The 72,089-nt window shown below is 35.0% G+C and overlaps 1 protein-coding gene across 3 annotated transcripts; it reads left to right on the top strand.

Annotated features, from left to right (window-relative positions):
* Positions 1–36,122: 36,122 nt before the first annotated feature.
* LOC131068389 (disease resistance protein RUN1) lies at positions 36,123–53,761 on the top strand. 3 transcript variants are annotated; one of them, XR_009112004.2, is made up of 8 exons: positions 36,123–36,317; positions 36,594–36,728; positions 36,831–37,141; positions 37,257–37,414; positions 38,718–39,724; positions 40,019–40,291; positions 52,947–53,246; positions 53,343–53,759. XR_009112004.2 is itself a non-coding variant. In XM_058003570.2 (7 exons), exons 1-7 carry the CDS (start codon positions 36,123–36,125, stop codon positions 52,956–52,958), a joined length of 2,091 nt encoding a protein of 696 aa, XP_057859553.2. In that variant the 3' UTR covers positions 52,959–53,761. The 3 variants fall into 3 exon arrangements, 2 of the variants coding, with proteins under 2 accessions (XP_057859553.2, XP_057859551.2); XM_058003570.2 differs by having other exon boundaries at positions 52,947–53,761; XM_058003568.2 differs by lacking the exons at positions 52,947–53,246; positions 53,343–53,759 and adding an exon at positions 40,381–41,416.
* The last annotated feature ends 18,328 nt before the right edge of the window (positions 53,762–72,089 follow it).

Raw genomic sequence — 72,089 nt, 5'->3', positions numbered from 1 at the left:
AAGAAAGCTCAACCCAGAGATAAATGGGAGGATCATTTTCCTATTCAATTGGGCATTTTATCTTGCAGTTCAATGTCACATGTGTTGAGCATAGGAGCTGACTTGAAGAATTTCAATTTTCCACTGTATCATGAAAGAAAGGGCTTTGACAATAAAGGATTCTCATGGAGTCTTGGTTTGATGCCACACCTTTCAATCCCACACCTGGAGGACTTTTGGGAAGATTGCAATGATGAGCTTGAAGTGTTCAAAAGAGCAAACATGAGAATGGTTCTGAAATAGGTAGTTTCACTACAGGTGAAACTTGATATAAGTGGAATCGAAGAGGATTATCTGGAGCTCTTTGAACCTGGATATCTAGACCAAGCTGAACCCGAAATGTCCTGCATTAATTGGGATGTGGAAGAAGAGGATGATAAATAGCTTAAAACAAAGAGAGTCTTGGAAAGAACCACAGATTGGTGTAAAGCGGAAAATCGCGAGCGAACCCTAAGTGTTCCCACCCACCACTCCGAGGAGAGGGGAAGGAGGTCACTAGGGTTGACGGTTTTCATTTAGGAGAGACTTTACATTCAAAAGAGGGGTTGAAACCCACAAGATCCAATCCCACACAATGCAAGATTGGATTCTAAATGAGTTTCAAGGGTTAAGACAACAAGGCTACCCTCTTTTGTAAAGAATGTAGATAGAAGGATTGAGCTAGGAATGCATGAAAAGTGAGAAAGATTCACTTATAAACAGAGATAGGAATATAGGATGAAGCTGCGGACCTGGAATTAGCAGTAAAATGTCGAGACGACGCTGTCCTGCAAATTTGAGCGAAAGTTGACGGGACGATGGCGCCTGGCGTGCACACGGTCCTTCGAAAAATCCGCGAAACAAAGGGGGATTTGTTCGTCTCTGCACAAGGATTCCAGATCTTCAATTACAGCCGCGTACCTGCAACCTACACACAGAAAAGCGAAGACGATTGGGGGGGTTAGGGATTAGGGGTTTGCCCTTAGGTCAAACCCCGGTTTTGGAATTAACCAAGAAATGAGAAATGCTGTAAATGTAAATGATTGTAATGTAAAACAAGTACTAGTACCTTGTTGTAAGAATGTTTGTATTCTTACATGCGAAGGTGTAGATGTTGTTGTATGTTGTATGTTGTATGTGGTATGTAGTATGTGATCTCCTCTTCAATGGTTGAATCCTTGTCTTGAATGCAACACCTAGCCTTGAATGGAGACTTAGAATGATCAATTGCTTGAAGGAATGCTTGAATGCTTGAATATTTGAATGTCGCTTTCACCTTTTTTCCATCTTCTTTTCAAAATGGGAGAGGAAATGTAGTTTATATACTTGTCAATTAGGGTTAAAAGACTGACTTTTCCGACCTTAGGCCAACCAGGAAAGATTATTTTCCAATTTGCAAACTTAAAGACCCAAAACCCAAAAGAGGTCGGGCCCAAAAATAGGGCCAGGGCGCTGGGCGCCATGGTCCCACCTCCAGGGACAACAGGGTGCAAGGAGGATCAGGCCAGGGTGCTGAAAGATGCAGTTTTTGATGTCATGAACAAGTTTCGAGGTCTCCATTCAGGTTCAGTGTTGCGTCGCCATCGTGAAGACCCAAATGCGGTCGAAATTGCAAGTGTCGCAATTTTAGGACGCTACAATTGGATTAATAAGAGAAGAGCAATGAAAATAGGCATCAAGATTGATCCTGCAAGAGATAGTGAGGTTACTCTACATCCCCCAAAACGTTTTTCTAACCCCACTTCTATGCATGTTCATGTAAGTAAAGATAAGAAGCCATCTCACACCAAGCACAAGCCTAATCCAACTCTGGGCTTTTTTGCTCCTCGATATACAAGGTCATGGAGTGTTGTGCAAAAGAAAATGGACCAGGTCAAAGACACAGAGGCAAAAGACAAAATCCTTGATACACAGATTTTCGAAGTCGAGGACCTTGACATCGACATTGTCAACACCATGGATTCTCATGCGGTCACTGTAGCCATGACGCCGCCACCTAAAGTGACCGGAGGAACAACTAGTTCAAGTGCAACTCCTAAATGGCTAACCACTTCAGTAAGAAAGAAACGGAGTTTCATTCTAGTGTCCATCCCAATTCAGGACATGGTGGTTAAATACATGGAGAAGGGTCCCAAATAGAAGAAGTTGAAAACAACTACCAAATTGGATGTTGATGAAAAGACTGGGGGGTGGGTTGCCGAAATTGCTTCCTATAATCCCAAAGATGAGAATAAGGAAGTAAATGCAGAGGATTTTGATGTCACCAAAGTGGATCTTGGGAACATGAGCATGGATTCGGATAATCACCTCTTCCAAGTATCGGCTACGAAGATGCTCACTAGGTCAGAAAAAGATGGGCAAGAGAAAAGAGAGTTGAAACGACATATCAAGATTCTAGCTCAGTTCATTGATAGCATAGGTTGTTTTGGAGCACTTCCCATATCGCACGCTTCAGAAAATTTTGACCATACTTCACCAAAGAACAAGAAACTAATGAACCAAGTTCAGCGAGCCAAGAGCATCGCAGGGGCCGTAGAGAAATGGATTGAAGGAGTAGTAAGAGATGGTGAGAAATATATTACAAGCTCCATGAAGCTATGCGATGAAATGCAAAACCTCATTGCGGAGATTCAAAATCAGATTGTGCCATGGGAAAAAGAAGAGCATAAATGGGAGAATGTATTACCCATGCTCACCAAGATAGAAGAATATGGAGCCACAAAGTTTTTAGCAGAAAATTCAATTAAATTGGTAACTAATGAATTCCAGCTCTTCGTATTGAAGAAAACTATAGCGTGGCGGGTAATCACATTCAAGTCTGTGATTTCTGATGCCAGGGCCTTTGTTTACGAGCTTCAGGACCTTCAGTGTAGCTTGGTCAATGACAATAAAGTGGTTAACCCAAACCATGATTGGCAACTGGGACTTTGTGGGTTGAACACACAGGACGCAGTAAAGGCTTTTAGGTTGCACATGGAGAATGTTAAGGCCAAAGGCAATTTTACTCCCGAAGATATAACACAAGTCGCCCGAATTGAATCCATGACATTTATTGGTAATGATCAGTTACCTAAGCATGCCGAGAAAATGGTGAAGCACAGGTGGGACAAAGAAGCCGCAAAAGCAAAGATCAATGCCATGAAAAATCCGAGTCAGTCTATAATTCAAGAGCTTGCAACCGCCCACGATGCCCAGAAAAGTGGAGGAGAAGATGATGATGGAGAAGAGGCATAGCATGATAATAATGCTTTGTTTTTATTTTATATGCTTTTCATAATCTGGCAATGACTTCGGGACATCTGTCCCTTAAATACTCTGTTGGTTTTTATAACTGTTTCAGAGGAGGTCGGGTTTTGAGGGAGACCTCCTCTGTTCTCGAAAGACTACTATAAATTAGATTAAGATAGATAGAGAAGGGGTTAGAATAAGATACTTAGATTTTTAGAAGTTTTGTTTGGTTTTGGAAGGAAGTGATCAGTTTTTCAAAATCTGAAATTGGAAAGAACATATACGTGTATTGTTATGTCTTTGTTGCATGGAATACATATATAAAGATCATATGCGTTTTGAGGAGGGAAATCTTTGAGTTTTGAATATGTAGAATAGTATTTCTTTACAAATATTAATCTAATTAAAATGACTGTGATTACCTTTCGGATGGTAGATGTTGTCATTAATCCATGGCTCCTTTCTATGTGGTTTTAAAAGGATATATGTTTGAAAAGAGACTTTATTTCTCTTACTTATTTTTACGAAGTGCTGAATCGGTGATTTTGAACTTTGTTTCGATTACCTCTGATTTTCATGGTGAAGCTTCTTGAAGAATAGTTTTTTCTGAAAAATTTGTAAACTATTAGCCTCTCATCTAAGAATGAAGTAGGCAGCCTTATGTGCTTTCAGGTTAAAAGCATACCAGTTCTATTTAATTAGATTATTCCCTGAATAATTAATGGAGGGAGTTGTACCTATCAAAAATTCTGAGGGAAGTGATGTGTGTCACACTTACCCAACTGTTTAGTTGAACTTTTGTCTTTCAAAGAGGGTAACAGAGCTTTAAATCAATTCAATTAGAAGGACATAATCTGTTCACTAACAGATTTTTTTGGCGACTCTGCTGGGGATATTGTCAACATTCAATAGACTAGTATGTTATATATTTGTAAAACCTGAGTGAGTCAAGGTTGTACCCGTTGATAGACTAGACAACACATACTTCAACCTGTACCTTAACCTGACTTACATTTCCAGAGACCTTAGAAGAAATAGCACTGGATTCTCGTCCATATACCAGATCACAAAGGAGGGAGGGAGTTGTTGATAACTTTTTTGAAGAACTGCAAGGGCTCTCATCATCTATAAATTTCACTCCCAAGAGGAACGCCAAGAGTAGACCTTCTTCCCCTACTAAAGCTACTCCCAAAGTACCTCTCTCTTCTAGCCATTGGCACGCATTAACGCTTTCTAGAATCCAAGCACCTCCTCTTGTAACTATTTACCCTGTTTTCATCATGGCCCAACCATGGGGTGCTGCAATCGGCCCTCTTGCTCTTGGTGCTCAGAATCCTGTCCCGAAAGGAGCTAGAGATGTTCTACCTAAATTTAATGGAGACGAGAAAGTTTCAGTTGAAGAACACTTGAACTCTTAATGTGGCGACTGGGACACTCGCTGTGCAGCATGAAGATGTGGCTGTTAGGCTTTTCGCTCAAAATCTTACCGAGGGAATGACAGATTGGTTCAGTCATCTGCAGGCGGGGACTATAACTAATTGGCAAACAATGAAAACTGCTTTTGAGAAACGGTTCAAGAGCATTGATGATGAGCACTCACTTTTGGCTCAACTCACACAAATGAAAAAAGAGATTCATGAGCCAATGAGGGATTACATGGCTAGGTATAATAAGATTATTCATAAGATTCCCCAGGCTAAAAGACCAACTGCTGATAACCAACAATGTTTCTTTACCAACTCTATGCCTCCTGATGTTGGTTTCCATCTCAGAAGAAATAGGCCAGCTGATCTTGATACTGCACAGAACCAAGCTATAAAGCTTGAATATGATTTAATAACAGGAGGGAAGTGGAGAAAAGATGTGCAAATTCCTCAAGGTAAATCTCAAGATTCCACCTCTTCGACCGATCCAGTTGTTCAAAGAATAGTCAATGATATGATTGCTTTGAAGAGGCAGATTTCGAAACCTGGAGTTTCCTACCCACAACCCTATCAAGATATAAGTAGAAAACAACCAAATCAGTATAATTATGGGTGAACTTTGCAACTGCCCGCTGCCCCGCAAAGATTGCAAATAGAGGCTCCTCCTAATAAAGGTGCTATGTGCTCTTTCCATCTTACTACAGATCATGATGGGAGTTCTTGTCCTGATATGATAAGGCATGTTCAAATGAAAAGCACAAAGGATGAATTAGGTGAGTTCACTGAATCATATAAGATTCAAAAAGTACCTGGCGACTCTAGATCATTTTACCTTGAATATGAATCAGATTTAGAAAGAGGTGGTAATATTTTGGTAACTCTTGAAGACCTTGCATGTGCAATCCTTACAAGGAATCAACGAACCTCCCAACCTGCTTCTTTTGCGAACTCTCCTGGAGCTAATTTCAAGGGTAAGGATCCCGCAAGCAATGATATTTCCTTTCATGCAAAGACTCCTGAAGTTAAGATTTTACAAAGAAATATTGAAAGTAAAAATAATTCTCCTCCTTCCCCCTCCTTTGACATAATTGAATTTTGTAAAGCTTCAACTGTTCAACTTTCCACTGCTGAATATTTGAAATTGAACCCGAAGAAATTAGATAAACTGGTCAAATATGTAAAAGCAGATTCTACCTCAGAGTCCTCAGTGCATAAGCATGTGGTTGATAGTGATTTGTTTACTGCTGAAAAACCTACATCTGTTTCTTACCCTTCCACTGATTCGATTAATCCTTGTGCTTTTCACAATGCTGAAGATAAACTTGACACTAAAGTTCTGAAGCCCTAACCTTTTTATATCTCCCTCCTCCTGAATGGTCATAAGCTTAGCAATTGTATTATAGATTTAGGGGCGTCAGATAACATAATGCCATCATCTGTTGCTAGATCTTTAGGTTTAACACTTACTAAGACATTTGGGAGATGTTACTTGATGGATGGGAAGCAGGTCCCTCTCATTGGATAGGTAAAGGATGCTGAAGCAGTGCTAGCAACATATCCTGATAAAAGGGTAAAACTGACCATTTTGGTTGCTGACATTCTTGCAAGTTATGGGATGCTCTTAAGTAGGACTTTCTGTAAAGAGCTTGGAGGTGAAATTAAGATGGACTAGTCAGAAGCTATCATCCCACTAGGAAAACAGAAGATCAAACTTGAACCTGAGTCGAGAAATAAATATACAGTCTTTCCCTCAGATAATCCCAAAGCCCAGATTCTGTTCCAAGAATGTGAATTTGGAAATTATCTCATTCTTGCACCTGATAAATTTTTTTTGGAAGAAGTAGTCGATGAACAAGGCGAACTGTGGCAAATGAAATTTGATGGAAGTTGCACCAACTTTGGCTCAGGAGCAACGGTAGTTTTGCTTTCCCCTAATGGTAACGTTTTTCCTTTTTCTATGGAATGCTCTACCTTTGCTTGTATTTTAGTTGACATTGACATCTCTTTGCCTCTCTCGAGAGATGTGGTTCTTATGGTTGGGGATGTGCCATGGACACAACCGTTGGATTATGAGGGCCTCCCATTTCGCTGCCGGAAATGCTTCTCAACAGGTCATCTTGCTTCAGACTATTCTATTCCTCATCATAAGGGTGCTGCTACTTGGTGTAATAATGTTATTGCAGATCATTTGATGGTTGTCTCCTCCCAGGAGGAGTTTGTGCCCCCCACTACTACAAATGCTCCTATTGATCTCCAGTTTCTAGTGTTTTGGCCCTTTCGGCTAAGACCTACACCCCTGCTTCTCCCGTTCTGCATCCTTGTTCTACTCCTGCTGAAGTTGCTTCTGATGTTGTTCTGTCACAAAATCCTTTTGTTGTTTTGCCACAACAACCTATGCCCATGGTGGATAGTTTTGCTGTAGGGTCCTCCTCTCTCGATCCTTCTATTGTGGATCCTTGTAGCATCATTGCCTGGATTGTCATTTGTTGCAAGCGAAAGGGGAAGTCTCCCCCTCTCCCCCAAACCCCTCTTTGTCAAGGTCTAGATGCTTCTCCCCCTCGAGTTGGGTTTGGGGTCTTTGGTTTGACAGGTTGCTCTTTTCACTTGTTTGGTAGTGCCATTTTTGCTTGTCTTTGTTTTTTATCCTTGTAATGGCGATTAATATGTTGTTAATGTGCTATTACTAGGTATTGTTTGGCTTTACACCCTTTGGGTTTTGTATATGGGGTCAGCTCCTTGTTTTGCTGCTTTTAATGTCAAAAACAATTATTAGATTATACCACATCAACCATGGGTGCTAAAGCTATACCATCTTCAATAAAGCATTGATCAACCAGTGAAAACAATGAGTGCTGCTAAAAAATTTGTATGGTGCCCATACACTCGACAAACGCCTGCTAGATAATGATATTGCACCAAAATGAATATCAAAAATTTGTTTTCAAGCTCTTAGAAGGCGATTCTGATTTTCTTATGTATCAGCATCCAAAGAATACACATGTTGGAGTGCAGGCACACACAACAAAGGCTCCACACTACCAGAAAGAAGGGAGGCAAGAAGTTCGTGAAGGCACCACAATACATCGCAGGAGGCACCAAATTTGCGTGTGAAGAGAGGCACAATGATTGCGGCAATGAAGATTTGAATCATGCTATTTTTAGATGATTTCTAAAAACATCCACAGACAGGCCAAAGATCTCTATTAATCATTATGTCTCAGCCAAGAGGTAGTATTCACCATAGGTGAAATCACCACAATGAACCGCAAAATCTTCTACCAAAATGACAATATCTATCTTGCCATCATTGCTAGAGTTGACATTGTCCCCGTGCGAGCAAATGGATTGCTGTGAAAATTCTTAAAAGGAACAATGGCATCCCGAGTTGTCATGATTTTGCTCTTGATAGAAGAACAACCTCATTTAGGGACTCGAAAGCTCCTTTTTTGAACTCTTGGTTTAGATTCTGCCCATTACGACTAATATTTAAAGTGAGATTGTGGCACCTTCTCACAGACACCTAGAGCTCTTTGGATGCTATTCTCATCGATGAAACTCCTGTCCAAACAAGCAGAGATCAAGGACAAAAGAAGTGGAATGAAAAAAATATAGGCCTTCACATCTCCATATGGATGCAACGATCTCTTCAAAAACTATGAGCAGGCCACATAAACGATTTGTGCTATGATACCATGAAAACAAATTTGAGAGATATACATCTGCAAATCACAAACAAAATGATACGTACTTCACTATTTTCAGTCAATACATCTTACATATATATAGGAGAGTCTACTCCTATATTCAAGGAGAGATTATCTCCACAAATCCTTATTTAGTTGTGATTGTTACTCACATAATAATACACAACTCAAATTATACGAGTTTTTTAAACAACTCCAAACAATGATATATATATATATATATATATATATATATTTCTTGATCGGTATGGTGTCGAAACCGTTAACGCTTTTGATTGGAGCTATGAACCAGTGAGGCCACATTTTTGAGGGACTTCATCCTCAAGAGTTTTTTGCCATTACGTGCTTTGGCATTTCCACCTTATTGCTCTGTTACATGCGCATGGTAGCTCACCCTTGTATCCGCTTTGCCTTGCACAAGCATCACCTTATCTCTTCGTGGGAGCCAACATGGAAAACACCACCACCACTTCAGCTCTCATTGTTGAGGGTGCCTATGAGATGAAAGACACGAGTTTTGAACTCACGATTGTCCTATCTAATAGGCTTGTGACTTTCCATCACACTGCAAGGTCATTCCCCATAATTTATATTATTATTTTTTATTAAGTTAAAAACAGGTTTTGAAGGGACCCGAAACCCTATACAAAGCAGGTTTAATAGGGAAGACCTGAAACCTATAACTAATAATATTCAGGAATATCCACAAAACCATAATCTATATTATTGTTAATATAACAATAATATTACTAAATACTAACATTTATATGATAATAATTACTCACATAATTATAATTTATCGACATACATAGAGCACTCACTTATATTTCTTAACACTATAGTCCATACACTAGGATGTGTGTGATGTTCCTCAAAAGATTCATGGGGCTTGCACCAATGGAAGGGTTTGACTAGTTGTGAGATTTCATCAGGAACGGAAATGGAAAATAAGAGTCTAAAAGTATGTAATGGTTGATAGGTTAGTAATAGTGATGTTTATATGATAATGGTACATAGGCTAGTGAAATTTATGTAAATGCTAGTATTTAGCAATAGAAAATATTGCTCCATTTTGTTGTAAAGGGAGCTTGCAGGTCTAGATGTTAGAGAAATAGTAGACACACCCTCTTTTTCATTACATGTTCAAGGGTGGCAAGGCAAACAATGTAAAACTTTTTTGAATCAATATAAAATTATTTTTATTAAAACTATTTACATATTTATTTATTTTTAAAATTAATTTAATAAACAAATTGAAGTTTTAGTTTATGTTTTGAAAAAGGGCTTTTGAGTTGTGACTTATATAAAGGGTTGTTGACACACACACACACATACATGTATGTATGTATGTATGTGTATATATGTGTGTGTAAAATTTAATATGATTTATAAACTATCATATAATTATTTATCAATTTTACCAAGAATTTGCAACTTTCTTTTAATTGTCGTTGTTGACTTGCAACTTTGCTCTTCACCTACTGATTTTGCTCCTGATGCCATTCCTCTGTAGCAACCTGTTGTTGTTCCGCTGCAACCCCTTGTTGCTCCACTATAGCAGGTTGGTGTCCTGCAACAACATAATATTGGCTTTATTGATGGTTTCCAACCAGGATCCTCACCTCTTGATTACTCTTTTGATGGTCCCAATGATAGTATCGCCTGGATGATTGTTTGTCGCAGGCGGAAGGGGAAGTCCTCTTCGCCCCTCCAAACCCCTCCTTGTCAAGGCTCGAGTGTCCATTCCCCCCCCCTTGAGCTGGGTTTGGGTTGTTGAAGGTCTGATAGTTGTTTGTTTGGGTCTTGCTCCGATATGTTGTTGTGTTGTACTGCATGCGGGCTTTGTTTTTTTATAGTCTATGACTATGTTTAAGAGTCGATGCCCTGGTCAATGTTGCTTTTTAATAAAGAACATGTAGGATTTTTTTTTTTAAAACCTCTCTTGCTCAATCCATGCACTCAAATTGTGTTTCTCCCCTCTTGCAAGGGCTACTGTCGAGTCCAATGGCACCCCTTTCCTTGCGGTTCTCATTGCGACTATGCCTAGGATTTCTAGGTCGTGTGTGGAGTCAATTCTTGGCATGAAGGAGGTGACTTTTATTGGCATAGAGGCTCTTGGATGTGTTGACCCTGTGCTTACATGGATATTGTCAGGTCTAGGTCTAGGTTAGGATAGGTTAATGTTGCGGATTTTGGTGCTAGGGCTTGCTAAGGGCCTCTCTTGGGATCTTCCTCTGCTAAGAACCATAGTTATGCCCATGTTGCTCAGTTTGGGTTTTGGCCCTACTTGCCCCCAACATATGTTTCAAGCTCTTTCTTATGCCAAATCCTCTCCCATCATTGTCTATGGTGAGGAAGTTGCTAAAAAAGAAGCTTTCTTCTGGAGTTGTGGATTTGTGTGTCCATTCCTCTCCTCTAGTTTATTATTCTTAACTTGCACAATTGGATTTTGACCTCTTAGAAGCTTTTGCTATCAGGTAAGATCAAATTCTTTCCTTGTGCAAAATGTTTTTTCATTGATGAGTTTGTTTCGTATAAGGACCAAAATATTGTGCTAGGACGACATTGGGCCTAGGGAGAGCATTCTCTTTCCGTCAAACCCTGGACTCCCTCTTTTAATCCCCTCATCAAACGACTCCTTGTGCCTCTAGTTTGGGTCAAAATGCCTAATCTTCCACTTCATTTTTGGGAGGATTATTGTTATAAGGACATCAACAACTCTATTGGTTGTTTTTTGAAGGCTGATGATTCCACTTCCTACTTGGGACACACCACCTTTGCTCGCATTCTTGTAGATATTGACATCTCCAAATGTCTTTGTGGGGAAGTGGTTTTGATGGTCAAGGACAGGCCTTGGACGCAACCACTAGATTATGAGGGCTTCCCCTTTCATTGTCATCATTGCTTCACTACTGGTTATATGGCTTCAAACTACTTTGTGTCATGTCGGAAAGTTGCTGCTACATGGTGGAAGGATGCTAAGGAAGAATACTTAGCTTTTGAGGGTTTAGGTTACTACTGAGCACCATGAACCAGGTGTGACCCTGTTGAGCCTAGTTGTTCCTTCGGTGATTCTTGATGTTCCTTCAAAGACTCCTATTGCTATTCTATCTCTTGTTGCACAAGCTACTTCCTCACAACTACATCTTGTTTGGTGGTCATTGATTTGCCTTGCATTCTTGTTGGCATCCTCTAGTTGTTGTCGATCCTCCTATTGGGGGATCACGTCACATTTCCCCTAGTATTGGGGGAATAGATGATAATATTTCTTAGTTGGTTGTTTGTTCAAGGAGGAAAGGTCGTCATTCTCCCCTTACTCTTTCAAGATTAGTGAAAGTGAATTATGTAGTATAGGGCTTGGACCCTTGTCTCCTGTTAGTTCCTAGCTCTAGTCAAAAGCTTCCTCTCTCTACTTCTCAATCTCAGCTCTCATGAGATTTTCTCTTTTTGCATTAATAGCTGATTTGTGATGAGTCTAGGCCTTCCTCGTGCTTATCTAATCAAAACTAACTAACTAACTAACTAACTAACTATGTCTGGTAAACTTTTTAATGTGATCAGTGGCACTGGCACGACACACCCTTTGGCTCCACGTGAACGCTTTTGACTCGAAGCAATGAACCGGTGAGGCCACAAACAAGGGACCTCATCCCTACACTTCACTTGATCAAACCTACAAGATCAATGGCCTAGCGAAAGTGCAAGACATGCAAACTTAATGGCCTAACAAAGATTTGAACCTTGGTGGTTGCTTTACTAACAAAATGTTTTAACCATGATACTACACGTCCAAAGACGTCTAAAACTATATATTATCTAAAATTTTATTATCAATTTTAATTTTACTAAATTTAAACTAATTTTAAAATATTTGAAGTTTAAATTATTTAATTGAAATAATTAAATAAAAACCAACTATTTAACTTAAATATACAAAATTGAAGTTAATTTTTTTTAAATTATATTTAAATAAACTTTCCTTTTCAACCAAAAACTTTCTTTAATTTAGAACTAATGGATTTTTATTAAATTTATACAACTACATTAATATAATAGAATGACTTACCTAGAATATGTTAATCCTCTTGATTGTTGATCTCAAATTCTTCCTTCATCCCTAACTTTTCTTTGGCAATTCCTTTTCGGTCTCCTTGAAATTTCTTCTTTGCTTCTCTTTGTAAATAATTATTTTAAAACTTACTGTAATTCTTCAAATTAATTTTTAAGATAAATAAACTAGTATACCTATATTCTAAAAAATATATACGTAAAATAATGTCTTGAGATATCACATAATTGTCTTGCATGTTTATTAGTTGTCAAGAAGGACATGGAGCTGAATAATGTTGCACTCTTTCACTCTCATTAAAGATGTAACAATTTCATATACTTAGAGACAAGTGGCAATGATTCTATTTTATTCAAAGTAATAAAATAATACTTATAGAGAAACTGAAACATGCATGCATTTACTTGTCATCTACATGCCAAATTTATTCAAAATCAATTTTTTGTTTACGAATATTTGTATGTCATTGTAAATGCCTCTCTGCATAAAAATAAAAATATTAATTAATTATTATTTTATTCTCTTATAGTCAATATTTAATTTTAAAAATATGTTAAATAAAATAATTTAAGATAAAAATTGACATCTATAAAAACTTTAAAGCAAAATAATAATTTTTCAAATTAATTTGGATAATTTAGAAGCACTATTTAAAATAACTGAGATAAAAATGTAATGCACATGAAGGATGGTGACATGCTTTTGACTAATGCATGGCACACCTATGTGGGAGCTCTAGTTCCCCACGAATTCAAGTGGCTTGGGTGTTGGTTGTCGTTTGCGTGTAGGTTTGTCTAGTAGTGTTTTTCTATGTTTGAATTGTATTCAATAGGGTTGTGTTGGCATTTCTTCTTCTAGTGCTAGCATTGGGACGTCCTGTAGTATGCCCATTTTGTGACATAGATTAGTGGTTGTTAGATTTGGAGAATCTTTGGCTTTTTTTTGCTTAGTGTGGTGGAGATTGTTGCCTGTATGACAACCATCAAGTGTCTGTAGATGACCCCCCAAACTTGTCTTTTAAAGATAAGTTAATGGAGTAGAGTAATCATCAACTCATCATGATCATGTTAATTTTCTCTTGCATGCAACAAAGGAATCTAAAAATTGCCCTTTTTTGGGATCTTATCCTCAAAGCAATAGATGTTTGGAGAAATTGCAAGGATTCTTCCCTTGTGGTGATCAAGCTCGACTCTACAACTGAGGAAGTTTTATATCTATCGAATCATGCATTGATTTGCAAATTTATGTGTCTCTATATTTCCATGGCTTTTTGGAGTTGTGGGTCAAGAAGAACTAGAGCCCTAAAGGTGATATCGAAATAATTTTACCTACAAATGGATATTTCTTTGTTTTATTTTCTCAAATGTCATATCAAAACATGATTTTTGGAGGTCCATATTTCTGCAACTAAGCCAAGTTGTTTATCAAGGCTTGGCATGTAGGGGTTGAACCTAGGGAAGAGCTCTTGTAAAAGATTTTGGTTTGGATTCATTTTCCACAACTTCCAATTGAATTATGGTGTCTAGATATTCTTCATACAATTACAGTGGTCATTGGGAAACCCTTGGGTCGCTCTTGTCAAAACCTTGATAGAAATCTTTTTACCTTTTCCCATCTTTGCACTAAAGACAACCACTTCTAGACTTAGTAGATATTAGATTGAGTAGATTGAACAAGATTTATAAAATTGATTATTAAGCTTTGCACTTTTGTTGTCATGGATGCCATGAATCTAGTCATCTTTAGAGGAATTACCCTAAGTTAGGCCCTTAATCCCACGAGCCTATTTTCATAGAGAAAGCAACCAATCTTAAAGGAAAAGGTAAGGTCTGTTTAGAATGAGATGCTAGATTCAATTGGATTCATTCTTGTGAAATCTAGGTCAAAGGTGAATACTTCAAAGAGATAGGGTGAGATGACTTCTAGAGAAATTTTTAGTAATAGGTTTGAGTTTCTTAATAGCTTTGAGGGGATAGATTTAATGGAGCATTATGTCATATCATGGATGGACAAGATTTAGGCATTTCTAGTTCTAGTATTCCCAAATTCTTTACCCATGCATTATTATGTGGATATTAGTAGGTGCATAAGATGTTTGCACCCCTGCTTGGTCTATTTAAATTCGACAGCCTGTTGGCTTTGTAAAGGGTCAGCGCCCTAGTTAACGCAGTTGTATTTATAAAAAATAAGTGATTTTAAATCTATAATTAGCTTGAATGAGAAGAGAGGGGGAAATGTGAATCTTGGACCTCCTTCAACTCTAATAAGGGATATTTATTTTATCAACTTGTTGGATGTAGTGTCGAGAAATAGAACTTTCACTCGAAATAATCATAGACGTGAAGAGGATTCTATCATGGAGAGGTTGAATAGAGTTCTTGTTTTCAAGCTCTAGATCAATATTAATTGGACTACTTATTTTGAAATTTTGGGTTGGAAGCCTGATTTAATTATTGACTTATTAAGTTTTTTTCTTCAATTCTCTCTATCTCAAAGAATTCTCTCTTCAAGTTTCAGCTCATGTAGTTGTGAGAAGTTGATATTTACAACCTTATGGAGGTTTGGTGGATAGATGGAAAGCTAGCTACTGGAACATTTATGTACATTTTCAATGAGCTCTAGTATGTCAAATTGAAGCTAAAAAGATGGAATCAATTCTATTTTGGAAACATATTTCATATCAAAAAACATATACAAGCTAAGTTGAACATGATTACTTCACATATGAAGGATTTGGGAATGACTAAGGATCACCTAAAGGAGGAATCTATTTTCTCCAAGGAAATGCTAGAGTGGGAACTTTGTGAAGAGTTTTCTTGGAAATGAAAATCCATGATAAGTTAGCTTTAGGAAGGTGATAAGAACACTTCCTTTTTCCACAACTCAGTAAAGGATCACAAGTATGGCAATACTTTCGCCTCCATCATTTCTACTTAGGGTGAATAACTAAATTCTACTAATATCTCCCAGGAAATTGTTAGAAACTTCGCTTGATTTTTCTGATCAAGGTCCTTGAGACCTAGAAAGTGAGAGAATCATCCTTGATTATATTCCTTGAGTGGTCTCTAAAGAAATGAACAATTATCTAATTAAACTTATCTCTTTAGAGGAGGTGGAGTTGCTTGTGTTCCAAGTGAAGAAGGCAAGGCTCTCAGGCCTAACAACTTTCCTATAGAGTTTTTTACGAGTTTGATAAATATTGAAGAGTTACTTGATTGAGGTTGTATGCGAGTCTCTCGTGAATAAAATGATGCTTAAGGACATCAACTCTACTTTCTTGGACCTTATTTCGTAAAGGGAAGCATCCTCTTCCTTGGATTCTCTCTATCCTATTGCACTTTGCAATGTTCCCTTCAAGATGATTACCAAAATTATTATGGAGCATTTGAAGACGTGCTTGTCTCCCCAATCACTATTGAGCAAGGAGGCTTTGTATTGGGACGCCACATTTTAGATGGTATAGTGGTGCTGGTGGAAGTAAAGGCCATTCACTCTTTACACAACTCTTATGAAAAACCCATGTTCACCAAGCTTGATATGTTTAAGGCTTATGATAGGGTGAATTGGGAATTTATTTAAAATATATTGTTGTCTTTTGGTTCATACTCCAATTGTTTTGACTAGATCATGAGTTGTGTGATGTTGACTCCTTTCTTTATGTTGATTAATGGAATTCCCTTACCCCTATTTTTAACTTCTACAGAGCTTCGACAAGGAGACCCTTCATCTCGTCATTTGTTTATTTTGATGATTGAAGGCCTTGGATACTTGTTGAAGCATTATAGAAATAGATATATGCAATGTCCCCTTTTTGAAATGGGATTTAATATTAAATAACAATAAATTAAAATGTAAATATATATAGAAATTGAAGCATTATGTGTATGTGTATGTGCGCGCGTAGTGTCATAAATTATAACCCCTTATAATTGCACACTCCTTTTGGGCCTTGCTTTAGTGTGCCCTCTCCTATGTCATGTCAAGATAATTTGAGTTCTATTCTATTTCAAATTACAAGAGATTTAATCATTGTCCATCTAAAAAGTAGGACTAGATCCAATATCAAGGCACTAATGTCTCGCTTCCCACAATAGTGAGCCCTATTCTGTTGGCTCTATGGAGTGCTACTAGTGACCAACGTTTTTTTGCCAAGATTTTGGGGGATTAACATGTTGGCCTTGACATTGCAAAATCTAGTCCCGATTTTTGTATATGATTGTTGGAAGCCGACCTAAATGCAAAAATACCTTGAGAACCCTATATAAGGCATTGTCCCTAATTGATTTGATCATATTTTATATTTAATAATCCACAAGTTCCATTCAAGATTTCAACTGCTTCAAGAGAAAATTTGAGTTCAAAGAGCATCAAGCTACAACAAGTTGTCTTTAAGTAAGTTTGCATGATGGTATTTGTTATAATTTATCATGTTATTGCATCAACACTTGGAGGACTTATCTAAAGAGTATTGCATCACCACTATTATCAATTTTAGTATTTCATTTTATATTTAGCCTCTACCCTACCAAGGTTAAGCTCTCTTTTCTAACCGATCATAGCTATAGTGGAGGTTAACACCTACTCAAGGTTTGACTTAGGCAAGTCCCTATACAACACAATAATTTGTGTCACCTTTTATACACTTGTAGATTTAGATATAGGCTCCAAACCCAGTTTGTAGGTATAGGAGAATAGAGTAGATTGAGACAGAGACTACCAAAAAATGTTCAATAGAAAAGCCTTAGACTATGACACCTTGCTCCATTGTCTTGCAATTTGGACCTTAAATTTGGAGGGAATGTAGTTTGAATGCTTATGGAGTACCTTGGGATTCCCCTATTTGCTATGAGCTCTAGAAGTGATGATGGAAGGAAATTTTAGATCAGTCCCATATGCGAGTGAGCCATTGCAATTTTTTATGCTTTTCCTTTACTTGTCATTTGGCTCTATTAAAATAAGTCTTGCATGCTTTATGTATCTGCATATTTATTATATTCAGTACTCACAAAAAAATCTTAAGGAATTTGATGATCTCTCCAAAAAATAATTATAGGTAGGAAATATTAATATTAAGCAAAAATCGAGTCCATCTAGTTGGGGGCTAGTTTGTAGCTCTTTAAAAGTTGGTGGTCTTCATTTGCAAAAGCTTTAGTTACCAAATTTTATTTGAGTTGGTACAAAAATCTTGACAAGTCATTGGTAAGAATTCTCAATTTCAAATATTTGGAATAGGTTGGTGATGTTGATATTTCATAGGTGGAGTTAAATGGGAGAGGTTCATTTATATGGAATAGTTTGAAAAGAGGGGCTTCACTTATGAAAGGTCTTTTCTAGATAGTTGATAATGATGATAGAGCCTTGTTTTGGGATGATTCTTAAGACAATCATCCTATTCTTTGTTCTTTTCCTTGGCTTCAATCTCTTAGTGACATTTTCCTAGAAGCTAGGTGGTAAAAAGTAGTTGATTTTAAGCAATTCATTCAGTTGGGGGGCTCTTTAGTCCATATATGGAAAGAGACCCAAAGTTGGCATGTTGGTGAATTGGCATAGGAGCGTAATACTTTGGCCTCTATACTAGTTGAAATATATTATAACTCTCTAGAGGAGAAGACAATCTTGCTTGGGGCCATGATCAAAAAGATGTTTATTCAATTTCTCTTGATTATCATTCTCGAGCTATGTGATGGGAGGGGAATGTAGAGTTTCTTTGGTGACAAAGAAATTGAACAAGTTTGGTTGGCCTTAGTGTAATTGTTTTATGTGGATTTATTTCATAGTAAATATCTCACTTGAGAAAACATTACATAGCATTGTTTCCAAGTGCCCTCTATTTGCTCTATTTGTGGTTGTTAAGAAGAGTTCTCTAGTCATCTATTCTTTCAATGCCCTTACTCTATAGAAATACAAAGTTCTTGGTGGAAGGTGTGGATCAGACTATTCATCCATGCTACTTCCTTAGTTCATCTTTGGAGTAGTTTGGGAAGACATTTAGCCTCTGACTTCTTCCTCATGGCTACATATATGTGGCCTTATTTTATTTGTTGACAGATCTGGCTAGAACATAATCGTTGAAATTTTCATGGGTGCTTGAGTGGAGCCACTCAAGTGTGGATTGAGATCTGAGGTACAATCAAAGAAACTATGGATGCTAAATTTTCTTTAGATAATCTACTCACCTCATCTAATGAGCACCATGTTAAGCTTTTAGAGCTATATCTTCTGCCTTCCTCTCAAGTTAGGCCTAGGAATAAAATTTAGATTTCCTTGAGAGTGATCAAATCTATAAGGTGGTTACCCAAGCGTCTCTTTGGTTTCCTATAAAATAATATAGATGGTTCTTCTGGGGTAATACTGGTGCTACAAAGATTGGTCGTGTTGACCAAGATGGTAGAGGAGTAGTCTAGTTGTTGTTTTATACTCATGTGGATATTCACTCTAATAATCAAATGGAAGCTTGGATTATTCTTTAGGATTTCGCTCGTGCTTGTTCTACAAAATGGAAAAAAATTGTATGTGAATTTTCCCTTCTAAACAAAAGGAATTTTCAAGACTGATGATTGGTTTTGGTGGCTAAATAGATTGTCAATCTAGCAACAAACTTTGATTTTATTTATTTTGCCCACATCCCTAGGGAATGGAATAAGGTGACTAACTATTTTAGCTATATGGGCCTCGAAGGGTCCATATAGTTGGAATTTGGGAGATTGGTTGATTTGACTTGAGTAGGCTTGCCAGTTTCTAACGTTAATTCATGAAAACCAAGGAGATTAATTGGTTCTAGAGTGGGTTTAACAGACTTGGTTATGGTGGGTTTGTCATTTTGACCATGTATTTTGTTATTTGGTTCTATGACTAACCTTGGTGGACTTTCCTTCTAGTGCTTGCCATTTTGACAGTTGCTAACTAGAAGTCTATGGTTCTCATGTAGTTAAATTTGTTTGATTAATATATTATTTGTTTGCCTTCGACCCTCCCCAAAAATAATTGAAATAAAATATAAGCTTTCAAGCGAAATGATAATTTAAATTTAATTCAAGATAACATTATGAATATAAATGCTTGCGGGCGGAGGATCTCACCCGTACCCAAGATACAGGTTACTAAACACTGGGCTAGGTCGCGAGGATACCTTCTACGTATAAAAAAAAACATTATGAATATAAATATCTCATTTCATTTTTTTTCTAACATTTATTAATGAAAATAAATTTACTAATTTTGTATTATTTTAACATATAAATCTTTTAACTTTATTTTTAAATTTTTTTTTAATTTAATTCTATATTTAAATTATGAAGATAATCTATAGATACTTTAATTTATTTTAATAATTATTTATTAAATTTTAAATTACCATTAATAATTTTTATTTAATTATAATTATAATTATAATTATTTGACAATTATCCATTTCAAAAATTAATTATTATTTTCATTTAATTACTTAAGTAATAAATAATTTTATAATTGTTTAGAGTGTTAATTTTAAGGTTTTATAATTCAATAAAACGGGGTCATAACACACATCAAGAGAACAACAAATAATCCAAGGTTTACATTGGTTTTTATTTTGTTTTGTTTTTGCTTAATCAAAGGTAGTGGTAGGAATTGAAATAGGGTTCAATTTTATTATGTTTTCTTGTTTATTCTTTTATTTCCCCAATTACATACTAGCATGCTCAATGGGATCCCTATCCAAAGCTAATCTTTGTATTTGTAGGAATGTTTGACATATTTTTTTGTAGGTTCTTTTAGCTCAAGTAGCCTCCATTTTCTACAAGATAACACATCTACCACCTACTTATACATATACACCCATCTTACCACATATTTTATTCTTTAAATTGAACATATACATCAATTATGTGGTGTTTCTATACCTTTGATAAGCCCTCTTTTGTCAAAAATTTTAGGATTATTTTGATTTGTGTGTACACCAATCACACAACATTTTTGTCCCTATCTTTAATAGTTACCTAATTTTTTATTTTGTAGTTCTTTAGCTCATTCGACCATTTGATAATTCAATATGTTTTTCTTATATTGTGAAAGGGTTTTCTTTAGTATGTAGGATATCCTTTGTCATTAGAACAATTAGAGAATTGCTTCATAATTTAAATTTAACTATTGTGTGGGCTTAAAGCTCTTAATGATTAGATAATTTAATTTTTATTTATCTATAACTAGTCTTTATATAGGTCATTTGTATCTAATCATAGCTTATAGGTCATGGCTATTGATTGTGGTTTGTAGGTTTCATTGGTGATAGTTTTTCTCAAATTTTACCTTCCTATCCACTTCTAGAATAAATCAATACACCAATATATATTTTCAAACCTCATTCTATATCTCAATGCCTCCAATCATAGAGGTGTGTTTCTATTGGTAACATTTCTGTTTCGCTAATTTGACATTTTTATTCCTTTTTGTTGTATATCTATTACACTCTTGAGTCTACTTGTCATTTGTTTCAATGTTACTATTTTATTCTCAGGTTTAAAATGTATCCTGGCCAATCCATGCCTCAACTTCGAACCTTACACAAGAAACTAGTAGCTTCCACCTCCTCTGCAAGCCCTTCATCCTCTAAACCTTTGCAATTTCATCAACCTAATCCATAATCGAACCACCTATCCTACTAAACATACAATTAAAAGTCAAATCCTATCCCATACAACACATCTACAAAGTATTTCCTCCAAAGACTACTGACAATTAATAGTAAGAAAAATTCGAAAGAACAAAAAATGAGGAGATATGCAACATCTCCAATCCAAAACCATCATTGTTTTACCAATAAAAGCACATTGTTAAAAATAGGGTTATGGATTAATAACATATTTAGGTTATCCAAGATACTTAGTACCATTCCCACCCAATGCCAAGTTCCACCATGCAATAATATTATCAATCCAAAGCCTATAAGCATGATTAAGATCCCCTTAGAGCTACCATAATTGCAAGCCAATCTATGTGGGAAGGTAAATGAATATAATCCACTAGATCTAAAATTGATAAGACCGATAAACCCAAAAGCATCAAAAGCCATTCACTAGTTAATGCATATGACTAAGAGAATATATCAAGGATCTAATCCATAAGAGGACCTTGAAGTGAGACAAAGAACATCTATGTGATCAACAAAGCAATTAAAGCCATCTCAAAAGGTCATTCCAAAGAATAATCAATCTTACCCATCATTGAATCAAGGTCAAAGCACTCAAGCTAATTCTATCTATTTTAGCACAAACTCACAAAGCCAAGAAAACTAAATCGATCATATCCACCATTCTATAACTTTCCCTTCCCATGAAGATATTATTGTCCCCATTAAGTATGTAGATGAAAAATTGATCATACCAAACCTATCGGCAATGAAGTTGTACATGATGTTGATCACATTAAACATAAGGATAAACTAGTTGTGATTGTTTAACATATTATTGTTCAAGGTATCACAATTGTGAATGATGAGATATATTTAAAACAATTCTTCTATATTAAACTATGTTTTAGTTATTCAAGAAATTATTTTAGATTGTACTACAAGATCCATCATCAAGATTGGAAGATTATAATAGAAAACTCCAACACAAAGAAAGTTTGAATATCAACAAGGAGAAAAGGATGGCAAGGCCAACAAGAGAAAGAAAAATGCAAAAAAATAAATATAAAATAATGGAGCCCAAATGATTATATAACAAAATTAATTTAACATCAACAAAATAAAGACAAAATTGAGCATTGTGATTTGGTTTGTAGGTTCTTTGGTGCTTGACCTTCCCTTCTGGATCTTCATGGATGGGTTTCAGAATCCTAGTTTCCTCTATTGTCTAGTAAGATTGAGCTATTCCCTTGTGCTAAGGGATTTTTTATTGCTTCCTTTGCTTCTTTTGATGGTAGAGATTTGGTGCTAAAGAAGTTGTGGGCTTGGGGTGTACATTCCCTCTCTTAAACCTTGGTCTAATTCCTTTAGTCCCCATACTGAAACACTTGTGTGTCTGGTGTGGGTTTGTCTTCCTAACATTTCCCTTCAATTTTGGGAGGCTTCTTGCTATGAGGTCATTGAGAATTCAATTCGTTGCTTCTTGAAGGTTGATGATTCCACTTCCTTCATGGGGCATTATACTTTTTCTTGCATTTTGATTGATATTGACACCTCCAAACCCATTCATGGGGATGTAGTTCTAATGGTTGGGGATAGGCCATAGCCTTAGTTACTGGATAATGAGGGCCTCCATTTTTTTGTCGCCATTGTTTCTCAACTAGTCATTTGATCACAGGTTGTGCTCTCTTGCATTGTAAAGGCACTACTACTTGGTGGAAGGATGCTAATGGTGATCACTTGATTGTCCAAGCTTTCGAGCCTTCTTTTGATGACCGCTTCAAGGATGGGGAGGACACCTCCTAGGATGATGTTGAGTCTCTTGTTTCTAGTGTGGCCTCCTCAAGCCATGTGGATCCTACTCTATGTGTTGCTCTGATTCAGCTCTAGTTTTTGGTAAATGATGTTTCACCTTGTTCGCATTCCACTCTATGTGTTGACAGACTCTCTAAAGGGATTTCCGCTAATTCTCCCCCATAAAATGGTATTCTAAATGATAGTGTTGCCTAGACTTTTATTCATTGACGAAGGAAAGGTCATTCTTCCTCCTCTTCCCAAACTCATCCTTGAGTTATGGGTGAAATTTATACCCACTCTTGATGTGGGTTGCTAGTTGTATTGATAGTGTGTTGTAAGTGTTTTTTGCAAGTCCGTTCATGACCTGTATTTCTTTGCCCTGCGGTCTTTTGGTTGTATAGGATCAACACCGTTGATTTGTTGTTTACTTAATCACAAACAAAATAAAGAAAAAACAAAAAAAAATGATTTAAACAAAATAATATATACTAATATATATCATCATACAACTAGATATATATAATTATATATAAACCATAAAGTTAAAAGTTAGATGAGTCTAATGTAATAAAGAGAATATGAATACATTAAATTGACAAGAATTAATATAAAAAAAAGTGTAAAAATTTATAAATATTACATAATTATATATAATAATAGAGAAATTATATATATCATTCGCTCTATCCCTTTCTCCTTCTATGACTTCCACATTTAAATTTTTAGGCTTTTTTTCTTCATCCTTTTCTCATCCCTTCTAGTTGTATTATAATAGATTCTTTGTTACATGATTTCTACCTCATCCATCCTTTTTATCAATTTATAGATTCCTTTCTTATTTGGCAATGATAAATTTTATTCTTCTCCCTGAGGAACTACCTAGCTTCATTTGCTAGTATTAGTATGACTTCTCTCATCCTTTATAGTACATTAATAAATCTACAAGTGTGACAAAATAAAAATTCCTTTTAGGCCTCTCCTTTTGATGTTGTCAATGCTTCTCTACTAGTCACTTGGCCACATATTGCACTTTCTCATGTCGTGAAGACACTGCTACTTGGTGGAAAGACACAATTGGTGCTCACTTGATTGTTTAGGCTTACGATTCTTCTTTGATGACTCTTCCTAGGATGATGATGACTCCTCCAAGGTTGTTGATTAGCCTCTTGCTGCTAGTGCAACCTCTTCATGCCCTTTGGTGCCTACTGAAGACCCCCATTCCTTGTGCCAACTTCCTTCTCTTCCTATTGGTCTTAATCAGCCCTAGCCTTTTGGTAGAGGATGCCCCTCCTCATCCATCTTTTACTCCATGTGTTCACAGGTTGTTTGTAGAGGTCTCCCCCATGCTTCCCCTTGTATAGGTGATCCTGATGATAGTATTTCTTGGACTAATGTAAATTGTTAGAGGAAAGGTCCTTCTTCCTCCTCTTCCCCAACTCTTCCTCGAGTTGTGGGCTTGAGTCCTAGCCACACTTTATTTGGGTTGTTTGTAACCTATAAGAGGTATTTTCATGAATAGTGTAATATTGTAAGTGTATTATTAATGGCCTATGCAAAGATGTAAGTGGCCTATGTTTTGCTTGTGATTGTAAAGGGTCAACACCAGAGTTTTATTAATAAAGAACAAGATGAATGTTTTAAAATAATCCTTCATTTCAATATATTTTTTGTCTTATACCAAAAAAGGTTAATCTCTACATTGATCCATGCTTTGATGGTACTTATGCTAGTGTAGTTTATTAATATAATATTATACGATGTATCATGTAATGTTGGTTCATCCAATTCTTCACACACCGTCTTAGGCATTATACTAGCATATTTGCCAAAATCTACCAGTACATTCCTAAACCATTTATTCTAAATGTGTACTTCAATCATAATAGATTTCTTCCATATCTTGGATTTTTTACCACATTCATGATATGTGACCTTAAATTGTTGGTCTTATTTTTATTCTAGTATTTTTAGAATTGTTTGAGTTTTTCTAGTATTTTTCTTCCTCCACATAATTGGCCAACTCCTAGCAATTTGGCCTCTCTTTTACATAGTTAGGCCTTACAATAGACCTCCTCCTTTTCTTTCAAAATAATCTTCTTAGACTCCTCCATTATTAAATTATGCTTTTATTTTGTTAGGAAGTAACCCTTATTCTCCTCTAAATCTTTTTCAATTGTCTTCCCTGTAGTGGTGTCTTTTCCTTCTCTAATGACTACCACAACTTTACTCTTTTTTCCCATACTTTATTAGAGATTTTTGAATTAGATTTTATTTTTTACCATCTATTCTTTCTCTAAATATACTTCCTTTTCCTCCTCATCATCTAATTCTACTTTCAAACACTTTCTACAGCCATGAAAGCTTTGTTTTGGTATTCTCATCATTACTTTCTCCGATCAATATGCATGTGGCCTAGATAACTCTTCACTCTTCATGGGTGCAAATATATTCTTATAGTATTGCTCTTTCCTTGGGTAGATAAAATGAATCATGACTAGGATCATTGCAAAATATATATAAGATCTCTTTTTTTCTTCTCTATAGTAGCCCATAACACTACACTTGTACTAAATGACCTCTTCTCTTCTCCTTTGTCATTCTACTTGACCTCGTATCCGCTATAATCATTCTAATAACCCCAATTTTTATTATAAGGATAACTGGTGGTTAGGGTTTCATTCATGATTTGTGGCATCATGTTTTGTTTCTCCATTGAGGTCTCTTATAACCATGGTCTTGGGGACAACATGTTCTCTCCTTCAACCCTTTAGCTCTAGTAATTTATTTGTGTATTGATGATTATACCAAGGCTTGTATTGACCATCTTCCCTTAGTTGAAATAGAAGGGGCGAGAAATCATCTATTTAATGGTTATCCCACTCTCCAAAAATTCCATATTGTACACTTTTTAACTTTAGGGTTCTTGTATTGTATCAATTTTCAATGTTGTTGTACCCTTTTCACTTCTTTTAGTTATGCACACTCATTTCTTATATGTCTATAATTGGTCCAATATGAGCACCATTTTTTTCTTCTCATTATTGATAATGTTTTCTAGTAACTTTCTCCTTTGGCTAGAATTTATTGTTTTGTCTTTGAATTTTCAAGTTTTTCCTTATTTTTTCTTCTCTAATATTGTGGCTAATTTTGCATGGTAATTCCACTACATTCAAGTAGCTAAAAAAATCTTCCATTTAGAGAGGTTCTTAATTCTGGCACTAATCTAGAGATAAGCCATCCTACCCTATGCTTCTCTATTAGTGACTTCTCCAAATTCCACAATAATTCATATTCAAATTATTTAATAGTTTCTCCTTCCTCTTAAAGTAATTATCTCATCTTGCTAATTATTTTTAAGATTTCATTTTCATCTTTATTGTCTTTCCATTATTGATCACGTTCAGGGAATTTATTCATATACCATCTTAAGGCTTCATCTTTGAGTATTCCTACAATGTCATAAACTTTGCATTGATTATGTCAAGTTTTTCTTTGCCATACAACTTCTAAAAAAAATGTGTTTAGAGGCTTCTTTGATATCTTTTCCAAAATTTGGCAATTTAACTTTGTTTTTTGTTAAAAAAGCAGCGTTAACTAGGGTGTTGACCTTAACAAAAAGCAACATCAAGAGAGATGATGTTGGAAGAGAATCACAACCCAAAGGCGGAAAGGAACAAATACGGGAACCTAACCAACCAGGGAACAAACCCCACTCAAGGGGGGGACGAGCCACCCAAACCCCTACAAGGGGGGTATGGGGCAGGGGAGAAGATTTCCCCTTATGCCTATGGGCAACCATATACCAGGCAATGCTAAGATCCGCTGGAAGGGCCCCCGAAGGGTCAACAACACTAGTGACAGTAGAAGGCTGGAAGAGGGCCGTAGGGGGCTGCAAAACATCAACAACAACATGTTGAGATAGAACAACAGTAGCAAGAGAAGATCCAATAGCAGGGGAGGGCTGCAGGATAGGAGAAGCAGAAGTGGGGGCCTCTAGAGACAAGGACACAAAAACATCATTAGGAGCAACATGAGTTGTGGGGGGCACGACATCATCCCCATGGGAGGAGCCATCAGACGTAGAATCTGTAGCAATTACTGTTAAGTGGTCAACAATAGCATTCTTCCACTAGGTAGAAACTCCTTTATGTTGTGGAGAAGAGCAACCCAAAGCAAGATGGCCAGTAGAGAAGCATCTTTTGCAGCGAAAGGGGAGGCCTTCAAAATCCAGCAGTTGTGACCAAGGCCTATCCCCCACCATAAGAACCACATCACCCGGGAGAGGAGAAAAGATGTCGATATCAACAAGAATGTGAGCAAAGGTGCTATGTTCCATTGAGGACGTAGCACCATCGACCTTTAGGAAATGATCAATAGAGTTACCGATCGCCTCATAGCAAGAGAGCTCCCAGAAATGAAGAGGGAGATTGATGAGCCGAACCCAAACTCAGCGCACATTAAGTGGTTTAGTGAGAGGGTTGAAAGAGGTTGTCCAAGGCTTGATGGAGAGGGAGTGCACTCCCCAAGCCTAAAGCTTGCTCAAAATCAAATCCCTATCAGGGGAAGAAGTGAAGGAAGCAACAAAAAATCCTTGAGCACAGGGAAAAAGATCGATATTGAGAGCAAACAAAGGCCGCTAGGAGTCACTTACCCAGCAGTGGAGGTTCAGTAGAGAAGGCCAGAGCCCAGAGAATCTACACACCAAAGCACAACGCTGGTAAAACCCAATGTTGTCCACAACATCCTATCGGCAAACCACCACAGGGGAGGATTTCACACAAGGGAGAGGACGGACCCCCCTTAGAAGGTTGGGGCGGAAGATTTGGCCACATGAGAAAAGCTACGCTTACTAGCAGGTTTGGGCAAAGGACCAACATCAGCGGCAAGCGACAAGGTCATTTCCCCAAAAGCCAGAGAGTTGACAACAGTAGGATCCACAATCGGGGAACCGGGGGAGGTGGATGCAACACCAAGTGCATCAACAATCGCCAAAGGGGTCGTTGGCCAAACAACAGTAGCAAGGATCGTGGGAGTCGAGAACCTCGCACAAGGAAAGGAGGGGGAAGCAGAGCCCCAGACATCCGCAGCAGAACCAGGGGCGTTCAAAAAGAGGGAGGCGGGAGAGCCATAAGTTTGTTAAAAAAATGTAGATCACAACAATTTAACTTTGTTATTGTCTATTATTAATGATAATTTCCTTATCTTTTTCATTGCTAATTGAGGTTTCTCCTTCACTTTTTTGTCGACCTCTTTATATTTTCTTTGGGTTTGTAGATTCTTTATTTTCCAATAGCTTGGTGTTCTGACCACACTTTTCTTATTTAACTAATTTCTTGTCTCTAACCTTATCTCTTGGTAATTGAATCTCAAAGATTACTTTCCCAAAAATCTCCTCATAACCACACAGAAAATTCTCTATTTTTCCATTTCTTTCCCATAATGTATCACTAAATATATCTTTTGTAGTTACTCTCCTTGTCTTAAGTGGCATGAGAGAAGACTCATGATGTATAAGGTTACCTCTTCAAGGTGTCTCTTTGTGTTTGGAGATGCAACATTTGATAATTTTTCATTAATTAGAGATATACCATTATATAATAGAGGTTTATCATTTCCCTTTCAAAAAATATTAATTACATTTATGTCAAATTTATGAAGCATAACATTATCGTCATCCTCTCTTTTCATTTTTTCTTGATATCTCGTTTTTAGTAATCTCACACTCTTGCCAACCACATCATCCAAATGATCCTTATTAAAATATAGAGGCTTAACTTTGAAATAGGGGTGTCATGAAACTCTCAAACCTTTCATTTATAGTAACCTTAAGGTTTGACAAATTGATTTCAAAATATTGTTGTCAAGTCAAAATTTCTGCTAATGGAGCACCCCTATTTCCATGTGTGAACTTAGCACTAAAAGTCCAATTCTTCTTTTGTTGACTCCTTAAAGTTATCATAATCCTTTAATTGTTTTGTCATTTCTATTAGGGTTTCTTTAAACTTCTTACTTGGGTAATCAAGGTCTTAGTTGTCTCATCATATGCTAATGATACTATCTATCCTCCCAAATGGTGATTTTCAAAACTTTCTAGAATACCCTCTTGATCCACTCTAATGAGGATTCCCTACTTTTCTAAATCCTCTTTCCACTCCTTTACTCAGTTTCCTAAATTTAGTTTAATCTCCTCTCTTCTTCAAGGCTCATCTAAATTGTATCAAAAATCTATCTTTGTCTCTTGTTTCTTCCTTTGGTCATAAGAGCTTTTAATTTGGCATGTTATTTATATTTTTTTATCCATCGCTAATGGCTCAAACTAGGCTACGCATCTTGCAGTGTTTGATGAACCTTTGACGACCTTTGAAAATCTAGATGACAAAGTACCATTCATGTCAATTGTACTCATAATTGCAATAGGTCTCAAGGTGAACAACCTTTGGTCAATAGAATAATGTAAGTAAGGGGAGTCAACAAAATGGATCCTTGATAGTTGCATCTCTTGGAGATCCTTTTCCAAGATCCCCCCTCTTTGTTTGTCATCCCCTAGGTGCCTAAAACCCTCTCACAAGGCTAGAGCCTAGGGTATCCCACTACAAACCATAAAACTGGTTTGTTTTCTAATTATCCTTCATTGTTGAATCTCTTACTACCACAAATGATTTATTTCTTCATATTATATTCCTTTACCACTTTACCAAACTACCATGGAACCAAATGTTAGCAAGAGTAGGGAATAGATAGAGGATCTAAGCCTAAGTTTCTTGGTAGTTGTATTTATACCAAGATATGAGTTATAAGAGGAAGTTCAAGGCTTATGTGGTATATTATAGATGGTTGTTGGATCATACACAATTATATATCCACATATTCATATACTCTTAATACATCAAATAACCATTACACTATTATGCAGTATGCAATAAGTCTTCTATTCCATAAGATATAAGTAGGAAATAAGATGAGATTTTTGTGAGAGAAAATTAGAGATAAAAGATATTAGTTATCCTTTTTATTCTATAATATCCTCTATCTCACAAATATCTCATATTTTATATCATACTTAAATCTAGGTACATTTTTACAAAGGGGCTTGTCTCTTGTGCTTTATATGTCGTGTGCCACATTTAACTTGCAATAGATTTATGTTGATTTGTTCTTCATAGTCAATTGTGTCCTATTGAATCCTAGGCATGGACCAATAAAAGGAGAAAGGATTGGTGAATGGGGGCATCCACCCTCCCCAATTGAACATCAATAACTGAGAATTTTATTGAAAATAAAGAGAAAAACAAGATGTTAGCCAATTTACAACACATTTCTATATTGAAAATTTAACCATTGAAGAAAAAAAGGTGTTTATATCATTGTTTTGTAGTTTTTGTGAGGAGAATTCTACAACTCCAAAGTTGAAGCATATTCACACATAATATTTAGTAGGTAGTTCAAAGATCAAACATTCAATTTCTTTTTTGAAATGTCTAGCCATCCCAAAGTTTAATGTTATTGTTGACAACTCCAATGCAATTGACGCTAGGAATGGTCTTTAGAAATCTCTACTTGGAAAGTCTACATGACAAGAAAGCATGGGGTTATCATTTGGAATTAATAGTTTAGTGGGTATTAGTTGGCATTTTCCAACTTGAAATGATTTGCTCATAGTCAACACAAATACATTTAATAGAGAATCAATTTCAATGGTCAAGAAATGTCTTTCTTGTTTGAGTTAACAATTCACATTCTTAGGAAAATTTGACCATCATAGAGGTGAAATTGAAGTTATCCATTATGTAATGGTCATCCTAGGTTTAAATTTTAAGAGATGAGTCTATATTTTTTGTCATTTGGCATTCTAGTCAAAAAGAATACATGATAGAGAAACCATGACAAAGATCAAGAGGTAAATAGAGATCATATAATAGAAAACATATTCATCATTTTTGTTGGAGTTAACAAAACATGCTCAAAAAATTTGGTCATGTAGAAGGAATAGAAGACTTATAGATAGAATGTAATAACCATAATATATAGATAGAATGGAATATATCTACTCATAATATATATACTCATCTGTATAACCATTACACTATTATGCAGTATGCAATAAGTCTTCTATCTATAAGATTTTAAATTGTAAGAGAAAAGTTTTTGGTATTTTCCAATGACATTGTGCAGTTCAATAAAAAACATGTATAGATAGAATGTAATATATATACTCACCAAAGTGGTAATTTAATATATTTACTGTGATGCCATTATTTTTTATGGATTGTAGGGTAAATTGGTTGTTATATGCAATAACTACTCAATTATCTTAACAAAGTAACATATGTAATCACACATATATGAGGAAATGTAGTAGTTTTTCCAAGTTATAAATACACATTATTAGAGCTTATTAATAAATCAAACTATATAGGAGACAACAAACCCTCTAGTGTGTAATGTATGAATCACTTTGATATTCCTATGATATTTTAAAGTTATATCATGAAAATCATTATTAATTTTTATAAATTTATTTTGTTTCTATATAAGTTACATTTTCATGTGCTTGACATAGCCAAGTGATCTCTAGATGGTTTTCTCTTTGTTGTGAACTCTAGATTGTTCAATATTTTACAATAAAAATGACATTCTTAATTGATCACAACTAGTTTTATAGTTGAGTAGTGAAATGAAAGTATTGATCAAAGAAACATGGCATATCATTTGTGAGGAAGCTACCAAGCTCAAAGTTAATTTCTTTGTTGTTGGAGCTCATGGCCATAGTGCAGCTAAGAGGTGATTTATTTTCAAAAGTTCTTGCAAGACTTTTGCCTAAATATTTTTAGCTCAAAATGGGCCTTAACTTGATTTTGTTTGGCCAAGAATACAAGATTTCATATTGCCAATGGAAACATGATTGTTGGATTGGAAGGAATACAATACCATCTTATGCAATTTCCCTTCTTTTTTTGTCATTTGCTATTAGATTTAAGAGGGTATGATATAATGCATTGAATTTAAATAATATGTATAAATACTTCAAAGTCCATTTCAATTGTAAAGCTTCTACAAATGTACATTTGACCTTATGCAAGGCAAGGAAATGTTACAAAAAGAATGTGTGAATTTCTTACAATTTGACAAAGAAAGTGTAAAATGGTAATGGATGTATTTGGCTTTTGCTTACTATAATAAGAAGCCTAACTTATTTTTGATATTTGTTTGAGTCCTCTAGTAAATAATAGCTTGTGGACATTTGCTTTAGTCATTTGTGGATATTAGTTATTGGTTACATTCCCTCATTAGTGTATAATGCCACCATATGCAAAAAAAAAAATGTTTACTAATGCAATACCACACGTTACAATAACTTTAGGTGCATCACCTGAGACTCATGTATACATGTTTGGCTCAAGATCTTCACATGGTGCCCAAACTGAATAAAAAATGGCAATCTTCAGTCTCCGCTAAACTCTTGGCAATGTAGGTTCCAAACTATTTGATCAACTATTCTTAAGCCAACATTGGCATACTTCACTTAGTGCACTCACCAAGGCCTTGCATTGGTGCCAAATTGTCTCGTGTGATAGGGATCCTTGCTGCGCTTTTTGTAGTCAACAAGAGACACTCAAATACCTTATTCTAATTTTTTTCCCAAATCTTATGTTTGCATGTAATTGAATTGATGACTTTAGTCTTGAAACTTTTTCATGTTATATGATTATCTTCAAAGATTGGCCCAAAATTTTCACCATTTTACTTGATTTCATGTGCTTCCAAGGTGGAAGTTTTATTTAGCTTTTGGAAAGACAAGAACATTATAATCACTTCTAGTAGTTCTACTGATACTCATGTTTTGTTTTATACTAAGGCTATACTATGGTCTAATGTACTTATGCAGATTCAACTACAAGCTAACGAAGTTGCACTTGAAGTAAGACATTTGTAGGTTGCTTCTTGATCACTGGTATAGATGCCAAGTTGCGACCAACTCCAACCTCTTTCTAGACGATATCTCATTCATGACTATTGATGTGGTCATAACCAATCTGCTCATTGTGACAGGATATAACCAATCTACTTGTAGTGATAGGGATGATCACTTTCAAGCTTTTCAACCCCCTACACAAAAATATAAAGGCAAACTTAGCTACAAGTAGTCTCAACTCTCTCATCCTCATCTTGCTTCTTCCCAAGACTATGATTGTTGTTTTATTGGATGGCCAACTTTTAACAACTTTCCTCAACTTGATTTAGTTATTTCACTTGTTATGACACTCAACAATAGTAGGTAAACAATGAAGAAGGTGTTGTTTCTAAATAGGAACCCCATTAGATGGCATACCCTATTGATGTATGGGGAAAGCTAGATGACAAGGGCGGCCCCTAAACATGCCACCCACATTCTCCCAACCTCGTCACCCCTAGCCATATAGCTTTCACCGCTTAGCAACTAACTTTATGTTGTAGGTTTTGAGCTTGACCCCATTTGGAATTCAAGGCAACTTTTCCACCCATACTTTTTTTTGTGAATGTGTAAAAATTATTTCCTTTAATAGTAATATTGTCATTCATTCATAAAAAATATCACAATTGAGCATTAGCAAAGCATTTTAGTTTTCATTTTAAGATTTCATTATATGCTCAAGGTATTAATTTCAATCTACAACAAAAAGCCTACTTTGTATATTACAAAAGAATGTAACTCATGTTAATATCATGGTTGTTTGAGTTACTAATAGTGTGCTTGATTTACTTTGATAGTAGCTCTACATATTTCTCAAATTTATATTACTAGACTTAATAATATCTTTGGGGGGTAAACATTGCAATACATGGTCCCAAACAAATACAAAAACTGAGAACACAACAATCAACTTATGATGATCATCACACTCTTGTTGAATGGTGATACAATAAATTTAGCTCTCTTAATCCTTTAGACTCATCATAAAACCACTTTAAAAATCTTTAGCAAAAACTAAGTTGCACTATAAGTCTTGTTTCATATATGTTCAACAATGAATTATGTTCAACAATGAATTGTCGAAATGGATAATTGCCAACAAAATAATCATTTAAACTCGTAATGGTATATGAATGGTTTATGATATATATTATGAACCCTTGTGTTTCGCAACTTAAAATGTTTTACTTTAGAATAAGGTCTTATGCTTTGTAATAATTGTAAATGTCAATGTAGAGTAGGAAAATGATTTGAGTTGTAAATTCTTTATTTTATGTGATTGAAAATTGGCTTTCTTTTATATGTAACTCAAAATTAATGTATTCTTATTTTGAAAGTTTTTATTTAGATATGTCGTGCACCTTTGTTTAGATTACATTATGTAGTTTGAATACTACCATGTCTATGGCTAAAATAGTGATTACCTTTGAGCATTGCAATATTTTTGTGGAGAGTGCAGAAATACTATTATCAAGAGCATAGAAGCAAATAATACTATAACAAGAGAAATGCTAGAGAAAGGAATTTCTAGGTTTGATAAGGCAAAAAGTGAATCATAATTAATAACATGTTTGTGATAGTGCAATGCATATCAACAACATTATTATTATACTTGTTATTCTATTTATTTCCATGTCTTGGTTAACTTTTATGCATATGATATTTTTATTGTACATAACACATTGTAATTGTATAAAAATATATTGTGATAAACAGACATTAAACATGCAAATACATTCAATAAGTGATTCAATTCATCAAACAATGTGTATAGCATTATACATAGATAAGTCTATGATAATTTTTAACAATAATGCATTTTTCATAGGACTTGTTACATAATGCATCTTTAAAAACTAGTAACATAGTGTAAAGGTATTGTCAAATGATCAATAGAAATGCACATATATATAGGTTTTTTTTTACCAAACACTACATAAAATGACTCTTAAAAACTATAAATGTGCAATGCCTGGCTAGCAACACTATAAATATTTGTGTATATTGACCATTTGGATGCCATTACTAAAATAAAATAACTAAACATTCATTTTTTTCTAGACATCAACAATTCTCTTGTTGATCTCAACTACTTCTTTTTCCTTTTTCCTCTTCTTATCTTTCCTTTCATACCTTTTCTTTCTATAACTTCCATTGAAAAAAACAAAAAAAAACACAATCCTTTTACATAGAGAAGTTTAAATCAACCCTAACGGCAAAAATGGTCTAAATAAAATTTACTCTAAAGACTAACAATTTATCTCTTCCTTTTTTATAATACCATTTTTCAAAAAAATTATGAAAAACCTTAATACAAAGATTATATACTAAGATAATTAAAATTTTAATTTTTTTAAAGTGTGTTAATGCATAAAAAAAAATCTTCCTCGCATAATTTTTTTTACTACTATCAAATAATCTATTTTGATAAACTATTTGTTTTAGATAATATAGATAACATTATAATATATACTATTACTGATTATCTACAAACGCATTTTGAAAAGAGTGATTTAAGTAAATACAATTATATAAAGTAGATGAATAATGTAATAATCTACAAGCTTTTTGTTCGCTGCTTTATATGTTCCCGTACAAGAATCGATCCCTCTATTAATGCATGGCAAATTCCAAGGTAAGTGGACAATAACGGCATAAGGATCAAAATAATTTAACGAATAAAACTTTTTGTTTAAAGGGAGGATTATATTCCAATCTTACATCCCATTACCGCAATGCTTTAAAGCTAATCCGTGTCATCTGATATATATTGTGGTCCAGTGAATCCTTTAAAAGTATTCCTCTGCAACATAATGTTGAATTTTCAATAAATATTCCCTCCAGCTTTGAATAATACGAATAATGCTTTCTTCACGAGTGAGGATCCAAACTCTTAGCTTCTGAACATGTCAAACTTGGAACAACCAGTACATACCAGATAATGCTTTTTCACCGAGTACATCCAAACTTTGTTTTTAATTAATGTGGATAATGTAAGCTGACAAAGATGCGAGCATATATACCCAGGTTGTCATGTCTAGTTGAATTTAGTGATAAAAAAAAAATTTCTCCTTCGATTGGGATTTGTAAACTGGGAGGGAGACAGAATACTTCTTGCTTTAGCAGCGAGATATATTCTTCATACTAAATTTTAAATTTAAGGCTGATCTAAGCAGGCTGGTCCAATCCTCAGATCACCTGAATAGCTTGGCATCAGTAAATAGTATACATTTGGTATTATACATTGTCAGATTTCTCTGCAACTGAGCTTGAAATCGAGGCTTGCCATCTCAGGATTAAGATAGGAAAATCAGCAAGATTAGCTATGGGCAATTCCAGTAGTTCCCGTTCGATCTCTTCAAAAATTCCAACAGTTCCTGTTCAATCATCAAAACCCCCAGAAGATTCATCACTGACACTTGGCTATTGCATCAACCTCTTCAAAATGGTCCACAATGCAGGCGATGCAAACAATGTGATTGATGCCATTAACAAGCTCTTGGACTCTATTGAAAATAAGGTGAGTATAATAGTGAGCTTTTCCTGCAATAAATTTGTTCTAAAGGTGCATCACCACCCCTCTGTTCCCCCTTAGCTCCAGGCTATCTTCCTATTCAATTATAAAACATTGTTCCTAGATTTTTGGGGTTACTTTTAAATATACCCTTGTTTTTATTCTCAAAGTAAATCCTTGCCCCCTTCATCCCGCTTAATCAAAAATAAAAAGAGGAGACTTCAAGGAACATTTTTAGAATGCGTTTCCTTTCCAAGTAATGTGTATTACTTTTAATTGCAGTCAAAAAAAGATAAGCGGAAGAGCATTGTGGAATCAGAAACAACAGAAAATGGTAGCTTATGGAGGTCCCTTTTGAACAGTGGTGGTGCATTTCTCGAATTTGTCAATAAGCATATTCAGAGAGGCCAGGAGAAGGTGATTGCTAATTGTATAACCCTTCACTTCCCACCAACAATAGCTAAAAATTATGTTCAAATTAGTTTCAGCAAGTTCCAATTTGTGGTGGTGTTTTTACAGGGAGACTTCATTTTTCAGCTTGGTGAAACAAGAAAACCTGTTGCAGAAATATTACAAGCTGTTGGTAAGATGCACTGGATAATAGGAGGACTATCTATTGTAGCATATTTGTTAGACCAAATTGATCAAATGCGGGAAAATAGAACTGAATGCTTGGAGCTCTTGAGGCAAATGTTAAAGCTTGCTGGTCATATCAGACAACTAAACTATGACATGCCACAATACGAGAAGAAATTCAGCGAGGCAATTTTCTTGATTGTTGAAGGATCAATGATGTGTGCCTCTCAATTGAATTCCAAAGCACTCTTCCGGTTGGAATATTTATCTTTATTGCAAGATTGAAGCAAACCAAGGTTCTATAAATTATGCTCCATGATTTTTTCATTTTATTTCCGAACCTAAATTCCACTTTTTAATGTTCAACAGCTTTTTGAAATCTTTTGTGAACTCGAAGAGCTTGAGTGATCTTCAATCAAAAATAAATCAGCTCTATCAGGACCTCACTTTGACTGCTGTAATAGCAGTAAATCACCAACTGCCTATCATTGCCTCTCCATCACAACCTATTTATCCATCTTATGCAGGTAAGTACAATATTCTTAATTACATTCGCTAGACAATTTCCAATTTTGCATTGGTATTGTGATAGATACCTAGCTTCGCACCTCTTTGAATACGTTGGCAATCAAATTTATTTGCTTTGTTGATTTCATTTTCAATTATTTGTAATGGCATATTGTGATGAAATAAGTTTCTTTTTTCCTTTAAAATTAACAAGAGACTTCATTAGATTAATGGGATTACACAATTAAATGAGCCATTATGTCGATACATTTCCCTCTTTCTGTTCCAGAATTACTTAAAATTGTTCTAGAATATCTTAAACATAACAACCCAAACAGTCTAAGGGCAAGCTACAAAGATCCTGTAACTTGTTCATCTCATGGCGCATAATTTAGTGTGTCAATTGTTTGATTTCTCCTTGACTTATAGCAAAAAAACATGATGTGCGGCCTTTTGCTAGCTTTGATTACTATGTGATATGAGCTACTCTCAACTGACAAATTAGACGTCTCTTCTGTAAAATATTTTTTTCTTGAAGTGCTATTCTTATTAGGTGATCATTGATTAAGAGCTCTAGTTACTAGTATCTCTTTCTGTAGTTCGGTTCCTTTCATTACTTTTCCAGTAGCTTGATTCCTACCAGACGTTTGTTGGCTATTAGTTCTCTAGCTAAATCAGCTCCTTCAAATCTTCATTTGTGGATATATTTTATTTTAAGCCTATTTTAGTATTTCGGTACTATCCTATGTTACGAGGGGGAAGCATTGCATAACGTGGTAGTCTAATTAATATCATAGAAGCATGTTTGTTTCTGCGATCTACATGGCACAATACACACACACACACACACCTATTTTGTGTTTGTTTCTGCGATCTACATGGCACAATACACACACACACACACACCTATTTCGTGTTCTTTGTAATAATCGAACTTTTCCCGGGTTAGTTTGAAAAATTGGCCCTTACATGTACCAAGATTTGACATAGGTATTTAGTATTTACTAAGTTTTAACTTGATAAGTGGATTAACCTGCATTTTCCCACATAAAGAATTCCCAAAACTCCTCTAACTTTAGTTATAACTAGAATTGTCTGCAGCAGTATTCCAAATATATAGCTTCTATGTTTTAACTTGACCTGTGAAATCAAATGCATCCTATTCTGAATAGAATAAACTATAAAGAGCTTGCATGTATACTGTAACCCTCTTTTCAATACAAGAGTCCCATTTATAATTTAAAAATATAATTGAGTTTTTAATGGCTTCCAAGTAGTTCAAGTCATTAAGTAACCAGTGTTTGCAATTTTTCTTCCTTACAGTTGGGATCGAGCAGCAGATACACCAACTAATGCAGTTGCTGGACATGACCACAAGGGAAAAGACATCATGGGCTGTGGTTATTTATGGTTTTGGAGGCATTGGAAAGACAACACTTGCTAAAGCTGTTGTTGCGAAATCGAAAACGATTCTGAAAGATTACAACTATTGTGGAATTGAATTATATGAAGAACCTTTCAAGAATGATTTTAAGAGCCTACAACAGAAAATCCTGAATGATGCTTTCCCAAATTATTATGGCAAACACGTAATAATAAGAGATTGTGCAGATGGTCGGTATCATCTTATGGAAGCTTTAAAAAGTGAAGCAAATAAACCTGCATTTATTTATATAGATAACGTTCTCCGTGCACCTTACCTGAAAGAGCTTCTGCCTGAAAATTTGAAATGCCTTCCCCAACACAGCAGGATCCTCATCACAACAAGAAATTTGGCTGTAGCAGATGTCCTTGTAGAACGTGGTCTTGAGCGGCGCAAATATTGTGTGAATACTCTCTCCCCCGACAATGCAAAGAAAATCTTGTGCGAGGATCCCTCAAATCCTCGTTACAACAAAAATGACATGGACAGAATTGTGCGGATTTGTAATGGAATTCCACTAGTTCTCAAAATTGTTGGTGTTCGTTTGAAGAAGCAGGGATACAAGGCTGAGAAATGTTCTCAAATACTTGAAGCACTGGAAAAAGGAAAGGATATTAAAGAAGATAACCTAAGTGGCCGTTTAGTTGATTTTGTATACAAGGAGTTTGAAGCTTCTACTCAGGAGGCATTTTTAGACATCTGCTCTTTCTTTAATAACTGGGACATCCACCATGTACGATATATTGTGGGGGCAGAAGAGGTGACATCCCTAGAAGAAGCAGCATTGGTCAATTCATCTGATGAAAACAAGTTGAATGTCCATGATGTAATCATGGCCAAAGGACGTAACATGTCTCAGTCTAATAGAATAATGGATCAACAAGCTCTATCTGAAAATGATCGCCGGGTATGTTTTAATTCTCTCTTACTAAAGCAGTAAATATAACGTTTTATAGCATAGTTAAATATTCTTATTTACGTCTCTATGAGGACCTGTCAGAATCTATGGAACAGTATAAGCTACAAAAGGATTTAACTTTTACGCAGTTTAGATCAATCTCAAAAGCAGATTAGCTGTCATTTATATTAAATTTATCTCTATGTAAACTATTAAATCTCATTTTCTTATCTAGACAGGCTCGGGTGGTTATTTCCAATAAACTAATTTAGTAATTTATAATGCTTTTGTTTTATGTTGTAGAATCTCAAAGAAATCAAAGGAGTCTGGCTTATGGAGGATAAGTCCACATATGTACTTCAAGAAAGTAGCTTAAATTCAATGAAGGATTCACTAAGAGTTCTTGCCTTGGGAAATCAGATCAGAGTCAACAGACAAAGCCAGCAAAATTTTAAAGAACTAAGATTCCTTCGAATAGGTGGCAACATTCCTTGTTTACCCGTGAATTTACAGAAACTGGACCGATTGGCTGTGTTCCATGGCCCCATCTTCGTGGAAGGCTTTAGTTTGCACCAGGTAAGGCATCTGTTCTACATATATATTTCATTTGCACATTTTAATTTATAGTAAGAAATCCTCAACAATGTACTTGGAATATAACGCAGTTACCAAATACATTACGAGTGGTGAAAGCCATGGAGCAGTCTGATCTGAGCACATACACACATTCACAGGCATCCAAATCAATGCACAGCCACAAAAACTCTTCCTTGAAAGAACTGGATTTGAAAGAATTGAAAAATTTGCAGAGATTACCATTTGGCCTTGATCAATTAATTGCCTTGCAGACTCTGATATTAGATGATTGGGATAAAATGGATGAGTTACCCAGGCAAGTATGTGACCTGCCTTCATTGAGAAAATTGAGTATCTGTAATGGTGCTTTGTTAAGGTATTTGCCAGAGCTGATTAGTCAACTAAGCTCTTTAAAGGAGCTGAATTTAACAGGTTGCAGGACATTGAAAGAATTGCCCTCAAGCTTTGGAAAACTCCAGTCTTTAAAGGATTTGAATTTAGCAGAATGCTTAGAATTGAAAGGATTACCTTCTAGCTTTGGTAAGCTGAGATCTTTAGAGGTCTTGAATTTAGAAGGCTGCTGGAAATTGCAAGCATTGCCTTCGACCTTTGGGCAACTCAGCTCTTTAAAAAAACTAAGTCTAAGATCAGATCAACTGAAAGAACTGCCTTCCAATTTCGGGCAACTCAACAATTTAACAGAATTAAGCTGCAACTGTGTGGAATTGACGGAATTGCCTTCAAGCTTTGGACATCTCAAGTCTTTAACAAATTTGGAATTAACATGTTGCACAAAGTTGAAAAGTTTGCCATCAAGTTTTGGGCAGCTTGCATCTTTAGAGGATTTGAAATTATTTGCTTGCTTCAAGTTGGAAGAATTGCCTTCCAATCTCAGCGGGCTGAAATCTTTAAAATTGCTAGATTTAAGAGGCTGCGATAATCTTAAAAAAGTCCCTTCATCCCTTAAACAAATGGGTAAGGATTTCACCCTCTGGGGTCCTAATGGCCTACAGGACAAGCCCTGCACTTCATTTAAGTAGCTTATGTACTTGAAAGTTTGAGACAGATCCACTGTACACTGGAAAAAGTAGAAGTATATTATGTTAGCCTCTCTATATGGTATTCAACAGGGTGATATATTATATCATTAAACTTTGGTGACATATTTTACCAAACTAAGTGAATCTTAAAAAAGGATTGTAACATTATAAAATATTAAAAAATATTGGGCATGTTTGTCAAAAGAAAACTGTAGGAGGTTTAATAAGCACATAGCACAAGAGTACAACTTGAGTTGGCCTAGTGGTGGAGAACTTGTGCTCTTGAAAGAGAGGTCAAAAGTTCAAATCCCACAAGGGGGTAAGGCATGTACACCTCATCGACTTAAGCCCATTACCGATCAAAAAAAAAAATGTGTTTGAAAAAAGAAAAAAGGGAAAGAAAAAGGAAAAAAGACAATTGTCTTCAGCATACATCTGAAAACGTGTAGTCTATAAATGATTCCATGATATATAAGTTTCAGTTTAGGCCCAAGGCCTGTCATAATAGGGAATATATGTTAATGACGCGCTCTTTAAAAAATAAGTATATGGCTAAAACAAATGAAAATACTTGGTTTTTCTTTATATTGGAGGTTTTTTGCTAGTGTTAAAAATTGTAACAGAAATATTGTGATATTGTGAAGTATAATATTCTGAAATTAATCTCATAGATCAACTGTCACTATTCAGAAATTATGGACAGTGAAAAAATATATAAAGAAGAATACAATAGAAGCTTTTTAATTTCCACGAGGCCAAGGACAGCCTAAGGGATCACTGACCCAGTCATTTAGCTTTCTTTATTACTGATCGTCTGCTATTTACTTTGATGATAAGCTACCCTATTATCCTCTTTGAACAGATTCTACAAATAAACTACTACTGAAGTACCCATGTATTTGGTCCAAATGTCATTGTAAGCTTCACAATCTAAAATAACGTGTTTCTTTGACTCAACTGCTCTAGTTGTGTAAAAGACAGATACTCTTTCCTCCCATTCTTCTTTTGGCCTCTTCCATCTACATGTTTCACCCCGAAGATGATGTGAATTAGTCCTCAATTGGGTTATGAGCATCTTTACTCCCCAAGGGATATGCCTCTGTATAGCCCTTTTGGTGATGACAATACATAATGTTTTATTCATCATGATAATATTTTCTCTTTCTCCCTATTGTCCTTTCCCACATAGAATAGTGGAAATTGCACATAATAAATGTCTCTATTTCTTTGTTATTTTTGGGACATGCATTCAAGTTGATCTTCCATTTGTTCGTCTATTCGATGTTTCATTTCATCCAAGTCTTCTTTCTTTCATTCAAAACTTCTTTGGTGAAAACCTTAGGCAATCTATTCACTCTTTTAAATATCATGAGACAAACCATAGCAATTGCCTCTATAGGAAAGGTACATATTTGTGTCCGGAGAACCTCATAAGGAACCAAGGTTTTATTTTGAATGTCTCTATTTTATTTCTAAGTGCTGCTAGCCCACAATTCACATCCATAAAGCACCACCAAAATTACTAATAGCCTGAATAGAATCTGGATAGTTTTTTAATACCATAACTCAGCCTCTTTGCTTCTGTCTTGTAATGTGGAATGTGCTCTCCAGCCTCCTAAAGTTCTCTTCCTTTTGCAAGTTTCCCAACTATGTTTGTTGTTGAATCAATCCAAAGATATTTAAATTTTAAACTTTGTTACTTCTTCTAGAATACCTCTTATTCCTCTTCTTGATGATAAATCACTGGGCGTGATCCGAAATGTCAAATAAAAAACACACAGTTTAATCCAAAAAATTGCTCAATAATAGAATACCCCCTTTCAAAATAAAAGTTAGGCTGATTTTTTTTTTCTTTTGGTTGGAAAAGGCTGGGATCTTTGTCTTGCTGATGTAAACTTACCCACCTCCTTGCTAAAGCTAAGTTGTCAGTTTTGGTACAAAGTGACGTACAAGTACAAGGTTTTGATACCCCAATATAGCAAAAAGAATTCTTGGGTACAGTATGGTTGTATATGGCTGTAAAAAGAATTCTTGGGTACAGTACGGTTGGATATGGCTGTAAAACAGTTGGGTATGGCTGTAATATATATATGCAAAAATATTTTAAAAAATATAATATTGCAAAGACATTTGATATATCATATGATATTATAGTTTATAGTAATAATGGCATTTGAATCTTTGATAGTATGATACTTCATCATTGATCAATGATATTATGCTAGTGATAAAAGATAATTGTCTAAGTTGTTAGTTTTGGACCCCAACTCCCAAAGCCCCTCATTGCAATTGTGTTTCTTATGTAACAAGAGATCCAATAACTAGTGGGGATCTATGAGTGGAGACCGCAATGGGATTGAGGGGCAGCACCCCTCAAGGAATCTAAGAGCAATGCCCTTGTTGCGATACAAGGCAGGCTTAAGAGGCAGAGCCCCCACTACCAAACCCAAATTAAGGCATTTGAAACCACACAAAACTTCATGGTACACACTATTTTCACAATTTTATTGCTTGAGGAAAAAATTAATTATTTGGCACATTTCTGTTCATAATTTATTTTATTTTTTAATGGTTTTTTTTGGTGCTTTATTTGCCCAGCCCTTGGTTTTGAACCCACAATGAACCTGGGATGACTCGGCAATATCTTGGACAAACCCATGCCACTCCCAATGTAAGACTAGTACTTGGACCAATTTGGTACAATACTCGAGGAATGCATAGCCAATAACAAGGGCTTCAAGGTATTTAAGTGTTCTTGCAGCCCTTGAGTAGACCTTGCAATCAAAATGAGATCACCAATGTACAAAAGAAGCCTCACAACATACTCTTCCAAAAAAACAACATCCATTCCATGCAAATATTATCATTCTTCCAGTTTGTTGATATATAAGCCACATAAGGTAAGGGATAGTGGGCATCCATGCTTAACTCCAATGTTGCTCCTACAAATCTTTGAAAGGCTTGCTTGAGTTGATTTTTACTTGAATCTCTTCATAAAGTCCATGGACTGCCTTCAAGGTATTTAAGTGTTCTTGCAGCCCTTGAGTAGACCTTGCAATCAAAATGAGATCACCAATGTACAAAAGAAGCCTCACAACATACTCTTCCAAAAAAACAACATCCATTCCATGCAAATATTATCATTCTTCTAGTTTGTTGATATATAAGCCACATAAGGTAAGGGATAGTGGGCATCCATGCTTAACTCCAATGTTGCTCCTACAAATCTTTGAAAGGCTTGCTTGAGTTTTGATTTTTACTTGAATCTCTTCATAAAGTCCATGGACTGCCACTCTATATTGCTCTAGTATGCCAAGATCCATCATTCTACTCCATAACTTACTCTTAAGAATTGCGTCAAAATCTTTCTTGAAGTCCACAAAACAACAATAAGCTTCCTCTTTTTTGTTCCATAATTTTTCAATGATACGCTTCAACATAATGACATGACCTATTGTTGAGAGTTTTGGTTTGAAACCTACTAGCCCTTTTGCTCTCTAATCTTATCCTTCTATCCACTTGTTGACTCTATGCTCAACCATGCTTCCAAAATCCAAACAGATTTGCAACCAAAGAATTGATCATGATGGTCCAACAATTAGAGGAACTGTTTACATCTCCACTCTTACAGAGAGGTATTGCTAGGTTAGTTGTCCAATCTCTTGGAAACCCATGTTCAATGATGTTATTGAATATTTGCTTAATATGAGAGCAAAGGTTTCTCATTCTCCATATTGAGTATTGTGCTTGTAGCCCCTCAATGTTGCAGGGCTTACCTATATCCATCTTCTTAATACCTTCCTTCACCTCCTGTTAAGTGAATAATTTTGTTGTTGCGATGACCATGGAAGGTCCCTCTTCCTTGGCCTCTTGTTCATGCAATTCCTGTGCATATTCAAGCCATTCGGTAGTTGAAATGTTATTCTTAGTTTGATTTTTTATTTGAAATTTCCTATAAAATAATTGTGGATTATTCTTCCCTAAATATATTGGTTCTTCTCTCCTTGTGTTTATAAATTCTTTTTTTTTTGCTTTTGCTATCTACTTGTACAATTGTTTGTTTGCCTCCTCTTCACCTAGCTCTTTTAGAGCTCTCTTTGCAGCTTTGCAATCTTCATCATACCAACCATTTGCCAAAAAAACTTATTTTCCTCTTTCTACTTTTTGCTCTTTTGTCTTTCAAGTGCCTCTTAAATTATATTTGTTAGCTTTGCAGCTTTCAAAACCTTATATTTTTGTTCTTTTCCCCTCCTTAATTCTTTTCTTTAATGTTTCCTTTAAGATAAAACAATTCCGTTGGGTTATCAGAATGTTTCCCTATGTTGTAGGTAGTTGACTGGGCTGCACTTTTAACACATGCTGATTCCATTCCCGCCTTGACAGCTTTATACATAACTGGGCTATGGTCTGATTTTAATTACATAAAAGAATCTTCAATTAGTACCCCCGTTAACCTTTTTATCAGATTTTGCGAGCAATGACATAATCAACATTGCTTACTGTTGTGATGTATTCACACATTGCCCCATTGCAAATGGGGACCCCTATTTTTTGCTTTCTGGGGTTAGTTTAGTTTGCTTGGTTGCCTGGTCTTGGCTATTAGTCTTTGCATTGAAGGGTCACCAGGGGGCTCATGAGGATAGCAGGCTCTGCTTGAGTTGAGGGGGGTCAGTAGGTGGTCCAGGTCAGGGTCTCTTTGAAAGCCTTCTCTAGGTCAGGCCTTGCTCTTGTTTCTAGGTTAGGTCTTGATTGAGTTTGAGGAAGCCCTTATATGCTGCTAGGGTGGCCTTGCCTTTAAGACCTAGGGCATTTAGTCAAGGAAGTGATGAAGAATTTGAATGAATTTCCTTAGAAACCTCTTTTGCTCCCAGTCGACCTCAAAGCTTGCTCCTACATCTTGACTGAGTGAGGAATGACCCATTTTTTTGCCTTGTGAACAAGTTGGAACGAGATGGGATGAGGAAATTGACCCTTAAACATGAATTTCGCTCTTGACCCTTCTAGAGGGTTCAGAACGAATTTCTCTGAAAACCTCTCCTGCTTCTAGCATAGGTTAAAATCCTTGATTCCACGCCTTGAGTGAATGAAAAATGGACTTATATATGCCTTTGGAAATGAGCTAAACCAAGTGAAATGAGGAAAAGTGAGGAATTTGTGCAAAAAGAAAAATTTCGCTCCTAACCCTTCCAAAGGGTCCAGAGCGAAATTCCTAGATAGGTCTTGTCCTTCCAGAGGTACCTAAGCGAAATTGATTAAATATACTTTTCATTCAACATTTTGACTAGGCGCTTCCTTAAGGTGGTTTGTTAGCATGTCTTGAGGTGAGAGCAATGTGATTGAGGGTGAAGTTTGAGTGTTTGGATGGTGTCTAAGGCTAATTCCTCAAATTCGCTCCTGACCCTTCCAAAGGGTCCAAAGCGAATTCCCTTATATCTCCCTCCTTGGTCATAATTTGCCTCATAAACCTTATCCCTATGGCGTAGTTGAGAGAGTATTGATGTGTGAAACAAAGGGAAGTGATGAAAAGTAAAGGATTTGAACATTATTGCAAATTTCGCTCCTAACCCTTCCAAAGGGTCGAAAAAAATTTTAAGCTCCTGACCCTTCCAAAGGGTCTAGAGCGAAATCCTCCAAATGGCTTATCTCTTCACTAGGGACGTTGAATGGTGGTCATGCATGGCTGAGAAAAGGATCAAAGATCAAGTCTAAAGCAAAGCTAAGTGAAAAAGGATGAGAATTGAACCAAAAAGAGCAAATTCACTCCTGACCCTTCCAAAGGGTCCAGAGTGAATTTCTCCATAAATCATTATATCTTGCTCAAACCTACAAACTAACTCATTCCCAAACATTTTTGAAGGCAAAAGACTTGTTGTTGATGATAAAGGATTGGAAATGGAGTTTGTGAAGGAAAATCAAGCAAAATGTAAATTTCGCTCATGACCCTTCCAAAGTGTCCAAAGCGAAATTCTTTTTAAGCTCCTGATTCTTCCAAAGGGTCCAGAGCGAAATTCCTAGCAAGACTCTATTTTTCCTAATGAACCTTGTTTTGATAGCAAATTGACTTGATGGTGATGGGAGGAGGTGTAGTAAGTGAAATTCAAGGCAAAGAAAGGACAAATGGATGAATAGATGAAGAAATTTGGCCTAGGAAGAATTCCGCTCCTGACCCTTCCAAAGGGTCCAAAGTGAATTCTCCTAAAAACACTATTTTCCTCCTTGTTCAAACCAAGATCTTTGTTCCTAGGACATGGTTGAGGGAGGATGGATATATACTTGCCTTAAGACCTAAATGGAAGTGAAGGCAATGATGGATTTGAGGTCAAAAGACAAAATTCGCTGCTGACCCTTCCAAAGGGTCCAAAGCGAAATTTCCTAAGACCCTCCCTTTTGCTTCAAAAATGGACTAATTTCATGCCTTGGAACCTCAACTAGGACATTATCATGCCTTGGAAATAATTGAAGTAAAGAAAATGATGAGAAAGTGAAGGAAAATTGAGCAAAATAGCTAATTCGCTCTTGACCCTTCCAAAGGGTCCAAAGCGAAATTTCCTAAAAACTATATTTTGCTCCTTGTTAAGACCAGGGTCTTGGTTCCTAAGGCATGGTTGGGAAAGGATTAATGTGTACTTGCCTTTGAAAAGTGATTTGAGGCAATGAAATGATAGAATTGAAGCTAAATCACAAATTTCGCTCCTAACCCTTCCAAAGGGTCCAAAGCAAAATTTCTAGGAGGTCTTTTGTTTTGCCTAGGCCCTTGAATGATCCCGTTCCTAAGAAATTTTTGGGAGCAAGCAACTTGTCTATACCTAGAAAGAGCACAGTTATGAAGTCTAATGCCTTGAAGAATGAGTTATGATTAGGGAATTAAGTAAATTGCTAAATTTGCTCTTGTACCTTGCAGAGGGTCCAAAGCGAATTTCATTATAGGGCCTTTCCCTGGAGAGGGTCCTGAGCGAAAATCTCATTATGGGCCTGTCCTTCCAAGGGATCCAGAACGAATTTGATCTTAATGCCTTCTTGTTGATGATTTAAGGTAAGAAATGCTATGTTAGAATGAATATGTCATGTATTCTTAATCATCTTTTGTTTGTTTTGCAGGTCAATCAAATCAATTTGGGAGAAGATCAGGCCAGGACAAGGGCAACCTCTACAAGTTCCATCATCATCAAGGACACCTCAAATGCATGGAGGAGGACTCAAAGTGCTTCCAAGTTGGTGGACTTCAAGTGTTCAAAGGGTTGCAAGTAATAGACCAAGCTATCCTCAAGGACCTCATTCTACTACATGGAGAGAACACAAGATATCAAAAGAAGGATCTTACAAGCACTTCAAGGCGAAGTGAGCTACTAGAGGAGGAGTGACTCGACCCTGAAGAGGCCTCATCGAACACAAGGGAGTCAAGGAGAGGTACATCATTCATCTCGTACATCAAGGACAGAGGAGTATCAACCAATGTCAGTGCAAGGGTACGTTGAAAGAAGCAGTTAGTTTCAGAAAAGTTAATCAAAGTTAGCTTCTCATCATCATCACATTCAATATCAAGAAATACTAAGTTCCTTCATCAGGCACAGACGCAAGACAAGGTGGCATCCCAGTCACTGTTCCTGGTTCTCAAATTTTGAATGTAATTTTCTCATTGGCTAAAGGAGTTTGTTGTAACAAACCCTAATTAGGGTTTTCACTTTATAATCCTAGCCATTCATTCTAAATCAATCAGAGCCATCAAATTATAAAGAGCTCCCTATATAAGGCTCTGGCTCTTCATTTGTAGAGGTTAATAGTTGGTTAATAGAGGTTAGAATAGCTAAAGAGTTAGTAGTTAGAATAGTGAATAGAATAGCAATTAGAATAGAATAGGAGGAAAAGGCAAGAAATTGTTGCCTAAATTGTAAATGAACTCCATTTTCATTGAAGTTAAGGTGAAGTGTGTTGTTTCTTTGCAATATGCATGGTTTCTTGTTGAATCTTCATTTTAGATGGTAAATAATTAGATTGAATGAAGGAAGTTATTGAATGCACACGCGTGGAATCCACCTAGTCCAAACCACTAGCCTCTTGTTGATTGTAAGTGTGCCCTGTGTGGTCAACTGGCATATAATGAGCTTAATCTCAAGTCGTTATGCGTCTATTGTTCATGCATTAACTTGAATGGTGATCAGTGTCTGATGGTGTACGATTTGAATATATTCAAAGCATCCCTTAGAAGATCGCACTGAGTTGGTGTCGGATTGTTCAACCTGATGGTCAGACCCAGCCCAGTTGGACTCCACCTAGTCGTTCATCCATCTTCTTGCATTCTAGGTCTTAGATTAGATTCTCCAAACCCCGTATCTTTTGATATTTCTTTATCTTCCAGTTAATAGATAGGATTCAAGTTCAAGTAGATTAAACGCTCGGGCAGTCGAATGTAAGTTCCCTTGTGATTCCAACAAAATCACATCATACCACAAGAGCTTATCCACACGTAGAGACCCTACATACTAGAACCTTGGAGTTATTTCGATTGATCCTTACGCAAATCTTCAACATTCGAATAACTTTGTTCAAGAGAGGATAAGATACTCAAGGTATTTTATTCTGTGTTCACATGTGCATAAAAAACACATCAACACTTACTCCATTATAAGTTTTGAATGTAAAATGAATTTCTTCTACCTACACATTCCATTGTAAATAATCAAACGATATGTGCAGCATAAAATTAGTAATTCTTCACCAAAATGATTAAAATACCCTTTATCCTTTGAGAATCTTGACAATTAATGGTTTTTCTCTTAGGCAAGCCATAAAGGATCGTTATTTTCCTTGCTGCGTAGAATTCTGGCTTGCTGTTTTGTTGTCCTTGCACGAAATCTCCTAAAGGAAATACTTCTCCATGTTGAGAGTATAATAATATATCTTTCAAAAAGGTTCCGTAAGCATTCTCAACATCCCTGCCACACTTTTTATAAATGTTTGAAGCCTACAGAGCAAAATAACAAGCTGCAATTCTGATGTGTCTTCTATTTTTTGCTATTTTAATCCAAATGTATTACTTATTTGGGTCTTCTTTTTCAACTGAATATTTGTGTCAAGTTTCAATTACTCAAACCATTATTCCTCTATATCCTTTGCAATTTCCTGTTGTTTACAATTTTTGTAAATCCTTCAAAAATAGGAATCTTGTAGCATTGTGCTCATGGGTTTCTGTGAGACAGATTAAGTTCCTTTCTGCGATAGGCTGTAACCCACATCCCCTCCTCCAAGGGTAACCTCTATAATTTTAAATGGTCCTATGAGGGGTCTACTTGCCATGTACCTTGGAGCTGATGACTCAAAGCATAAGACTTGCCTCTTTTTACCCATGTTTGTTTAATTTCATTCCCTATTGCCATTATTTTCTTTGCTCTCTCTTTGCTGCCTTCCTGTTTAGTAATGTATTTTGAGTAATTTGATTAGCAATGATTTTTTTTCCATTTTTGAACCATTACCTCCATTATTTGTTTCCCTTTTTCCAAATCGCCCCTTCTCTCCTCTTCCTGCATTGGAATTATCAATTAAGTCTTCACTGACATAAGAAAGTGAACCGTTCAAAAGACCCTATTGCTTAGAATTTGTCTTTTTTTCCTCTATTTTCATCATGACAACTTTAATACATACTACTTTCTTATGTTATCTTTCCAACCCTCCTTGCTTCAAAAAAATTGTCCTTTCCATTGTAGTTTGTCTCTGAAAAAGGCTCTCATAAGACTAGTTATGTTTTCAACTTCACCACGGTCACTTACCTCTCTGATAATTAAATTTTTTAATCTATCATATGAATATCTTGCTTTCTGTTCTCTTTCTTGTATTCCAATTTTTTTGTGGTTGCCTCTTATGTCTTTTTATTTAATGTTCCACCACTTAGGTCCATAATTTGACCTCCTTTGAATGGTTTCTCATATTACTCTCTTATACCTTCGGCATATTTGCTTGTTGAGATACTTGAGTTCCTTTCCTACAACTATTGAATCTGTCAGGTTTATGCTTGTTTTGGTTGATTCTTATTCAGTTTGCCAGGTTTGTTTCATGGTTTGACATTCATTTTCCCTTACTTTAAGGTCTTTTGAAGCATTTCTACTTGCTCCTTGAATATTCTATTAGCCTCTTCTAATTTTTGGTTTGTTTCTGAGATTAAGCAAACCTTGCAATTATTTTTATGCTCCCTAACTTCTATGTGTTCCAATCTGCTATTGACATTCAATAACTCTCGCACACATAAATGTGTTGAGCAAGGGGAGTTGATGTAGGATTGTAAACCTCTTCCTCTTCCTCTTGCTCATCATTCCCTATTTGGAATGTAACCTTTTTTGTTTGGATCTGTACCCTTTGTACTTGCTCAATAGTTATTTTCTTTTGTGCCTGTTTTCTTTTTGTTTGCTCCATTATTGCATGAGATATCCTATGCTATGGCACTGCTTTGCATTCACCACCACTCATTTCCCTTTTTTGTCTCTTAATGCTATTTTTGCTTGGGTCAGACCACTTTTCCCTAGGTTCACAAACATTGTTGTTTACATCATGGGAATTTGCAATCTTTATAAGCGTTTGTTTTTATTATTTTTAGTTTGCTTGTTTTGAGGTTGTTTGTCTCCCATTGTAGATAAAGAAGAATAAAATATAGAGAAAAAATAGTTTCATAAAAGGTGCGAATAGAAGACTGCCCGTGCCTGGAGGTCCCTACTAGAGGAAAAATGGGTCAACATGTAACCCTAGAGCTAGGAATGAATTACTGCACTTGCTTGCACTTACTAAAATGACAAGTAAATAGATCCAATTGTTCCCATTTATGTACTTTACACAACCACTCAATATATGAGGAATGCTGCCTGTTGCTTTACTGCCAATCCTGATAAAAATCTTCAAACACCCTATTCAAACCCTACTCGAAAACCTATCACTGCCTATTTGAAAGCTGCTACTACATAAAGAAAAGTTTGTCTGCAACCCACAAAAGAAACATGATTTGCAAAACAAAACTTTGCAAACCATATGCCTACAAAAGTAAAATATTGATTGCTTGCTTTTCCTAATAGGACAAACGCTTTCAAATAGTTTTGAAGCTGGTGTTGGAGCTCAAGATTGCTCACTTTTCCTAGTATGTACTTTACCAAGGCATTTCTATTAGCAACTATTTAATATAAGTCCAAGATTGATTGTTCAAATCGTCTGTTAGGACAAGCATTTCCGAATGGCCTTGAAAGCAGTGATGGAGTCCAAAATTATTCACTTTTCCTTGTTTTCTTTATCAGGTGTCTTTCTATTGGCAATTGTCTAACATGCCTTGGTGTTTCTAATCCAAGATGCTCACTTTGTGGACAACTAGAAATTCTGATGCATCTTTTTTGGTTTTGCGCTCATGCATAGAAGGCTTGGCAATGATTCATGATGTTTTCTACCAAGTCATAAGCCTTTTACTTGGCAAAATATTTTGTTCAGTTATGGTCCCAACTATTTACACTCTTTTGACTTTTATATTGAAAATCCTTTTTTGCATAAGAAAATATAATAATTCTGTTATATTTGGTATAACTGTTGTAGATTCCAATTTCACTAGTCACTCTATATCACTGATAATTTCTAATGTGTTCATGTAGATACAAGTTTGAGCCAATAAACTAGCCCGTGAAGATTAGCATCTGGGGGAACGATCCCTGCAGTGCTGCCAAGGTCAAGCCCTCTTCACCACCTCATAATAGATCCCTCCACCGCAGGTAGCAGAGCAGCCATTTTTAGAGTCCTCTCAGTGGCGTAGAGGCTTCTCTCCACTACTGACTAAGCAGACTTTTGGCTGGACTCCTCCTGCCGGCTGCTAGGGTGGATGGTTGCCACTAACTTACCACTCTCCAAGGTCCTCTCAAAGGCATGGATGCCCCTTTTCTCCCCAAACAATCAGGGTAAGTTTTCTTGCCTAGTGCTTGCCATTTCACCACCAAGCAGTACTCAATTTCTGCTAGGTGTGTAAGATTCCTAACCATAAGATTTCATTACAGAGAGAGAGGACACCACTCTCACCAGTTAGAAGACAGTGGATGATGGAAAAGACTTGAGTAATGGAGTGTGGGATACCCAGTTGACTGAGGTGCCCTTCCTAGTGCTGATTTTATAGTACTTGTGGCTTAGTTTTCTTTTTATCTTTGTTATGCTTATATTTATGAACTTCAAGCATATGACTTGCGCAATTGTTTCCTTTTGGGGGCTGGATGCTTCTGTCTCCCAGCTTCGTTGATTTAGCTATTGGACATGATTCTATGCCACCCCTTAGTTTTAATATATGACTCTAATTCATTAAAAAAAATATTACAAGTCTCCAATAAACTTTCCTCCTTTCTTACACAAAAATCTGTACAATTATGACTAGAGTCAAAAACATAGTGATCATAATTCTAAATTTACGTGAAACACTACAATAAATTAGTTAAAGAAATCGAAGTCACCACTAGCCATTGAAATTTTTTACATTTTTATTTTAATTTTTTTAATCATTGTGAACTCATGTCTTGTCAATGTTTTTAGTGAAATATGATCAAGGGGGATAAAAGAACTTTTCGGCCATGAAGATTTTACCAATGGGATTGATGACATATAGCTTTTGCCTACTAGGTTCATGCAGAATGAATGTACTCGTGGTTATTAATATTAGCTGGATTGGTTGCAGGTTTGTATACTTTATTGCACAGTTTCTCTTTCTTATCTTTGTGGTTCCATGTGTCTGTGAAAAGCAAGCTATGGTTCTGCATGTATGCGTGAATAGTCAGTTGAATGTGACTGTTAGCACCTTGGATTTTTTTGTTTTCCTCTCTCTGCAATCAAAAGATCATTCAATCTTAGAATCTAAGAATCATGATTATCATGGTATTCCTGTAGCTTCTCCCTCTTTGGTGTCTTCCAATAACAACTATTAGGATTATAATCTTATTCAATGGGAACGTCCTCTTCTAGGCTTGATTAAAATGAATGTCGATTGTACTTCAAAAGATAATCTTGAAAATGTTGGCATGGTCGATGTTTGTTGTGAGCATAATGAAAGAGTTAAGTTCTGGCTTACAGGTAGTTTCGGTATTGATTCTAATAATTTTGTAGAGGATATGGCCATTTGCCAAGCTCTTTTACATGCTAAGTAATGACATTTTACTGATATTATTTTGGAATTTGACTTTAAAATCTTGGTTGATCTCACTTCAAGCAGCGGCAGCTGAATGAATGTGAGAAAGACATCAACATCTCCATTCATGGTTTCAATATTGTTAAGTGGAACCATACTAGAAGGGAAGGAAATCAGGTTGTTAATTTTTTAACTAAATTAACTTCTAATTTGAATGATATTAAGGCTGATACTAAAAATGACCAGGATTGTGCTATCTAGGATATGAGCAGGCAATTTGGTGATTTTGTGAATGATGATTACAATGTATCTCAAAATCCATGACCCCTGAAGTTGTGTTTTTTGCTAGTGTACAGATTCTTCTGGTGTTCTTCCTGTTTATTCCAAATGGCCAGGATTGTGTTATCTAGGATATGAGCAGGCAATTTGGTGATTTTGTGAATGATGATTACAATGTATCTCAAAATCCATGACCCCTGAAGTTGTGTTTTTTGCTAGTGTACAGATTCTTCTGGTGTTCTTCCTGTTTATTCCACCATGATTAACTTTAGTATTATTTTTTTAAATGATTTTTCTAAAGGTCCAATTTTTTTAACATAATGACAAACATTATTTCTGATACTCAAAACACGTTTAATCTTCATGGGAACAAATGTTTATACCCTATCTCTGGAGTTTGGAGGTTTACTTCTCTCTTGCCGATTGTCTATTTGCAGTGCATCTGGATTTTCTTGATTCTCTAAAACTGATGTGCCATGAATCTTTTTAAAACAAACATTGTAATCAATTGTTTTTTATAACTTTTTTCCTTTATGTTTTTAAAAAAATAGCGCGATACCAACCAGCACAAGCTATACACAGTTCAAACTGCGCAGGGTTTCAAATACCAAAAAGCATTTATTTTTTCTCGCATACCAACACACTAAAGATATGACAATAAATCATAATATTCAATCAAACGTAGCCAAGGTTCGTATACAAACCGCTAATAAGGTATAACTTCGGACGAACATTATATCTAAAGAGATTTCCAATAGTAATATATTAACCAAAATATCGAAAAAATTCTATACTAAAACCAAACTAATTTTCAGACGAATCACTCAAGAATTCACAGATATGACAATACCTACCTGATTGTGTTGCAGGCTTTCTTCAAAGCATGTTCCAGGAGCACAAGGTGAGCAAACATTTTCCAAACTCAGGTCCCTAATTATTTCGTGCAACAAATAGGTCCCATGGACACAAAGGTAGTCCGACATTTCCAAACTCAGGTCCCTAGTAGCCTTATGCAACAAATAGGTTGTCCTGCTTCCAAGTTTCCAACCACCGACTCTTGTGTGGCAAGGGTTTAAGCCACAGTATGATAACTTTGTTGAGTACTAGAAGCCACAGTTTTTATGGCATAAAACTCTCCACCTTTGTAACTAGGCTGCCACAGTCAATACACTCAGCCAATTGAAGTCCCATGTTTTGACAAATTTCAGCACCGGATTATGTATTTTTAATTTTTTTTCTCCAAATTTACATCCTAAATCCCTGATCGATCTCGTCAACTTACACCCATTTACTGAATACCATAGCCAAGTTTTAGATCTCTATGTCCTTAATCCTATTTTTTAAATTGAGCACAACGTCCTCATTCCGTCAAACATTTAAAAAAAAATTGGTTTCCTAACTTCTAATTTTCTAATTAGACCAAATTCCATAATTCTATGATGATACAGTAGCAAACTTTGTTAACTTCCTCGCGATTTATCGCCGCTCCAACTGCATCCGCCTTTTTCACGAACAATCGCCTCTACTGATTGAATCCCGAGTTTATCTGATTTGATCAAAGTCCAAATTTTGCCGATTTATTCCAGTTACTCGTGATTTTTTCAATGTTTTTTCCCAGACCCGGCATTTTTGGGTTTTCCACATGTATTTCCGGCCTTTAAATGAATGAAAGAATTTTAATGATAGATGAAGTCGTATAAGAGATCAAGAGTCACAAAATTAATATTTTTAAAAAAAAATTAGGGCAGTTTTTTAATTATGAATTTTAATCAAGAAGTTTGGTGAAGCTTTGGCTATTCAAATTGTTTTAGAGCTGATTTCTTTATATGTTGCAAATTCTATGATGAAGTGTCACTTCGTTTCAACCATTCTTTTGCTACAAAAGATTCAAGTTCTTTCTCCCCATTCTTTCTTGGGTTGTCCATTTTTCTATTTCCCATCTTTCTCAATTCAGTTATTTAAAATTTAACTACAAATAAAATTGTAATATTATTTTTTTCTCATGGATTATATATTGTTGAAATTAATTCAGATTATAAGAATTCATTCTGACACCAACTTAGATAGTTACCTCTATATATAATATTGAGGTTGGTCATGGGATCGCTAGCCACTCCCTCAACAAATCTCATTAACTCTACAACATAAGTACTAAGAATAAGATCACAACTCTATGCCCTAGGCTTTGTTTATCACCAAATAGCTAAATATGTGTACACCCTCTAAAAGAAGAAGAATTCAACCAAATCATGTGTGTTAAATTTCAAGATAATCTTTGAGCATTTCTACATACAACATAGGCAACAACCTCTATGTCAATATGAGTATGGTATGGAGGCCTCATTGACAACTTTGCACATGTTTGAAAACACATCAACATGTTGCATATAGTATGGCATTGCTTGCATAGAGGGTGAGGGGTGTTCAAAGAAAGTGGATTGGGTTTGGATGATTGAATTTGGGTATGGGTTTATGTGTAATTTTGAGGTGTGCATAGTAGTTAAAGACTTTGGATTTGAATGTGGGGAAAAGAAACTTGATAATATCAAGGGCAATGACAAGTATTGTGATAAGAACTTGAATTTGTAATTTTTCTACAATATTAGTTAGTGTCAAGGAAAATTAATTGATTGGCCTTAATGAAATTGATCCAAATTTAGAACGGATTACAAAATGACGAGGAGAAGATACCTTTTATTTATGAAGTTATTAATATTGGGGAAATTAAAGATTGAATCTAAGAATATTGATCAAATTAGGGGAGACCATCCCTAGAGCTTCATCATTAGGACCTACAAGACTAGAAAATTTAGAATGTAGTAGCAAGAGTCATGGGATCACTCGATTTCTGTTACTTTGTATATTGTAGGTTGGATTGTAATGATTTTTAGGTTTAAAAATTAAAGTTGAAACTATATACTTTAATATGTTACTATGTAGTGATGTGTCATGCATTGTGTAATATAATTATTAATCTAAATATTAATGGAAAAATATTTTAAAACATTAATGTTTTGAACTCTCATTTCCCTTCACTCTCTCTATCTCTATGCAATTGAATTACAATTTGTTCTCTTTTTTTGTTAACATTTTTTAGATCTATGTGATTTTTTAAGATAATCATGACTTAATGGTAAATTATTACAAGATCTATAGTGATTTTAAACATGTCTAATGAAGGCTCGTCTTAGTTGATCTTAGAAACTAATGGAATTTTGGGTAGGCTCAAGTCCTAATCATAGAATAATTCATCTTAGGTGAAAGGGAAAAAATTGTAAGTAAGATCCTCATGCTCAACATGTAACAAAATGAATGCATCCTTAAATCCATATTTGTTCTCCAAATAATTTGTTACCAACAATTTTATACATTGGTAAAAAAAATTACATTAACTGGAAGGTCATGGGCCACTCCTTAAATTTGGAAGAGAGTTCTACCCGTCCAATTAGTGGTTACTATATTCTTAGGAATATGAACGAGGTTAAAGGTGTTATGTTTCAGATTGAGAATAATTATTGGTAGACCTAGTCTCTCAAGCTTTTCTTTTATCAACACCAGTCATTCATAATATCCTTCATATAAATATTATATAATATCTTTTTATTCAATTTCACACAACACAAATATTTGAATTTAATTTCAAAATCAAATCTACTACAATAGATATTATTCTTAATAGAAGATGTAGAAATAGATTACAAACCCTTTGAATTTTAATAATTAACAAGTGACATAAAATAATCAATTACTCTTATTTATTCAACATAACTTCAACTTATAGCCAGTTTAGTTTTTATTAGCTTTAAAGAAAAAACTATTGAGAAATTATTATTACAAAAATGTAGCAAATTAATAGCAATTGTGTTGAAGGAGACACCTTAGAATCACAAACCTTAAGAACTAAGGTAGTTGATTACCTACATAAATAGACATTATAGAACCACACAAATAAAAAAAATTGGCACTATAATAGTTTCTTTATACAAACAACAATGGTGCTTAGGAATGCCATCCCCAACAATGGTCACTACCTTAAAAACTTGCCATTCAATCAAAAAAATTGTTGAAGCTCAAACACAATTCATGTGTGGAATTGCACAATACTAGACTAGGGGTTATGTAAATTAGGGGCTTTCCATCCTCCACTCTCTAGTGATAGAAGAACAAGATGTTTGATTTGATAAAGGAATGAATTGATAAAATAATTCTATCATCTTTGATGCTTGACTTTGATTAAATACACTTGAACACTTGATTTTCCCTCCAAAAGGAAACCTTCATTTATTTTTCTTTTCCCTCCAAAATAATTTTTTCTCACATTCCTTTTTCTATTACCACTTTAAGAAAATTATTTTTTTCTACAAAACACAAAAGACCCCATAACTTGGGTACTCACTTCAAAAATAATTGAATGATTACTTTATAATACAACACATTTAACTATTATAAATTCATTTCTATACCCATGGGAAATAAAAAAAATAAACTTATAAAAAACCCCATAATCTAATGAGAAAAGGGGAGATGACATCTTTGTATGTTGATCCAAGGTCAAATGGTTAAGATCTAATATTGAAGACCTAACATTAGTGAGGGGCTTACTAGGGTATTCTCATTATATAATAATATAAGAACCAGGTGGCTCTCCTTCTAGCCCCAAAAATTATTGATGTGCTTTTGTGCACAGTAATAACATAGATTTCAAGTACCCCTTTTGAAAAGAAAAATAAGAGTTTCCCCAAGATTTAAATACCATCTAAGTGCATTGCAAAGTTTGGACTACGTGAATATTAACCTAAAAAATACCTATTTCTTTCTTTGTGATAAAATAATCTAATATAAATTGAGTTTATGAAAAGGTAAAATAATGATATTAATTTTTTTATTAAATTTAAGAAAAAATTATTTATTTAATTTTTTTTTTTCTATAGAATTAATATTTTATCTAATTAAATTTAGTTATCCTTCTTGCTTTGGTCTCGGTAATCTAAGATTTCTTAAAAGTATATTTGAAGGTTAATTAGATTAGGTCTTATAACAATCTCTTAATCTATTAAGACATAGTTTAGAGGTTTCATCTTGATCATTATACTCATGTAGAATTTGTTTTTAATTTTCTATTTATTAATTCTTTCTTAAATTGCATTATCAAGTAGTTACATAAGTCAAGATTTAGTAACTGTAGAGTTGAGAATCTTAAATTATTTCAAAGATGAATAAATTCAATTACAAGCACTCATTGCATATGTACATTTGTGCATCTTTCTTTTTAAATTTTTATATCCGTTTAAATAATATGACACAAAATTCAATAAATTAACAATTTAATAACAAATCTACCCTTATTCATAAATAGGTGTTATTATGGTAACTAAAGAAATTGCTTTAGCAAAAGAGATATATTCATTTTGTTATAGAGTTAACTATTTGATTTCTCTTTTTTCAATTCATGGTGTTAACAAATAACATATTTAGATACATGGTTGTTGTAGTGTCATAAATTGTATCCCTTTATAATTTCACACTTAGTTTAGACCCACTTTGGTATCTATGTGCTTAATTTATGACTAATAGTACTCAATTTTGGGACTATTTTCATAAACTTCGTGCATTCCCCTATTCACAACCTTTTTTCACAACTCAATTTTATAGGACTAGGGCATTGAGCACCATTGTCCATGCAAATTAGACCCAAAATTTGAATGATGAATGTCGATTTTGTAAATAGCAGGAATTTGCCCTCTAATGTCGACCTTCCCCGAAAATTAAATTCGAAAAGGTGTAACTTTAATATAAATACAAATCCTTCTCTCATTTCAAACTCTTATGTTCTAGGACTCCTAAATCAAGTACAATCAAGCAATGCAATTACATATCTGTAATTAAGGAGCAAAATATTCAAGCATACAACTTTATTACAACAAACATGATCGGCTACATTATGTTTCTCCATGATGAAAGTATGCACTAACATGTTGTAAGACTTCATATCAAGCCTTGTGTGAGACTTCATGCCAAATGTTTCATACTTGAGTTAATATTTGTCAATTCAAGCATTTACATTACTATTTATCCTATGCCCTCTTGAGGACACACCCACTTTTTCATCATCAAAGTTGTTGTGGGGGTGGGAACACCAATGAAAGGCTTGACTTAGGCAAGTCTTTATACAACATAACCCTTCTTCTCCATTTTCCATGTGTGAAAGTTCAAATCTAACAACAACAATGGTATGAGAGCATAGAGAAGACTGTTACAAGTTACAATAAATTTTAAATGGATGAAAACCACTAGACTAAAGTGTTAAGTGCCCCTATCCTAGCATCCCATGCTAGATTTCTAGGAGACATATATATTAGACCTCCTAACTACATTTTTCATCATCTATCATGGATTAGGATGCCTTTGGACTAGGGAACCCAACACCCATGTCCAACACTTTTGGCTCCAATTTTCATATCCAAGTTCCTCTTTATATCTTCTTCCCAAATTTGGTTTATTGTATTTTTTTATGTTCTATATAATTTATTATTATTGATGAAAATTATCATTTTGTTATCATTAACCTTGGATCTTGTACACACACTTCACAATCTCAATACAACAAAAGAAAAAGAATCCAAGTGTTCAACTCTCATATCAACATTGTAGTTGAACCTATTTGTGTTCCAATGATATGCCATGGACATTTGAGATCTTAGCTTGCATCCATAGGCCTAGGATATCATTTTCCACCCATATCATTTTGGTGAACCCAACATACATTTTTCAAAGCATTCTAATTTGCGTGTTATGGTATTGCATTTGATTAATTGAATTACCTGCATTTAATTAGTTGGTTCACCAACAAATCTTTTTGGTGAACCTGACTTGTCTTGCACTTTCATACATTTTGATTTTAAAGCATAGATCTAATTTACTTGCATATATATTTTATTTAGATGCAATCATTTTTTAAATGTATTGTTTATGCACTTTCATTTATTTAATTGGTTGATCAATCACATCTTTGTCAATGCATATCACTCAATTTATTAATTAATTAATCACAGATCTTTGTTAGTGTGTATCACTCAATTTATTGGTTAATTAATCTCATCATTTCTATTGTATAATACTCAATTTATTGGTTATTAACTACAACTTTGTAATTGCATACCACTTAATTTATTGGATAATTAGTCACATCATTGTTATTGCATATCACTTAATTTTAATTACATAGTTTTCCTTTCATATTACATTTACAATAAACTTTTCGAGATAAACAAAAAAACATTAAAAACATGAACAAACTTCCATTATTTATAAGTTTCGTAACCTGTTGTTCTGAATCTAAGATTCCTATGAGAAGAAGTTATTGACTCATGGCTTCCCATGCTTTAACTAGTAATGGTGTTGAGACTGAGTTGCATGATGACTTAGGTCCATCAAGAAACTTAAGAGAACAATCATCCATTGATCCAACTCACATATGGCCTAAGATACCTGAAAACCATTCCACTCATGATTCTCATGATGAGGATGATCATAAAGTTCAAGTGTGACAAACAATTGAAGAAGTTGGACAAGGAATTGGAAGGCTTTCAACAATTCATGAGTCCAAAACACTTGGTTAGAGAAGCAATCCCCTTGCCTAAGATTCTAAGGAGATTGGTGCAAGATGATTCACGTGGTGTGGATATTCTATGTAGCATATCTTACATAGTGGATGAAAACACCATGACCATAGCTAGTTGCGTGGGAACACTTGGATACACAACTCCTTAAAACCAAATGGAAAACCCCCAACAATACCTTCTATTCTTACATACACTTTCTATCTAATGTCTATTGTTTCACAAAATGGTAATGCCATCCATGTTAGTTCAGGGCAAGTCCTATTAATTAGTATGTACCTATGTTACACCTTCCTCCACCCTCCCTTTTCTTTCTCAAAATACCCACCAACCTTCTACACCTATCACTTACTAGAATGTTCCACCTACCTATCATAATGTCCCCCCACCTAGATTCAATTCCAATCCACTTTCACATTTCTTCTCACAAACCAATTAACCCTTTGATTCCATCTTTAACCATTTTTTGCAAAATGTATCTTCATTACAACAATAATTAGCCAACATAAGCTAAAGCCAATCCCAACCAAATCTTCCATCATATTGCACAAGTAGCCCACATTCATATACCATCCTTAAGACTACAATCCCACAACATTTTGAGAAATACAATGTAAAATAAGACCCTAATACTCATGTGTTGATATTTACCACTTAATATAGTGATTTTATTCTTGAGGGTGATCTTCTTGTGAAACTCTTTCTCAAGTCATTGAAAGAAACAACTTTGGATTGGTATTTCTCTCTACCTAGTGATTCAATTAACTCTTTCTCACACCTCGTTAATCATTTTTTATAAAAATATCAAAAAATTATTGCACCTCAAGTAACATTAGCTAATTTGGTGCATTGTAAACACGGTGTTAAAGAAAAAGTATTGATGTAATTGATAGATATCAAACTTCATATTCACAAATTTCTTATTCTCTTCCTAATGTTGATGTTCAAAGATTTTTTATTAGTAATTTACAACTACAAATTAGAGATAAGAATTGTTCTTTATTACCTTCATTTACACACGTATGCATAACTCTTCGTGATTATCAACTTTCAATTAGTCAATATGAGGGCTCTTCCTCTATGACTCTAGTTGACAAGTTTGATGAGGCTACTCAAACTTATCAAGCATTTAAGAAACAAAATAAAAACTTTATTTTAGATAAATTCTCATTCTTCTAATAACGTGGAAATTCAAATAGTAGTTGCAACACATCCTATTGTCACTCACTATTCTTCTAAATTTAAGAATTGACACTTTACCTAACTATCTAAGTCCTTATATTTTATTATGCTTCAATTTATAAATAACAATTTGATTAAAATTCCTCCCATCCACCCCGTTGGTGCTTCCAAACTTTTACCTCCTTCATTTAACTCGAAGGCCTTTTGTCAATATCATCATAATCTTGGACATGATATCAACTAATGTATGCATATAAGACATGAATTTGAAGACCTCATTGAATGTAATATCATATAGGTGTCTTGTGTGAATTATAAATGGAATAAATCTATAGCACCTCCTAATCAAAATTTACAAATTTATACTATTCCTTACTCTTCCCAATCCACAAATGTTTTGAGCCTAATTTTGATTACATATACAATGATTCCTAAACCAATTGTAAGGCTATGAAAATGGGGTTCACTAGTCTAATCATGCAAAGTAGGAATCAAACCCATTCACAATGACATACATTAGGGAAACAACCAATAGGCCTAACTTTAGACTTGAGGGTAGAGCTAGGCACAATGATTGTTTTTATCCTCTTTTATTATTGATGTAATTGGATAAGATACAATAATTAAATGCAAGGATTAGGGCTAAAGATGTAAAATTAAGAGTAATCAACATAAATAGAAATTTTATATTAGATATGCAAACTTTGAGTACATATGAAGAAATGAATCTCAAAGAAGAACCTATGTATGAAATTTGAGCCTGAAACTACAAGACTATGTAGCTAGGCATCCTAATTCTCAAGTTATCAGATGCGTATAACGAAAATGCATTTGAGATCAGGATATCGCTCAAAATATCCTCCTAAAATTTCATCGAAAAAGTGTTAGACATTGGGTGTACATAGTGTCCAGGCATTTTTGCTTTTGCAAAGTTTGGTTCTCTTTGTCTCAATCTATATTTTCCCATATATATATATATATATATATATATATATATATATATATATATATATATATATATATATATATATATATATATATATATATATATATATATATATATATATATATATATATATATATATATATATATATATTGTAGACACCTAAAAATGGTCAACGCTTGCGGAATCATACTTTAACATTTGCGCATTGCCTTATTTTAGGTTTTTGCGTCGCATTAACATTTTCTCCTATGTCATGCACTTGGTCATTATCATTTGCGAGCATCGAGTCCTTCTTCTGTATTCTTCATTTATTTCGCTCTCAAATTTGGTCTTGTCGATAACAATATTTGTCATGATTTTGGACAGGATTTTGTCCTCTTATCGATCTTGTCATCTTGCGATCGATTTGTCATCGATCATTGTCATTTTCAATCTTGTCATCATGAGATCGATTTGTCATCGATTCTTGTCTTTTGATCAATTTGTCATCAATCGTCGTCTTTCTCAATTGTGTCAATTTGGATCAATTAGTCATTGTTCCTCGTCAATTGGTGCATTTGTTAATCAAATCGTTTGTCAGCATTGGTCCTTTATCAGTCAGAATCATGATCAAATCGAATCGATATCAATTATCCTTTGTCAAGACTTAATTGTCATCCTTGCATTTCTAATTCATCTTTTAGGGTTTCATGATTTTATTCATTTAACCCTGTTGTCATTTCTCTCTCTAGGTTAAATAAATTATTTATTTATCCTAAGTCTTCGAGTCACAATTAAATGTTTATTTAATTGGCTAATTATTCCTCTTTTTGTGAATTAATTAATAAATGACAAATTATTAATTAATTTACCTAATTTCATATCATTCCTAATTTCTAAATTCCCTCTTTGTGAATTAATTAATAAATGAAAAATTATTAATTCATTCACTAATTTCCTATTTCCTCATTTTCTAATTTCCTAATCCCTAATTTTTCTTTTTTTTCTAATTTTCCTAATTTCTAATTCAATTTTCTCCTATAGTTCTCCTAATTTCATGGGAATGACATAGCAATTTGTCATAATTTGTCATAATTGACAATCAATCAATCCTTGCATAGCAATTTGTCATAATTTTGTCATAAATCATCAATCAATCAATTTTGCATAGAAAGTGCAAATTTGTCATAATTTGTCATAATTGACATTTTTGAATTGCAATTTCCATTTGAATCTCTTCATGCTAATTTGATCATCTCTCCAATTTGTCTATAAATTGGATGAATTTCTTCAATCTCGATCTAATAATCACATTATCGAACTAATCATTTTGTCGAATCAATCATGCTTCGAGTATTCTTGCACTACTATCTTGTCTACTTGCTTTCATCTCATGTGTATGCACTTGTAGGTGAGATCCACAACAAAGCTATTTGAAGGAGAAAGAAGGACAATGGAGCCACATGAAGGAGATATTCAGATCTGCATTTGGTTTGCTTAGTTTTTAATCTTGAATGTTTTGCTTTCATGTCTCTATTGGATGTAATTAGGATTGATCATTGCATTTGAGCTTTTGTGATTGAGCTATGACTAATATTGAATTGCTTGTGATGATTTCCAAATTCCTATGCAACATATATATATATATATATATATATATATATATATATATATATATATATATATATATATATATATATATATATATATATATATATATATATATATATATATGTATATATACATATATATAATCTTATGAACCTCTCACTTGCATACACAAGAGAGAAAAAATGGTGTTAGGTTCATGTTGGTTTTCTTAGGTCAAATCCTAAGTTTGGAATTAATCCTATTATAAATGAAATAAAAAAGAGAGATTACTCTTGCAAGGTAGAGGCTACATTCAGAAATAAATGTTGAATTTAAATGTTATGCCTTCCTTTATCAATCTCCTTTTCCTTGAAGTCTCATAAAAAGGTTGATGTAGCTATGTATAACTAATGCATGTCTTCATGTAAATTTGATCATGAGTGTCATCTTGAATACTTGAAAATTAAATATTTGACCTCTCATTCACTACCTTAATGGTGCTTGATTGCTTTCTCACTTGAACTTTATTGGAAACTTGTGGAGACATGTTTAAAATGAGGGGATAATACTTCCTTTTATACCTATCCTCATGAAACATGTTGAAAATTACAAAGAAAGCCAACAACAAAAATCATTTCCTACTCAACATTTTTTGACCATTAGAGGAGTTAAAATTGGTCCCTTTTGGCCTAGACTATGGCTCTTAGCACCCTAGTGCAAGAGGAAAAGAGCGCTAGGCACCCTAGTCCATTCCATCTAGGATGAGACAAGGTGCAAAAGTCAAAGCAAAGAATGAAGATTGCAAATTTGGCACTAGCACGGGTAGAATAAAGAATAACCAAGGCATACAAAGTGGAAACGTTAAAGTAAGGCCCAAGTGAAAGTGAAATTATATGAGGATACAATTTATGACACTATATTTATCCCCCACTTTAGCAGAAGTATGAACTTACACTCATACTCTTGGTAAAGTATAGAATAGGATTGAAAGACTTTCACCAAGACATTAAAGAGATAACAAACACCAAGCCCCCAAGGGTTGGGGGCTTAGGATCTCACCAGTTTAAAACATCAAGATAAAAGGAACAACACATGGAAAAAGAGGAGAAGAAAGAAAATACATCACTTCTTGGTATACTAAGGATCTTCTTACTATGAGTCATATTAGCACAAAGAAAGATTACAAAGAAAAAAATTGGTTTACTAAATAATTTGACAAAAAAAATTGATTACAAAACAAAGCCTCAATTTGCAAAGTAATCTAAACAAAGATCAATTACAAAATGGGTGCTACAATGCGCACCAACATATCATGGTGTGTGATCAAAGTGTACAAACCAAACCTCATGGTGTGTGCACAGTGTAACATGGAGCAGAGTGTATGCCCCCACATTAAAGTGATTGTGTATGCCTTGCCAAGAGAAAGTTCTTTAAGGTAGTGTATATGCATCCAAAGACAAGCACATCACAACAATGATATGCCCCCACACATAGGCAAATCAAAGGTGATGGTACACAAAACACAAAGAGGGGCTACATAAGGGATCCACTATCTATGGTCAATATTTGCATTAGCTAAATATTATATATCAAGTATGATTGTAATGAGTTGACCTCATCCCCCAAAAGCAGTGGAACTACGAGCACAATGGAAGAAGAGCACATAAGATGAATAACATAATTATTTTTGGGTCAACATGGAAGAGACAAAAAATATCTTAACTCTTTGAATCATCCCCAAGTAGACAACAAAAAATCACATTTACAACAAGAGTACATTTATGACACAACATATATACAACATATAGAATAAATGAGATACAAACAAAGGAATGTCATAGCAGGTTTGGTCCCTTCCTTGCCTTATGCAAATGGAGCAACAAGGGTCACCCAAAGAGAGATTGACATAGCATAAAGACACATCAATCATCACATCATAGGGAACACATAATAGAGCTACTCACAAGTTCCAAACAAGGACCATTCTCTAATGACGAGTCACTATGTTTGTCACTAGGATCTAAGATTAAAGCTTATGAAAATCTTGATCATTATCCAAATTAATCATAATAAGAGATTTTGCATGAAAAGGAGATGAATAAGAAGAATCATTTTGTATAAATAACTCGATTTTTTTATGGAAATGATCAAGATAAACTCTTCCCTATGAATAGGCAAAGCTTGTGCAAATGGGACCAAGTCAAAATTCGATACTTAGGAGAGGAAACACTTTGGGAAGAAAGCTTACAAGCCTTGACACAACATCTTCATCAGCATTCTCTTGCACTATGATTTATCTTGTTACAACTTGAAGCCTGTGAAGGTTGTGGATCTATCAACATAGGCTTATTTTCTTCCTTTATAAGAATATTTGAAGAAACCTTACTAGGTTGAGAGATATAGGACATTGGACACTTTTCTCTTTGACCTTTATAGGATTTAGGAGGTGGTACCACAACATATATAGAGGAATAGGAGGGGTAGGAAGAAGTCCAAGTCTGGGGATGCAAAGGCAGAATATGCATAACCATAGGTGAAGAATTATTAGGATTACTTAAGGATGATATCCTTTCATGTTTGAACTTTTGATAAGATAAGAAAAGGACATCTTGACGAGGTTGCAAAATTTTAGGATTTTGAGGCCAAAAGCAATCAAGGGTAAAGTATTCACGTCCTTCTAAGGGATGGTAAAGACTATGATTGATTGTTATAACACGCCTATTTTGAGGGAACTTCAAATACTTATAAATGGTACGAGGTATATCTTTCATGGAATCAAGCCAAGGGTGTCCCAAATTCACACAAAATTGGTCCAAGGTAGAGATAATAGCAAATTTAACATCTAAGCACTTACTACCTATTGGGTACAGTTGTCATTGCACCAAAAGGTCGACATATCAATTCTCACTACAACCACCAGACACATAGAATCTATGGGAGGCGGTTAAGCCATGTCAAAAACCCACCACTTGTGTTGCATAGAGACTAAGGGCACACACCTTGCAACAATCCCCCTTAGCGCAAGTGGGGTTTGAACCCACGACCTAGCTCTGATACCATTTGTTGGGTATGGTTGTCATTGCACCAAAAGGTTGACCTGTCAATGCCCACTACAACCACCAGACACATAGAATCCATGGGAGGCGGTTAAGCCATGTTGCAAACCCATCGCTTGTGCTACATAGAGACAAAGGGCGCACACCTTGCAACACTACCAACCTCTACAGGAAGGAGATAGAACCTATCGTGGAACAAGTAAAACCATCATGCACCTTAATGATAACATCATATTTATCATATGTATCTTTATATATTTTTTATGTACAAAGATGTTCTTCTATGATAACATTGACCATACATATTGGATCAATGAGCACTTTGCATGAGAGTTTTCCTTTAGTCTTCATAGTAATGTATAATGGTTCATCAGGTGCTCTAATGATATATCTTGAGTCAAAGGTGATACAAGGGTCACATTTAGGATTAGGTTATAAAGTTTACAACATGGTTGTTCGCTTCACCACACATATTACTAGTAACCATAATGCTTGGATCCTTAGTATCAACAACATTGGCAGAATAAGAAGGCAAAGGATGGGTAAAAATTTTCAAGTTTTGATTAGGAGGTGCTACATATTTATTTCATTCATCATTTACACTTTCCGCAACAATAGTGTTAGAATCAATAAGACCTTGAATTTCATTCTTCAATCTATAGCATTTCTCACTATCAATGTTAGTTTGATGATGGTATTGGAAATAGGCTTTAGGATCAAAAGAAGATGGCAAAGGCTTGGAAGTATCTATGGGATGTATGGGATGAAGCTTCATCACATTAGAATTAATAAATTTAAGCATGATGTTATGCAATGATTGAAAAAGAGGAGTGAAATTATGACGTCTAAATTTTGATGAGAAAGGAGCTACAATGGGTGTTGCAACTGCCACTTGAGAATCAATATGATTAGAAGCATTGTTATTAGGATTGATTTTGATGAAATTCCTACTTTAAAAAAAAATATTGATGAGAATATTTTGTTGGTCTTTTGGTATGGTTTTGTCATTGATGTCAACACCTACTAAAACACTAGCACTTTGGAGATCTAGCAACATTCATCGACAAGCAAGTAACTATTGCACAGTTACTGGTATATAGTTCACCGGCAGGATTTAATGATCACCGGCACTCGGAATGATATGGAAGACACTTGGTGATGTCAAAGACATCGTTTGGACATCTTGTCCTAGAGTTTTGATCATTGGTATATTTATATCTGCATATTTGCTTTTACCGACAAATAGGTCCAAGGTTACCTAGGGTTGCACCGACAGGTTTATCTTTTCCAAATCAGCATCGCACCCTATGGAAATGATTAATTATTATTGTAAATGCCTTAAGCCGACATGTTTAATCGGTTATTGCATCGGATATTATATTGTTTGTAAAATGTTTTATTGTAATATCTTGTAGAGCCGACCTACTAAAATTGGTCTTAGGTTATGGTATAAAGGTAAGATCTTATTTGTAAGATCAGGCGTGGAATGCGAAAAAGAATTGTGTGAAGGTATATGCGAGATTAAGCAGAGCTATACACGAAGACATCATTCGAAGGTGAAGCTAGGTTTTTGTGAAAGCATATCAGCATTACACTAGTACTGAATCTAGCATATGAAGATGCTATTTTGTGCAGTACATTCTTATTGGATTTAACCATCCAACTGTAGTCAGTGTGACTCCCATTTTGTGATTGAACAGTGAACTCTAGGTTGTTGGCCTTTCTGCATGTGCAGACCCCATTTATGTACACTTACTATCTGCAGTAGTATCATCTGATTGTGGGTAAGGTTTCCCACTGTGGTTTTTCCCCTTACAGGGTTTCCACGTTCAAATAGTGGTGTTATATGTTGTGGATGACTTTGTGTTTATGTTTCATGCATTAATCTTTACCGGCATAGCTATTAACTGTTAACACTGTCTACCGATATACTTAACTAGTTTACCAGTATTAAGCATTAAGTTGGTTAAGTGGTTTTTGGTTTGAAATTAGTTGACAACTGATTCACCCCCCCTCTCAGTTGTCTGCGGGACCTAACATATTCACTTATCAACTGGATTTCAACAATGAAAAGGATTTAAATTGACTCACTTGAAGTTGATAATTATGAAGTGTTGTACACAATTGTGTGAAAGATGCATAATCAAAAAAGAAAAGCTTATCTCTAATATATTTTTGTAAAATATTAATTAAAATTCTTTTAAGATCACCATTAGGCACATGATAAACAATTTTGAATGCAAATTTTTATATCTACCAAGGAAATCAATCACTTTTTCTTTAACTCCTTGTTTACAATGCATCAAACCAGTCAATATAATTTCTGGACCAATATTGTTTTGAAAATGTTGCAAAAATGTATTAGATAATTTTTGAAAAGAATCAATTGAATTAGGTGGCAAGGAACAAAACCATTGCAAATATTTTTCTCTTAAGATGTGAGTGAATAGTGTTTCCATGAGTTTGTGGTTACGTGAGAAGTCACTACACAATTTTTGAAATGTTTTCACAAGAATTTGGAGGCCACCTTGTCCATTGTATTTTTTCAAACGAGGAACCTAAATGTGTTGTAGGACATGAGTACAAAGGATGTCATGGGAAAGTGGTCTAACAATATCACATGTAGGAAGATTGAATTTGGATTTGCTAATGGAAGCTGATTGTTGTTATAAGGAGAAAATGGTTTATAATGGCTTATGTAAATGAATTGAAGTGAGACATGTTAGAAATGTGATGGAGGTGTAGCATTATGATGGGTAGGTGGAACATTATGATAGGTGGGTAAAGGAAATGGTTGGAAAACAAATGGAAGGCTAGTTGAAGAAGGTATGTAGGAGTATTGATTGATAGGATTCCCCCCATTACTAACATGTGTAGCATTAACATTTTGTGTAGCGGTGGCCATGATGCAAGATGTATATGTAGGCACATTAGGCAAAGATGTAGGAATGAAAGACTCAACTTGACTTCTAGGATTTGAATA

This window comes from Cryptomeria japonica, chromosome 5, assembly GCF_030272615.1.
Source record: "Cryptomeria japonica chromosome 5, Sugi_1.0, whole genome shotgun sequence".
NCBI classification, from domain to species: Eukaryota; Viridiplantae; Streptophyta; class Pinopsida; order Cupressales; family Cupressaceae; genus Cryptomeria; species Cryptomeria japonica.
This window is presented reverse-complemented; position numbering and strand designations above follow the sequence as displayed.

Coding starts and splice junctions, on each gene's coding strand:
- LOC131068389 (XM_058003568.2), top strand. CDS start 36,123: ATGGGCAATTCCAGTAGTTCCCGTTCGATCTCTTCAAAAATTCCAACA. Junction 37,142..37,256: donor AATTCCAAAGCACTCTTCCG/GTTGGAATATTT, acceptor AATGTTCAACAG/CTTTTTGAAATCTTTTGTGA. Junction 39,725..40,018: donor TATCTGAAAATGATCGCCGG/GTATGTTTTAAT, acceptor TTTATGTTGTAG/AATCTCAAAGAAATCAAAGG.